This window comes from Fundulus heteroclitus, chromosome 14 (assembly GCF_011125445.2).
Source record: "Fundulus heteroclitus isolate FHET01 chromosome 14, MU-UCD_Fhet_4.1, whole genome shotgun sequence".
Classification (NCBI taxonomy): domain Eukaryota; kingdom Metazoa; phylum Chordata; class Actinopteri; order Cyprinodontiformes; family Fundulidae; genus Fundulus; species Fundulus heteroclitus.
Window position 1 is genome coordinate 4788577 of NC_046374.1, and position 70976 is coordinate 4859552.

General features: G+C 40.2%; 5 protein-coding genes across 6 annotated transcripts; 2 read left to right on the forward strand and 3 right to left on the reverse strand.

The window, feature by feature from the left end:
- Window positions 1-8519: 8519 nt before the first annotated feature.
- On the reverse strand, window positions 8520-13304 carry zgc:112271 (BolA family transcriptional regulator). Of its 2 annotated transcripts, XM_012850606.3 has the most exons (4): window positions 13235-13304; window positions 13009-13073; window positions 12049-12146; window positions 8520-8728 (listed from the first exon to the last, which is right to left on the reverse strand). In XM_012850606.3, the coding sequence occupies exons 2-4, from the start codon at window positions 13069-13071 to the stop codon at window positions 8629-8631; spliced, it is 261 nt and encodes an 86-aa protein (XP_012706060.1). In that variant the 5' UTR covers window positions 13072-13073; window positions 13235-13304; the 3' UTR covers window positions 8520-8628. The 2 variants fall into 2 exon arrangements, with proteins under 2 accessions (XP_012706060.1, XP_012706057.1); XM_012850603.3 differs by having other exon boundaries at window positions 13009-13293.
- Window positions 13305-13380: 76 nt separating this feature from the next.
- Window positions 13381-21649, forward strand: slx1b (SLX1 homolog B, structure-specific endonuclease subunit). The gene is made up of 5 exons (XM_012850601.3): window positions 13381-13959; window positions 14057-14108; window positions 14673-14987; window positions 20371-20586; window positions 20683-21649. The coding sequence occupies exons 1-5, from the start codon at window positions 13784-13786 to the stop codon at window positions 20710-20712; spliced, it is 789 nt and encodes a 262-aa protein (XP_012706055.2). The 5' UTR covers window positions 13381-13783; the 3' UTR covers window positions 20713-21649.
- A 2568-nt stretch (window positions 21650-24217) lies between these two features.
- Window positions 24218-41963, reverse strand: LOC110366732. Its single transcript, XM_036146113.1, has 7 exons — window positions 41803-41963; window positions 38495-38616; window positions 38293-38403; window positions 33443-33496; window positions 30870-31031; window positions 30567-30689; window positions 24218-26066 (listed from the first exon to the last, which is right to left on the reverse strand). Exons 1-7 carry the CDS (start codon window positions 41807-41809, stop codon window positions 26019-26021), a joined length of 627 nt encoding a protein of 208 aa, XP_036002006.1. The 5' UTR covers window positions 41810-41963; the 3' UTR covers window positions 24218-26018.
- Window positions 41964-45536: 3573 nt separating this feature from the next.
- LOC110366733 (macrosialin) lies at window positions 45537-58188 on the reverse strand. Its single transcript, XM_036146112.1, has 6 exons — window positions 58066-58188; window positions 54607-55121; window positions 54383-54502; window positions 50902-50971; window positions 50421-50591; window positions 45537-47843 (listed from the first exon to the last, which is right to left on the reverse strand). The coding sequence occupies exons 1-6, from the start codon at window positions 58112-58114 to the stop codon at window positions 47704-47706; spliced, it is 1065 nt and encodes a 354-aa protein (XP_036002005.1). The 5' UTR covers window positions 58115-58188; the 3' UTR covers window positions 45537-47703.
- A 7945-nt stretch (window positions 58189-66133) lies between these two features.
- On the forward strand, window positions 66134-69711 carry ing2 (inhibitor of growth family, member 2). Its single transcript, XM_012850600.3, has 2 exons — window positions 66134-66442; window positions 68415-69711. Exons 1-2 carry the CDS (start codon window positions 66298-66300, stop codon window positions 69113-69115), a joined length of 846 nt encoding a protein of 281 aa, XP_012706054.2. The 5' UTR covers window positions 66134-66297; the 3' UTR covers window positions 69116-69711.
- Window positions 69712-70976: the final 1265 nt, after the last annotated feature.

Here is a 70976-nt window from a genome sequence, read left to right on the forward strand (position 1 = left end):
ATGTGCCCTGACTCTGCCCACGGATTCTGCTTTGAACTGTCTCTGGATTTCTGATCACCTGGCTCTGACTCTGGACCTGCTCTCAGATTTTGGACTCTGGTAATTATCATCCTGCCTGACTCAGCTATCACGGTTTTGACCCTGTGCCTGTCTGTCGACCACCAAGCACCTGTCAGTCCCATGAGTATCTTGCATCTTGCTTTGCATCTACACTCACCGGCCACTTTATTAGGTACCCCATGCTAGTAACGGGTTGGACCCCCTATTGCCTTCAAAACTGCCTCAATTCTTCGTGGCATAGATTCAACAAGGTGCTGGAAGCATTCCTCAGGAAGTTTGGTCCATATTGACATGATGGCATCACACAGTTGCCGCAGATTTGTCGGCTGCACATCCATGATGCGAATCTACCGTTCCACCACATCCCGAAGATGCTCTATTGGATTGAGATCTGGTGACTGTGGAGGCCATTTGAGTACAGCGAACCTTATTGTCATGTTCAAGAAACCAGTCTGAGATGATTCCAGCTTTATGACATGGCGCATTATCCTGCTGAAAGTAGCCATCAGAAGTTGGGTACATTGTGGCCATAAAGGGATGGACATGGTCAGCAACAATACTCAGGTAGGTTGTGGCGTTGCAACAATGCTCAATTGGTACCAAGGGGCCCAAAGAATGCCAAGAAAATATTCCCTACCATCCGACTGTCGCAGCAGAAATCGAGACTCATCAGACCAGGCAACGTTTTTCCAATCTTCTATTGTCCAATTTCGATGAGCTTGTGCAAATTGTAGCCTCAGTTTCCTGTTCTTAGCTGAAAGGAGTGGCACCCGATGTGGTCTTCTGCTGCTGTAGCCCATCTGCCTCAAAGTTCGACGTACTGTGCCTTCAGAGATGCTCTTCTGCCCACCTTGGTTGCAACAGGTGGTTATTTGAGTCACTGTTGCCCTTCTATCAGCTCGAACCAGTCTGGCCATTCTCCTCTGACCTCTGGCATCAACAAGGCATTTCCGCCCACAGAACTGCCGCTCACTGGATGTTTTTTCTTTTTCGGACCATTCTCTGTAAACCCTAGAGATGGTTGTGTGTGAAAATCCCAGTAGATTAGCAGTTTCTGAAATACTCAGACCAGCCCTTCTGGCACCAACAATCATGCCACGTTCAAAGACACTCAAATCACCTTTCTTCCCCATACTGATGCTCGGTTTGAACTGCAGGATATTCTCTTCTTCTTCTTCTTCTTCTTGGTTTTATTGGCGGTTGGCAACAAACTTTAAGTAGCATAACCGCCACCTACTGGTATGGAGTGTGGTTCAAAATGGACTATCAACTTATATAAGTATTTATATCTTCCTACTCCTACCTTTAATATATAATTTAACTAAATGAATTTCCTATTTATATATACCTACCTACTCTCATCCATTTTTATATATGTCTTTATAATCAACCCCCCTAGATCATGCACCCATTCACACACACACCTATTTTAATCATATTCTTTGAAATAATTTAGTTTTCTTTAAATATTTAATAATTATTTGTATATGTTTACTCCCCGAATTCTTCCTCAAAATATCTATCAAATTAATCTTTTCCTTAATACATTCAAACTCTCTTTTCATACACCTTCTTTCTCTTTCATACTTATGGCATTCTAACATAACATGTTCTCAGGATATTCTCTTGACCATGTCTACATGCCTAAATGCACTGAGTTGCCGCCATGTGATTGGCTGCTTAGAAATTAAGTGTTAACGAGCAGTTGGACAGGTGTACCTAACAAAGTGGCCGGTGAGTGTAGTTTGCCTCTTCATACAAGCCTGCATCATGTCTAAGCTGCTGATTTTCACACTCTTCAAGAACCTTAGCTTGGCTGTGGAGGCAGCAATGACAGTTTCAAGTTGTTCCTGTTTTGCTCTGAGCTTGTGTTCCTCTGTTTCAATGAAGCTGTCATGGTTTAAGTTTTGTCTGGCTTCTTTGTTATTTTGTAGTTCACTTAGCTCTCCCTTGCTCAGCTTTAGTCACTCCTCTGGACACTAATTAGTCTTAATTCCCGTCACCTGTCAGGCTGCAATTACCCCTGATCTCTTGCCACCTGTGTTCACCTCTTTATAAGACTCACCTCATTCTGTTCTCGTCGCCGGTCCATAGCGTTCACTCCCGCTCAGTCTCTGCCAGAATTCTTGTCAGCTCAGTTTTTTGTTACCGTCAGCCTGAAGACTTCCTTCAACTTGTTTTTTTTTTTGTTACAGTCAGCCAATAGACTTTCCGTCAGCTTTGTTTTGTGCAGTCTCAGCCTAGATCCAGCTCAGCTCTGTTCCCACTCCTGCTCTCATCTCCTGGTGAGCTGTTCCGCTCTCAAGTCCACGGTTCAGAGGATCTGCTCTCCAGTGCTCGGCTCAGACGTTCTGCTCTCCAGTGCTCGGCTCAGACGTTCTGCTCTCCAGTGCTCGGCTCAGACGTTCTGCTGTCCAGTACTCGGCTCAGACGTTCTGCTGTCCAGTACTCGGCTCAGACGTTCTGCTCTCCAGTGCTCGGCTCAGACGTTCTGCTCTCCAGTGCTCGGCTCAGACGTTCTGCTCTCCAGTGCTCGGCTCAGACGTTCTGCTCTCCAGTGCTCGGCTCAGACGTTCTGCTCTCCAGTACTCGGCTCAGACGTTCTGCTCTCAAGTCCACGGCTCAGAGGTTCTGCTCTCCAAGACCTCAGCTCAGACGTTCTGCTCTCCAGTGCTCGGCTCAGACGTTCTGCTCTCCAGTGCTCGGCTCAGACGTTCTGCTCTCCAGTGCTCGGCTCAGACGTTCTGCTCTCCAGTGCTCTGCTCAGACGTTCTGCTCTCCAGTGCTCGGCTCAGACGTTCTGCTCTCCAGTACTCGGCTCAGATGTTCTGCTCTCCAAGACCTCAGCTCAGATGCTCTGTCCTGGTCGCTAGCCTCCGGCTCCAGAGTTCCTCCCGGTCAGTCTCTCCACACGCCTCCTGCCGGCCAGCTTCTGCACCCTACACCTCCGTCTGTTGAAAGACTCTGGTCCCATCATCATCCATCTTCCACACCATTCAATAAAACTCACTCCTAAGAACTAGCTCTGTGTGTGCGTGCTGTGTCCGGGTTCATCCTCGAAAAATATCATAACAGAAGCTGTGTAAGTATTGCTGGATGAAGTTCTTGATGATTGGGTGCTGACAGCAGTACCGCTCATGCAGGAAGCAGATTTGTTTATTGCAGATGCATTAGTAACAGAAACACTATCATTTGGACTCACATCTTCATTAACTTGCTTTCTTGCAATAATCATTTACATGGAAATACAATGAAAATCAATATAAAACAGGTATATAATGATATCTATTCAGAGTTGATTTGTGGTGTTGCTTTATGTGCATTTCAATAGTTTTTAAAGTTTTTTTTATTTTTTTTTTTTTGTTTTTTTTTTATTCCCAGCTCGTCATACCCTGAAACCAATATACCTGTCCTACTCAGTACTTCATACTCCCTGTCGCTCGGAGTTCATTGTCAGATCCTTCCTTTCAGTCTGGCCTGTGGTCAGGGTTCAACGCTAGTTTGTGTTAATGAAGATTCCGGTTTTGCCATGAAGTAAATGTGCAGAGTTGGTTTTATTCATAATGATAAAGAACAAATAGCACACGAAGAGCAGAAGATTGTCTGAATGCTGTCAACAAAACAAAGGAAAGATGAGCACAAGAAAATTGTCATAAAACAGTTTACTAAAAACAGATGAATCTGGTAAAGAGGTGATGAGATCTCTGAATGATACTGTATCATTCAGAGATCAGTAAAACCTGCTATCAGGAACACTGTAAAGCTGACGTGGTTTATCATTTCAAAGCGATGTGGAAAGTGCCATAAGTTTTCTACACATAACTTACATCTTGTTCACTCCTGTTTGACGGGTTGGTAGCTGTTGCATTGTTATGTTACCCACCTTCAGCTTGACATGTTTTTGTTGGAAGTGGTAACTGTCTAAAGTGGTTGGATTCATTTAACAGAAGACTGCTTTTGTTCTTCGCTCTGAAAAAACAAACAATGCAGGTAGAATATTAACTCTGCTCAATAAAATCGTAGTTTCAAAAGATCAGGGTTTCTGTCAAAAAGCTGCACTGTACCCAACACTGGTTAGGTTTCAGGAAGGGAAAGTCTACTGGCTACTTTTGTTCAACATCACAATTTATTGACCATTTTTAGATCTGAATCTCTTATCAATATTTCGCTGGACTAAAATGAAACATCTTAATCCACACACAGAGAAATCAATCTACTGCTATATTGGGAATTAGAAGGCAATACATCAATGAAGCTGCCTTGCTATTGTCTCAGATGTTAAATGAAACTGCTTGGTTTCTCTGCAGGAGCTGCCTGTTGCATTCATCCAAACGCACACAGCCGCCTCCATGTAAGCAGTGAAGTGAAAATCAGCGAGTTGACTGGGCAGGAGAGAATGCACCAATTAGGTTCCATTAGCTCAGCCACCACCAACTGATCACATAGAGTGTTTGGAGGCTTTCTGATCCTTCAGTGTCTCAGCAGGTGATTTGTCTTATGTGGTTATATTGTTTCTGGCAGGAACATTTGGCAGTGCTCACTAATGTTTATCATGTTCCCAGTGGAAATTTTTTACCAGCAGCTGGGACATGAGTTGAACAGTTCCCGCTTTGTTGAAGACATTTAAACAATATTCCTTCATGACAGGTCTAAGTGGGTTGTTCATCTTTACACTGGGGATAACATGAAACGCAACGAGTACCGAGTGTGTCTGAACATGGTTGTCTTTCCTGCTTGTGACAGTGGGACCCTGTGATGGACTAGTGACCTATCTGTTCAGGGTACTCTTTGACTCGTTCAATGCAGGAAATAGACCCCAGACTTACAGCAGTGGATACAGAAAATGGTACCTTTACGGTTGGATTGATTTTGGGCCACAGGGACCTTCAGTTATCTTCTAAATGACACCAAAATTAGTTTTTTCTCTCAGTTTCTTGATGAGGATGACAGGGTGAATAGTCAGAGTGCCAAAAATTCTACAGGCAGAGCTCTGACTCCTCTATTAAGATTTCTCTGCCCCCATGGTTATCTACACATGTGAAGGAATAAACAAATGTTACACAGATATGATGTATGTAATAAGTTTATTCCACTCATACATGACCCCTTTTGCATGTTATTCTGAATGTTAATCTGAAAGTTGATTATGGGTTTTGTAATATTAAACCGGAGCAATCTCCAAGTCCATAAACCACCATCTATTGATTGTTCAAACGGTTTGTTCAAAATATTTAAAATGCTTTACTATAATTGGCTGCTTATTAACTGATCTGGACCTTGAATGTACACTTCAATTGGCTTAATAATGATAAAAAATATGATCAGAAAACTTCCAACAAATCTGAAAGTTAACAAGGCATTGTGCCATTAACTCATAAATTCCCACACTTAGTGAACTGCCTCTCTCTGCCTTTAACTTTGGCTAGACTTGCTCTCAGACTGACAGCTACTTAATGTGCATTACAAGAAGGGAATATAATCCCCTGTAACAGTAAAATAAGATCCCATAAATTTGGAGTTTAAGAAATATCAATGTTTCACCCACAAAATCCTGCAAGACTTCTCAGGTGTGGGAAAACTGCTTAATCTAAACCTCGTCTGACAAAGCTCACAAATACTAGCAGAAACAGACACAGAAACCCACTCACAATATCGCCTACTGATATAATAATAAAGACAGACCTTACAGCTGTCATGATCTTGGCACTAGTGCTGGTCGGATTCACCCTGTGACACATCTGTTCAGCTCTGCCCCGTTCTTATTAGCCTTCACCCGATCCACCTGCACCTCTGACTATATAACCAGCTCTCAGACCAGTCACTAGTGCCAGATTATTCTGAGCCACCTGTGAGTTTAATCCAGCGTTCTGTATCCTGCCTGCCTGTTTCTGCCTCCTGATTCTCTGAACCTGCTTAACCCCTGTCAGACCTGACTGTTGTGTTACCTGGATTTCAGACATGCTTCTATGCCCTGACTCTGCCCCCGGATTCTGTTTTAGATTTTCCCCGAATCTCTGTTTACCCGGCTCGGACCCTGGATCTGCTCTCGGACTCTGGTTATCCCCATCCCACAAGTTTCTGCCACCAGTGCCCCCCGACTATCCACTCTGTGGTCTCCGGCTCCTAACCATTTAAATGGTGCACCATTGAACTGAATGGCGTGTGTTTGCCACTGCTGCTCGACACAGCAGCTTCCAGTTCATTACTAAATGAGTCTACGGTTACGCAACCATTTCCTCACCAACCAATCCAGGCCGGAGCAGAGACACTGTATCGCTATGGACATGCTAGAATCGACATTACCTTCTCTGTTTGCTATGTTTCAAAAACTCTCCTTGCATTCACTTTTCAGATGTCTCGCCACAGTGCCAACCTCCTGGGGTTTGACCTCTTCCATGCCCTGGCATCCTCTATCATTGATAACATGGGCTTCTCCATACTGACATTGAACACTTCCTGGCAGGACCGCTGTCCATCACTATTCACCGGGCTGGGCTGTCTCACTGCCTTGAATCATCAACCACTTATTGCCCCCGCAGTGTCTCCTGTCCTTCTCTACCAGTGGTTGGAGCGGTTACAGGCATACAACTTTACCTCACAGTTCACACCAGGAAGGAAGAACATGGTGTCCAGAGCCACCCTGGACAGGGAGTCAGCCTCTGCTCAGGACTCCTCTGAACCTGACCTGGTTCTCATGCTACACTCACCACTTCGGTCAGCTGTTTCCCTCTCAGAACTGCAGGCAGCATCCACGCAAGACCCCATCTTTAAACAACTCCACACCTTTATCCAGGAAGGGTGGCCTGCCAGAGTCGTGCAGGACCTTGTACCCTTCCACCATGGGGCAATCTCTCCTGCTGGAATGACTTATGCATAGCATGGGGGCTGTTCCAAGCTCGCTAAGAGCCAGCGTCCTTGACATGCTCTACAAGGGTCACCTGAGTGTTGCTTGAAAACCAAGCAACACTGCAGAGGTCTAGTCTGGTTGCTGGGAATTGATCGGGATGTGAAAACAATGGTGAAAGACTGTGAAGCGTGCCATTTTTATGCAGTTATCCAGGAAGGTCTTCTTAAGATCTCAGTCAGCAGTGAGTCTGATCAAGTATTTGGCAGATGTGAGAGCATGATGGAGCTTAACTTAATTTAAATTATAAAATCTGACCTGCTGACTCTGGACTCTTCTTATCTATTAGGAATCTTGAGGTGATCCTTCATTCAGATTTTAAATTTGATAAACAGATGAGTACAGTAGTCCAGTCTAGCTTCTATCATTTGAGGTTTATAGATAAAGTCAATGATTATCTTCTGCCTGATGCCAATGAGAGGGTTATTTTTGCTTTTATTACTGATAGACTGGACCACTGCAACACCCACTATAGTGAAATTGACCAGTCTCTTCTTCATATTTCTCCAGTTTTAGCATCCCTTCATTGGCTTCCTGTTACATCAAGAATATCATTTAAAATTCTTCTTCTAATGTATAAAGCCCTTAATAATCAAGCTCCATCATATATCAGAGCTCTGATTACCCCGTATGTACCTGGTCTGGTGTTCTGTTAACTGTGACATCATCCAGGGAAGACAGATCACCCACTACTACCATCTAATGTAGAACAGATTACTAGATCAATGTGTGCTTCTGTGTTTTTTTTGTCTCTCTTGTTGTGTCTCTGCTCTGTCTTCTCTAACCCCCAGTCGGTCGAGGCAGATGACCGTTCATACTGAGCCCGGTTCTGCCGGAGGTTTTCCTTCCCGTTAATGGGGAGTTTTTCTTCCCACTGTCGCTTCTTTTAGATTGTTTTCAAGATTTCACTTTTAGTTTTTAAATGCCTAGATGGCTTGTAACTTTTTTACCTTATCAAGCTTTTTCATCCATATATCCCCAGTAGATCACCAACATCTCAAGACAAAAAAGTTCAGAGTTGTTCCCGGGACTCAGCTTGTGAGCAGGGGAGACAGAGCTCTTAGCAGGAGCTCCGAGGCTCTGGAACAGTCTCCCTCTTTCTGTGAGCTCTGCTAGACCTTCAAATTATTTTAAATCTTTTAAAAACTCATCTTTTTAAATTGGCTTTTAATCCTGGAGAGAACAACCGTTAGGCCAGTCCTTGTTTCTTTGTGTTTATTGCCGATTTTATTGTTTATGTTGTGAACCGAGGATTTTACTACTTATTTTACTTTACTTTGTAAAGTGCCTTGAGATGATGTGTTGTGAATAGGCACTATATAAATAAAATTGAATTTCTTTTTATCATTCAAATGTAATTTTCATCTTTTATTCATCAGTACAGCACCTGGGTTGTCTTTTGGTTATTAAAACGCTTCATAAATTAATAAATACATTAGTCTGTGTGCAATTAAGCAACACAATGTGTTTCACTTAGCAATGGGGTTGCTGAAATAAACTTTTAAATACTTTTCTAATTATCTTTCACTTCAAAATAAAACCAAAGACAAGAAAAGACAGTGAAATGTTTTATTTTTGTCTCAGCATGACAGATGTAGTAAGTTGGAGCACTTTAACCTTTTCACATGTTACAAAGATGGCATGGCTACAGGTGGAAATGTGTGTCACTGCTGCTTTAGTTTGTCCCACTGCTCTGGTGTGAGGGTCTTCTGTTCAAATGCATGGATTTCCTTTAGTTCCTCTACGAGACATGTATTCACCATCCTGCAAACACACAGACAACATAGGTTCGTTATTTACAGAAAGAAAGGGTCAAAGTGAAGTAAGAGGCTGATATGTGTGTTTACAGCAGAGCTCAGCTTCAAAACCTGCAGCTCTTGGTCAAACTTTTTTTCCTCTATGTATTACAGAGTTCTCTGTAGAGTTATATATAGGTGAATCCCAGCAGCAGAATAACCTAGCTGATAAACAGATGGTGCAAAGTAAACACTTGATTTTGGTTTTCAGACAATGTTAGAGCTACCATTTGCTTTAGAAACAGACAGCAAGAATGAGTAAATGACTGGTAAATAATCTAACATTTTACATTACAGACCAATGGAAAAGAGGTTCCAGGGGCCTCAGAGTCTATTTTAGACTGTCTTATAATGCAGTTAAACATTTAACTGAACATTAGAAAGAAAGCTAATAACACATTAATCATGCTGGTAGCTCCCTGTGTAATTTAAAATCATAGATTTTGCCCTCTGATTTATCATAGCTTGACCTCTGATAAACTCATTTGTAATCCTGTTAATTTTGGTCTGTCAGCCCCAGAGATCTAAAACATCTTCAGATCTGCCTCCTCTTTTTCTTTTAGTGCCATTGTCTCTAAAACAATCACAGACTTCCAACTCCACCGGGAACAGGGCAAGCTTTTGGATTCGGTGTCAGAATCATTGGGATGGTGAGTAATGGTGCTTTCTAGCCCTTCTACTTATTTAAAATGATATACTCACAGGCAGCCAATCAGGCTTAAGCACAATACTGTATGTCGGACTAACTTGTTAGCGTCCACCACTCTGTGGATGTATTTACTTTTTCCAACAAGCTCAAATAAATGGAATCTTGCTGCTACAAGTAAGGCTCTATTACTTTACTATACAACTATTACTATAACCTGTTTAGGAGCAGTCAGCTTTCTTTCTTTGCTCAAAAACAGTCAGATCAGAAAACAGGTTGTCTTTCTACGTAATTCATATTCTCCAATCAGAGCACATCAAGCAAGAAGCCTTGCCCTCTCTACTCCCCTCCACCCAGCTGATACATCAGCCGGCTCATTTAAAGGAGTAACGCAAGCATGTGTGACTGCTCCACTAGAGCAGCAGCTACTAAAGGGGAGCTGTAATGACCAAAAATGCTCAAAAAGGAATGGACGTTTCAACTTACTCCTGAAGGTTGAGAAAATTAGAGTGGCTGAACTTCATTTATGGAGTACCACACAATTATAACCCCAATTTGAACCGTCATGAAGTTAGTTTTAGGTTGTATATGGGATATTCGTGCCTAGCGGCTTCTGCTTCCGGTTTGAGCCGACACAGGGAGCCGCCGCTCTGTTTGGTCGCTTGCTGCCAAAGCGTAAATATTTAATACCCAACCTAAAACTAAATTCACCGCGGTCCAATACGAGATGTTCACATGTTCAGCGCACTTTACGGAAGCTGTTCCCTGAATGTGGGGTTTAGAAAAAGCTAAACTATACAAGATGTTTTGAGTCATTTCCCAGTTTTGGGTCACATTTTTGATGTCTTTACTAAGTGCCTTAAGTTATTTGCTATGTAGAAAGTTATAAAAATAAGTTTTGACTGGTAGTGTAAATATTTTGTACAGCCACCTTTAGCTGCCATTCCAGCTACAAGTGGCTTTAGATAAATCTATATGAGCTCTCTACATCTGACCACTGGGATTTCTCTCCATTGTGCAAGGCTAAACCACTCCAACTCCTTCATGTTAGATGGTATTCACTGTGAACAGCAATCTTCAGGTCTGACCACGGATTCTGAATTGGAATGAGGTCTGGGCTTTGACTAGGCCATTCCAACACATTTGAATGTTTCCCCTTAAACAACTTGAGTGGTGCTTTAGCAGTATGCTGCAGCTCATCGTCCTGCTGGAAGTTGAACCTCCGTCCTAGTCTCAAATCACAGTCAGACTGACAGGTTTTGCACAAGAATATTCCTGGATTTAGCACCATCCATCCTCCCCTTGACTCAGACCAGTTTCCCAGTTCCTGCTTCTGAAAAACCTCTCCCCAAGCCATGATGCTGCCACCATCATCTTTCACTGTGGGGATAGTGTTCTTGGGGTGATGGGATGCATTGGGTTTGCACCAGAAACTGCATTCTCCTTGGTGACAGATGTGAAATTTTAGTCCTATGTGAACAGAGCACCTTCCTCCATACATTTGGCAAGTCAAGTTGCCAGCGTGCCTTTGGGCAAACTCAATATGTGCCTTCTTATTTTTAAAACTAAGTAATGGCTTTTTTCTGACTCTGGAGTGTATGGCTTATTGTGGTCTTCTGGTCTGGACAGATCCTCCAGTTTCTGCTGTGGACCTGTGCTGCTCCTTCAGGGTGACCTTGGATCTCTTTGCTGCCTCTCTGATTAATGCCCTCCTGGCCCGGTCTATAAATTCTGGTGGACGGCACTCTCTTGGCAGCTTTGTTGTGGTACCAGGTGCTTTCCATATGAAGATTATGGATGTGATGGTGCTCCAAACAACATCAAAGATCTGCACACTTTTTCTAACCACACCCTGACTTGTTCTTCTCAACAATTCTGCCCCTGACTTGTCTGGAGAGCTACTTGGACTTCATGGTGTGATGCCTTCCTGCTTAGTGCTGCTGCAGCCTCTGGGACCTTACAGAAAAGGTGTGTTTATACTGACAGATCTTGTGACACTTTGACTGCACACAGGACTTCATTTCACTAATTATGGGACATTTAAGGGTACTTGGTGGCAGCAGAACTTTTTTGGGGGCTTCATTGCAAAGGGGGTGTGGACATATGCGCAGGCTAATTTTCAGTTACTTTCAGTTTTTCTTTCCTTTTACTTTACCAGCTTAGAGTAGATTCAATGCAGATTCAATGCATAAAATATAATTAAAAACAGGTGGTGGGACTATATTATACTATACCACACTTCTGTTTGCTAGTTATCAGCTGTTTATTACACAAACATTTTCATTCTAGCATCAGAAGGGGATTGGTGGCTCGTGGTTAGAGAAGACTGCTTGTGTTCTGAGAAGGCTGCGAGTACCCAGTTGAATACCTCCATGGGTCCCTGAGCAAGACCCTTAAGCCCAGCTTGGTCCCCAGGCGCTGTAATAAAAAGCTGCCCACTGCTCTCTAAGGGATGGGTTAAATCTACAACAAATTTTGTTGGAATGTACAATTGTAATGACAATTAAAGATTTCTTTCTTTGATGATGTGCATGCAGAGAACTTAATTTGAAGCCTTCTACCATCTGGAAATCAGAAAACTGGTAAAACGTCCCAACAAATGACTGCAGATATTTTGTGACAACAGCTCCGGCGTATCATACCTGTGTCTCTGTAACAATGGTTTACCCTCAAACTGCGGTGACACCACCAGGACTTTATAGCTGGCTGCACATCTGTTCTGAGAGGTATCCTCGACATCCTGAAAAGCACAACACAAACACTTACTACACTTACTACTAGCACCAGTTGTTTGGTTCTCTTTTCAGTTGCTGCCCAATCAGAACAATGCTTTTCCAGAACAGTAATAGTACTGAAGCTCTGTGCTCCCCCTCCTCACTACTTTGTAAATAATGTTCAGATATTTGTATATGAAGCCCAGATTATACTTCTATAATCACTGACCAGCATCAAGTCATTTTAACATATGGCAGACTGAAGTAGTCTGTAATGGTTCCCGTCAAGAAACTTGCTATTGGTTGGTGCTGAGGGAATATGGAGAACTACTAATCGGGTCTCAATATCACCGAAGAAATAGCTGAGCCCAGACGGCACACGCATTAGTAGAGTTGAGTTTGTTGTTATTGGCAAAGTCTAAATACTATTAAAGACATCTATTTATTGCTCATATATGCCATTTAATAACAGGCATTGCATCCTGGAGGACTGGTATCAGTTTACCTGACCCATGGGCCAGACTAAGTCAGGTATGTTTACATTCAGGCACTCGATGAGAACTCAGGATCCCATTTCTCACTGGCACCAATTAAATTCTATGCCAAAGCACAGTGGAAGGCCAGCATAAGACAACTTCAGCCCAAATCACAGGCGGACTGATAGGTTCTAATATAATTAGAAATACTGGTCCATATTTCACATCCATATTCTGTAGCTAAAAACAAGTCTACAAGATCAAGTCTGAAAAATAACCAAATGGTTGCAGTGACCCAGCTCAAGCCACAACTACTGAGCTAACGTTGTGAATGACCAGTGAATGCGACCAAAGCCCACCAAGCAGTTTAGATAAACGTGCAATAATCATGTAAAAACCGGCAGAGACCTACCACATGCACTGCCCCGAGCTCCTTAGTTAGCTTATCCCGGATGTGATCTGCTGATACTGCCATGTCTATTTGAAACAATAAATACAGAAATACTGACCGTTGAGTCAAGCAAAATTGAGATATCTCTAAAATTGTTTTATTCCTGAACCAAGAAAACTGGAGAAAAGTGACGGCCCGGGACTTCCAGTTTACATATTCTGATTGTCAAAGTAATGTAGCGGCTTACAATAACTGAACGCTAACTGTGCTCTGCTGACTTCACCCGGAACGACGCGCAGTCGTTTACGTCATTGGGGTCCGAATCTATAGCCAATCAGTGGCCGTCTACGCTGTGACGTTTTATTTTTTAAAACAACGCATGATCTTAATAGGAGTCGGTATGGTCGGTACAGTGAATCTATATTTCTTTTAAGATTTAAAAACCAAAAAAATTATAATTATGTATATTGATATATAATTCTAATTATTAATCAGGATTTTGGTTACGTCAGTATGTATTAGTTATTTGTCAAAGTGTTATTTTTTTCTGTGCACAGAGCGGGTTGTTTATAGTTTATTTCATCAGGCACTTTAACGGTCCACTAAGCTAGAGGCTAACCAAGTAGAAGGAACTGATGCAGAAGCTAAACATATAACAATGCCATAAAATTGTATTAGCGTTAATTCTTTTCCCCTAATCTTTTTTTATATTATTTGACAGGTTTTAGGCTATACAGCTATGCATATTTTTGGGTGACGGTTGCCACTATCTCATACGGAGGTTAGTTAGGTTTCCATGATGGTAGTGGAGGTGGAAAGCTTCTTCGGTGTGTACATGCTTTACTGCACTAACCCAAAGTTTAAAGGCCGTATCTATATCGGCTTTACGGTGAACCCTGAGCGGCGGATTGGACAGCACAACGCCGGGAAGCACCGAGGGGGCGCCAAGAGAACCAGTGGCAAAGGGCCGTGGTAAATAGGCTGTTCTACTGCACTGTGCTTATATGGTAGGTACCATTCAGGATGGACCTTGGATCTAATCTGCATCTCTCATCTCTGTGTTGCCTAGGGAGATGGTTCTCATTATCCACGGGTTCCCCTCAGATATAGCTGCTCTAAGGGTGAGTATCAGAGACAAGCACAAGTATGTTAATGCATTTCAATGCAGGCTCTTAAAGCTCGCAGATAAAATCGGACCAAAACATAACTTATGTCTCATTGAATGCAATGATAGTGTGCTGGTTTTTATTGCACATCCTGACTAATATCCTTTCATTTGTTATGGTCAGATTGAAGATCATTAGTCACAATAAACTTCAACACACAGCAAAACAGACTTCAAAATAAACATTGAGCTTCTGGAGATGTCTCAACCCAGTTGAGAATTTAAAAATAATGAATAGAGGTTTATGCAAGGAAGCCAAACCAATGTATATGACCATTTTCGATGCAAAGAGCTGTCAGATGTCCATATAGAACTATGTCAGGAAGTTTTTGATTCATTAAAGTGGAATCTTGTATTGTCAGTTCACCTAAAAGAAGGATTAAGATGAATCTTTAAAAGCCTCATATTATTGTGACATGCTTGCCTGTGATGAGTGCATGTAAACCCATAGCTGGCACAGGTAGACCTCTAATATGCATCGGTAAAGAGAACGTGTGTTGTATTTGTTTTTCCCTGTCAGTTTGAGTGGGCGTGGCAGCACCCTCACTCTTCCAGGCGGCTTTCTCATGTCTCCCGACGTTCCAAAAAAGAAACAAGCCTGCAGTTTCACTGGCGCGTTGTCTCCAATATGCTAAGAGTAGCACCCTGGAACAGGCTGCCTCTGACGGCCCGCTGGCTCAGACAGGAGTATAGGATGGACTTTAACCCCTGCCTACAGCCACCCCTGCACATTCCTGTCGCCTTTGGGAGCGTGAGAGCCAAGAAGAAGCTGTCACTGCCATCTGCAGGAGAAGAAAGGATATCCATGTGTTTCCTTTGCAAGGGGATGGCAAAGGTAAGAGTTGTGAAGAAGCATAACTTCAGTACAGTAAACCATCTGTAAGGAGATGAGAATTATTTTGAGCAGAATTTATATATATATATATATATATATATATATATATATATATATATATATATATATATATATATATATATATATATATATATATATATATTATTTTTTTATTTATTTATCCTTTATTTAACCAGGTTATACCCATTGAGATTAAAAATCTCTTTTGCAACGGAGACCTGGCCAAGATAGGCATCAAAATTACATCACATCATTACATACGTACAAAGACACACACAAGAGAAGCCAAATATGCACTTACAATAAAATCTCATTTAAAACATTGACATGTGAGGGAGTCCAACTCAATGCATTTCAGCCCAAATCACACACACATATATATATATATGTGTGTGTATATATATATATATATATATATATATATATATATATATATATATATATATATATATATATATATATATGTATGTATATGTGTGTATGTGTGTGTATATATATGTATATGTGTATATATATATATATATATATATATATATATATATATATATATATATATATATATATATATATATATATATATATATATATTTATTTATTTATTTATTTATTTATTTATTTATTTATTAATCCTGCAGTAGCGTCTTCACAGGGTTTCCACCTGTAGGGAAATTGTTCCCAAGGATGCAAGAGACAGGTGGAGGTCCCAAATGTTATCTTCTGTTTAACAGATGTCTTCAAAATTTCCCATGATATCACGCAACAAATCGGCGTCTTTGAGATTTTTAAAAAAATAAATCAACAGTTGTGCCTTTATTTAACCCTGTTGTGAATTAACCAATCAGAGGCTTACAAAGCACTAACATCCTCATCTGGGATTTGTGAAAGTGCTTAAACCCGAATCAGAATCAAGTTTATTGCCAAGTAGGTTTGCACTTACCAGGAATTTGACTTGGTGTTGTTGGTGCAGACAAAATAAAATAAGATAGACTAGATATATATACAGAAGCTATATACACTCAGTAAACTGTGCGTTAATGTAACGCAGAAGCTTGTAAGTCCTGAACGGGGGAGAGAGACAGTGTCCAGAGTCACAGGCGGCTCTTGGACTTGTTCATAAGGCCGGTAGCAGATGGGAAAAAACTGTTCTTGTGGCGTGATGTTTTGGTCCTGATGGACCGCAGCCTCCTGCCAGAGGGAAGTGACTGAAATAGTCCATGACTGGGGTGCCAGGGATCAGCCACAATCTTCCCTGCACGCCGCAGAGTCCTGGAGGCGTACAGGTCCTGGAGAGATGGAAGATTGCAGCCAATTACCTTCTCTGCAGACCTGATGACACGCTGCAGTCTGCTCTGGTCCTTAGCGGTGGTACCAGCGTACCAGATGGTGATGGTAGGTGTCAGATAGGAAGTCTGTGATCCAACTGCAGGTGGAGTCAGGCACACTCAGCTGGGAGAGCGTCTCCTGAAGCAGAGCTGGGATGAGCTGAAATCCACAAACAGGATCCTGGCGTAGGGTCCTGCAGAGTCCAGGTGCTGGAGGATGTAGTGAAGGGCCAAGTTGACAGCGTCGTCTGCAGACCTGTTGGCTCTGTAGGCAAACTGTAGGGGTCCAGGAGGGGATCGGTGATTTCTTTAAGGTGTGAAAGCACAAGGCACTCAAAGGACTTCATAACCACAGAGGTCAGAGCGACGGGTCTAAAGTCATTAAGTCCTGTGGTCCTTGGCTTCTTGGGAACAGGGATGATGGAGGATTTGAAGCAGGCTGGCACATGACATGTCGCCAGTGAGGTGTTAAAAATGTCTGTGAACACTGGAGACAGCTGATCAGCACAGTGCTTCAAGGTGGATGGAGACACGGAGTCTGGTCCAGCAGCTTTCCTGGGGTTCTGTCTTCTGAAGAGTTTGTTAACATCTCTCTCATGAATGGAAAGAGTTGTCACTGAGGAGGAGGTGGAGGTGGTGGTCCTAAACAATAGGATCTGTAAACTTCTAAATTTGAACTAACTTTAAAAAAAGATCTCCAGTTATTCTTGAATTTGGTATTTGGAATAAATTTGGAAATCCTAACAGACCTAAAAAAGAAAAGTTTTCTCTGATTTAATTTACAGTTTCTCGATTGTTTACAAACATTTTCTGAAAGAAAATCTCATATTCTCAGAACTCTTCACACAAATAAAAAAACACAGACAGAATGGGCAAAATCCCTCAATTCTCCTGCAAAATCAAACTTTACATTCAAATCAATTCAATTCAATTTTATTTATATAGCGCCAAATCATGAAACATGTCATCTCAAGGCACTTTACAAAGTCAAGTTCAATCATATTATACAGATTGGGTCAGATTATACAGATTGGTCAAAAATGTCCTATATAAGGAAACCAGTTGATTGCATCAAAGTCCCGACAAGCAGCATTCACTCCTGGGGAACCGCAGAGCCACAGGGAGAGTCATCTGCATTGTACATGGCTTTGCTGCAATCCCTCATACTGAGCAAGCATGAAGCGACAGTGGGAAGAAAAACCACCCATTAACGGGAAGGAAAAACCTCCGGCAGAACCGGGCTCAGTATGAACGGTCATCTGCCTCGACCGACTGGGGTTACAGAAGACAGAGCAGAGACACAACAAGAGAAACAAAAAAGCACAGAAACACACATTGATCCAGTAATCTGTTCTACATTAGATGGTAGTAGCGGGTGAGCCGTCTTCTCTGGATGATGTCACAGTTAACAGAACGCCAGACCAGGTGTACCTACTATGAAGAAAAAGAGAGAGAGCAAAAAGTTAAAAGCTGAAATGACGACAGTCATTTCAATGTAATACAAAAAAAACTGGAGAACAGTAGAACTCAGTAGAGTGAGAAAATTAGACCCTGATGTCCTCCAGCAGCCTAGGCCTATAAACAATGTTATTTCTTCCCAAAATGGTATTTTGTTTTCAAATGAAACACACAAACCTTCATATGATTATACATTCATAAGAACCAGTTGAACACTGATGAGCTCAATGTAAAACACTATGATGAATGGAAAACACCATTCATTATAATGACTTAGGCCTTTTTTTGTTCAGTGTTACACTTACTACAGACAGTACATACATAAGTGTGTTGTAAAATATTTGACTATATTGGTTTTATACTCAGAACACACAAATACACATTCAGATAGGAAGCAAAACGTCTTCAGATTTTGAAAAAAAAAAGTCCAGTTGTTTAGTTTTTTACTTTCTTGGAATGACCATGACCTGGATGACTGAGAATCATCACCAGCACACAAATACACATTACAGTAACAAATATATTTTATTTGTCCCAACAAAAACAATGTACAGTGTTTTATCCCATTTCCAAACAACACAAAGTTGCACATACAAAACAGCAGAACAATTTACTGTACACAGTTAGAGCAAAAAAAAAAAAAAAAAAAAAAAACTCAACTACAACATGAAAAAAACAGAAAAAAAGCTACTATGCTGCATCGTGTCTTCTGTTGCGGTTCTGTTGCGGTCTGGTCACAGCACCTCATCCACATCACATGCAATGTTTTCCTGGACCAAGCAGCGGGGGAAATATGGCCTAGCATGGTGATTCCAGCCGTGAAAAGCATCAGCTGCTATATCTCCACATGCGTCCTCCATTGCTTGGAGAAGAGGTGGTATACGCATTTGTGGATTTCGGTCATACACTTTCCATCTCCAGGCAGAAAAAAATTCCTCAATAGGATTGAGGAATGGAGGATATGGAGGGAGATAAACAACTAAAAAGCCTGGGTGGGCAGTGAAGCAGTTATGAACCAGAGGAGCCCTGTGGAAACTTCCGTTGTCCTCAATGACAACGTACCTGAGCTGCTCTGGGCCGTCTACCTGATCTGGTGGAAGGAGTGTGTCGTGTAGGGTGTCCAGGAATGTGATCAGGTGGGCGGTGTTGCAGGGGCCAAAGCTAGCATGGTGATGGATGGTGGTGGGTAATCGCTGCACACATTGTGATGTTCCCTCCGCGCTGGCCAGGGACTTCAACAATGGCACGCTGGCCGATGACATTCCTTCCCCTCCCTCGTCTTTTTGTGAGGTTGAACCCAACGTCATCAGTGAAGATGAACTGGTGCTCCACTGCAGCCACCTCTAGCTCAAGGACTCTCTGAAACACACATTACAAAATCAGAAATAGACATGGAGTGGTCACTATTGTGAAGCACAATCATTGTGATTACAATATTGAAATATGTATAATTTACTGTATACAGTGTTGAGTATGTATCAGTTGTGGGACTCGCTCATAGTTATATCGCAATTCTTTGATTCTTTCTGAATTGCATTCAAATGGCACCCTGTAGACCTGCTTCATCCTGAGATGATTCCTGTGCAAGACACGGCCCAGTGTTGATAGGCTTACCCTATCAATATTTTGAAATATGTCATTGTTTTCTGTTATTTTTCTTTGTATTTGCTGTAGTCTTATGCCGTTGTTTTCTAGGACCGTGTTTACGATTTCAGTTTCCTGTTCAGAAGACAGAACACGTTTCCGACCACCTTGCGTTAGTAATCTTTCAGTTCTGCCAGACAAATAGTAACATACAAAGTAGGTATACATTTCATAAATACTTGAAACATACTTTACAATATTTTTACAGTCCTACAGAAGTCCACAGGCAATACTGTACTATTGTACTCATTGAGTACTGTATTGATATGCAGTACTGAAATTTTATAGTGCAAGTAGATTTCTTACCTATTCTCATTTCGGAAGGTCCGGATGATGGATGCTACAGTGTACCTGCTCAGAGTTGGCTGTACTCTTTGCCCAGCCTCCCTCATTGTTAGACCATGGTCGACCACATGATCAACCACAGTGGCTCGCATCTCATCAGGGATTACGGTCCTTGGCCTTCCTCGTCCTCCCTGTCCTCCTCCTCTTACTCTCACTCCTCTGGCTCTGCCTCTGTTTCCAATGTTGGCATCCATTGCCCCATTGAAGAGCTCACCTGTTGCCCTTTTATGCTAAAGCTCTGATTTCTAATTGGAAAATTGTGTGACAGGTGTTTGCCCCTGGGATGAGTCGGTGTGCATATTTGAAAGGCGGTGTGTTCCTTGTGAAATAGGATATTTTCTGCATGAAACTTGTGCCAAAGGCAGAGAATTGTGTGTAGTGTTTTGAAAACAGTGTGTTTTAGAACTGCAATTTGAGTGTAAAGCAGGAATAGTGCTTGTAGTTCAGCAGAATTGGTTCAGGGGTTTGGTGAATGAGTTACATGTTGTGGTCATTTTGTCTCAAGTACCAGAAAATGTGTGTCGACAATTGAGAAAAACTGTAAGATTGAAAAAAAAAAAAAAACGTAAATTTTTGCCCCTTCTCCTCCCCAGGTGTCAGAGATGCTGAGTTGTTTCCACCCGTCATGTGGGATGATCAGTCATTTAATCTGCCTGGCTAGATATTTCCTGAGGTCGGAGCCATCCCACCTCCTGCCTGTAGAGGGAAATTGTCCTTCCTGCCACCGCTCGGTGCTATGGGGAAGCCTCGTTCGTCATAAAAACGGCTGCTTTGGAGACCTCGAGGAAATCCATCCTTCTGCATCGCAGGTCAGATTGTTGCTTTAGAAAAAACCCTAAAGACGGTTTTTATTAGAGCTGAATGAAAGGCTTCTGCTCACTATCTTGTGTTTCTCCCTTCTACAGAGGCACTGGGCAGATGAACTGCAGATGTGAAGATGAGCAGGCTACAAATACACACTCAAAGTGATCGCCTCTCTTGGGCAATGCAGAGCAATATTTCAAAACTGTACATAAATGTTAGTATTTCATCATGAACTGCCCTTTTTAACTATGTATAGCAAAAATCATTAAATATTCCTCACTCAGGGTTTGAATATGTGCAGAATCAGGCATAGCTCCTTTTGTGATGCCATCCTTCCAAAATAAACATGAAACTTCCATTTATAGTTATACAGACCTTTTTAAAGGGTTGTTTGAAGCAACATAATTTTTTTGGTGTCTGTGAGATTATAGGTTGGGAATGTATTTATGAAGGCAGATGATGACATTGTGACACAATCTTGAAGAGAAAGGATTTACACAATTTTTAAATCCTTTCGCAACTTGGCAACACGTAGACAATATTAAATATTTAAACATATTTATGAATTTGTTTGCAGATCATAAATTCCTGCTTGCTGATGTAGAAAATTTTATTTTCAGAGTTTTGTTCATGAAGGCTGTGGGATCTTATTTATAATTGTAAACTGATATGGCAATGCTTTAAATTTCTTTTATCATGAAAATTTTAGAATGTCAACATTTATGCAGCCACCTTGTTGTGACCTGACTACCTCCCTTTGTCCACCTGTCCAATGTATCCACTAACCAAGACTTGAAACATGTTTTATAGCTGGAAAATATACAGTATTCTATCCTTTCTAAAAGAAGGTCTGCTTGTCTAAATAGGCAGATGCAAGCAGTAGGGATGTGCTGCTTTTTCCATCCTGGAGCTCTTTTACGCTCAACATCAACATATTAGCGCCATTAGACTAAGAATGCGGTGTTATTAAAGTTAATTTATGTGTAAAGGCAGACAGTCAGATAATTTAGCAATATACAGTGTAGAATAGATTAATTTACATGTGAATAAAGTGGAATTATAAGCGTTGTTTTCTGTGAAAAGTATGGTGCAATGACACTGTAAGGTACTTCTCACAAAAATAATCCAACATCTAAATATCAGGCTGGAGACCAATATTTACAGAGTTTTGATTTGTGTTTTGTTCATCTTGGTTAGCTCAAATGTTAAATAATTTTGTGTCCTCATATCGCATGTTACAGTAAGGGGCAAATCTTTCAGGTGATGAAACCAACAGTGAGAGAAAGTTATTTTCTGAGTTCTCAGGTCCTGATGAAGCTACATATATAAAAATATACATGGGTTTGAGTTCAGAACTGGAAACAGTTCTACGTTCTGTAATTGTTGTACAGTTCTGCGGCTCCTCTCACACATCCAGACAATATGTAAGGATAGATAGGTACCAGTAATGGAATAGGTAAAGTTCTAATGTGGGAGATGAGTACCACATGCTGCTTGTATGGGGTAGTTCCCCTAAACTATAGTATTTTATTTGGTTTGTTGTTGTGAACAGTTTGATTTTCATACTGCTGATACAAATACGCTATGCTCAAAATAGATGGATATGCAGCTCAGAACCTGTATCCTGGGTCGAGGAGAACGTTTACAGCTCAACACATTGAGGTCTGCGATACTTTGACAGTCCAGACTTCTTAGGTCGATGTGACTGAATTTGTTTATAAATTAAATATTTAGGTTCTTCCCAGACAAGGATTATCAAATAACTGGACTGTTATTTAACAAACCAATCAATTTCCCTACATTTACTCAAGAATTGTCTTTTCTTTTATCAGCATGCCCTGTAGCTCTTTTTTCTGGTGCATGACTTCTCTGAAGTGGGTAATGGAAATTCCATACAATGTTCGATGTGGTTAAAAAATATATTTGTCCTTAAAGGGGCCCTATTATGCTTCCTTTTAAACAAGTTAAATAGGTCTGTGGGCTATACCAAAGCTTTTTTACTTTTAATGGAACAGATTAATCCACATCCATTTGAATGTGGTTTTATTTTGGAGGGATTTGGGATTGAAGAGTAGAGCACTTGGCTAAACAGCAGATTTTTGCTTGTTTATATCAAATACTGTTGTAGATGAAAGGCATACCCTGATGAAGTTTGCTTATCGTGCGTCGTGAGCAAATTGGATTGGTAAAATTGCAGCATAAGAAGGCCATCAGATAAAGCTTCCACACTGTCCTCCCCAATGCCCAGACCTAAACCCTTTTAAAACGAAAAGTGGAACATTTTTGGACCATGCTTAAAAGCCAGGAAACCAACAAGTAGACTAACAAACTCTACTGCGTCTATCAAGTTCCAGGGTTGGCAGAATTAGGCCAAAGCACAGAAAGATGTGCCAGAGTTTCAGATTCCTGAGAAGCATTTATCCAAGTATTTGTTGGAGTCTAAGTCAAAATTTGATCCCGTACTTCTAATTCTGAGCCCGTGTGGAACATAAATATAAATATAAACATAAATTTTAACTTGTGAACAAGTACGTGGTTTTAAAAACCACTGGCGTTGTTCCATTATCAATCTACTACGACAAAAAAATAGTTCAATCAATGATCTGATATTTAGTCTGAGTATGAGTGGATGCAAACCTTAGACCAGAATGAGAAATGAGACTAGGTGACTAAAGAATCTTCAAGAATAACTGGGAACTGTGAGTAGGTTTATATTACCAGCCCATTCAGAAGAGCATTAAACCTGCATTCCACAGTGTCCTGGTCTGCTCAGAGGAATCCACTATCTGCAGGAGTGTTTCACTTGGATATTTTAAAGATGCTTGTAAGGGTCTGAATGAGCTAACTGAAAACAATGTGCATATAGATAAGGGCACAGTGTCTTAACAGCATGAAGAGGTGGAAGAAAAGAAAAGTCCAGGTCCTGATTAAATGGGTTATTTTATTCACATGAAATAGGAAAAACATCATGAGGAAACAACAGAATACAGAAGCAACATACCCCCAAATAGGTTAGAAAGAGGGTTTGGGCCAAAAAAGTAAATGTTATTGTCAAGCATGGATTTCAATTTCATAGGAAATTTATGGGCTGAGCTGAAAAAATGTGCGAGTCTGACAGCTTCTGTGTGAGTCTGGCAGCTTCTGGAAAAGGTGACTATGAGTTCTTTGTGATGCCGATGGCAAAGCCTCCTGACACTGTGGATCAGCTTCTCATGCTTCTCTGCTGAACGCTCTGCCATGAATGTCCGTCCGTCCGTTGTCTTCCGCTTATCCGGGGTCGGGTCGCGGGGGTAGCAGCTTCAGTAGGGAGGCCCAGACGTCCCTCTCCCCGGCCACTTGGGCCAGCTCCTCAGGAGGAATCCCAAGGCGTTCCCAGGCCAGCCGGGAGACATAGTCCCTCCAGCGTGTCCTGGGTCTTCCCCTGGGCCTCCTCCCGGTGGGACGTGCCCGGAACACCTCTCCAGGGAGGCGTCCAGGAGGCATCCTGGCCAGATGCCCGAGCCACCTCAACTGGCTCCTCTCGACGTGGAGGAGCAGCGGCTCTACTCTGAGTCCTCCCCGGATGACTGAGCTCCTCACCCTATCTCTAAGGGAGAGCCCAGACACACTACGGAGAAAACTCATTCTGCCATGAATGAAAAGAGCAAAATATCCAGAGAAATTTTGGAGATGATCTGCATGATGGAGCGGCATGTTTTAAGGCAAACATGACAGGAAAGTTGCTGAAAGATCATAAAATTGGCATTTTGGCACAGCTACCATGAAAAGAAGGAAGGAAGAATGAATACATCAAGAATCAACCATGATCAGTCAGGGTTTGAACCAGAACACAATATTCCTTGTGCCAGTTGCAGAAGATGTTACTCCATCCTTTACATGCGGACTTAAGGTAAGCAACTAAAGTTTACATCTTTACCAGCTAATAAATGCATACAAAAACATCTGATAAAGTGAGACATGTAAAAATGACGACTTTAGCTAACAGTGTATAATGTAAAAAAAGTGGATTATATACATTTAATCAACTGAAAGCTAACAATGTATGATATATAAAAAATGTACTAAATACACATTTAATCCTTCAAATAACTCAAAATGTGAATAAGAATAGATTATTCTTTTTCTGCCACCCGTTATCTTACTTTCCATATAACCACAGAACAGAGTGGGTTTACAAGCCTGGGGATTGAGTAGCAGGGCAGGGTCTGGGAATAATTCTCGCAACCGGAGTTGCAACCCCTATGTTGAAGACCTCTTCTCTAAAGGTGCCCCTCAGGGTTGCATTTTATCTCCATTGTTGTTTGTTCTTTACAGAAATATGTGAAGAACAATGTGTCATCGTGTCCCTGTTGAACAGTGACACCCTGACTGGCCACGGCCCTGTCCTACAGGATTCTTTGGTCCTTAACGTGTAAAAAAAAAACAAATGAATGTGCGTAGACTTTCGTAAGGCTTATGCCCCTCTCCTTGCTGTTGTTATAGATGGAAAGCTAGTGGAAGGGTGCAAGAATACCTGCAAGAAGTGCAAGAAGTACCTGGGCACAACGATGGGCAATAAACTGACATTAGGGTCCCAGGCTGATGCAGTTTTCAGAAAAGTCCACCAAATGAGGCCCCTTTTCCAAAAATTAAAGAGCTTGAACCTTGATTATGTCTTTATGAAAATGTTTTACAGATGCTTTATTGAATCCATGCTCCCTTTATCCTATCTTTGCTGGTTTGGTTTGCTGAATCTAAAAAAACATAACCGCTTACAAAGTATTATCAAGAATGGAAACATCATTAAGATTCAATTCAAGTTCAGATTAGTAACCAAAATACAAAAAATCTTGGAGGACCCCAACATCTCCTACGCACAGAATTTAAGCCCCTCCCTTCAGGTAGGAGGTCTGCCGTACCAACGTGTAGAACAAATAGCCTAAATAACTTTTTTATCCTTAAAGGAATTGGCTTTTCAAACAAACTGCAGATATAAATGTCCTGACTTAAAGTCGCTATCAAACTGCATTTTAACTTCAGTGTTGGCTTATAATGTATTTATTTAAGTTTCCTGTTACCTTCCTGTCTTGTCAATTGTGTACTTGCTTGCGTGATGGTTGCTACTACCACCTGTTACAAACTAATTTCCCTTTCGAGGACCTAATAAAGTAAGTCTAAAGTCTAAAAATCTTACCACTAATGAGCTAGTTGCATTCCATCTGATTACTTTAAAACAACTTTGATGTTAAAATGAAGCTGCAAACTTTCTATAATATTGTACATTGAAAACAGCTAAGGAGAGCAATGAGAGGTGTATGTGGGGAATAACTAAACAATATATTCATTTACATAATGTATTTGACATAAAACAAAATACTAAAAAATATTGTTGGTATAAAAAGGTGGATTTCTTGAGCTTTAACTTGTTAGTAATTGTTTAGGGCTGCACATATTCCAGTCAGTCTTCTCTTTGCTGGACAGGTGGTGAGTGGATGGTAATCACTGGCTGTGAAGGCAAAAATAAAGAAATAATGTAAGGAAAAGAATGATGGAGTCTCACAATAATATTGTTAGCTCATATGTTATTTTGATTTCAGAAAACTCCAATATACTATGCATTGAAAATGTTTTTAATCCATCCATCCATCCATCCATCCATCCATCCATCCATCCATCCATCCATCCATCCATCCATCCATCCATCCATCCATTTTCTGACCCACTTTTTAATATGCATTGAAATATTTTACATTTAGTCACTTTAAAACCACACATTTCAATGACTATTTTGTCTGCGGTATACATTTTTATATGGCCCTCCCTGTCAGCTTCACATCTAGAGAATGGAATTTTCCCCAATGTTTCTTCGTCTGTGAGATGTTTAAAGGGGGGCATATTGTTTGATACCCCAAACTTGCTTCTTCCTGACATGTCAGCTCAGCTGAATTGAGTAAGTACTATTAAAATGATAATATAATTGAGATTATATCACTTTTAAAAACTCAGTTTTTAAGAGTGATTTAAAAATCAGTTTTTTTTAGCCAGTGTTGTTTTTATGGTATGATTTTATTGTTTTATTGCAATGTCATAAGATATGAAAAAGTTCAAGCGGTATGTCTATTGAAAGGATGGTGTAAATATCTGCAAATGTTGACCCTGCAGTATAAGCGTTGTTTTAAAGGAGTCTTCTTCTTCGTTTCTCAGCTTTTCCCTTTCAGGGGTCACCAAAGTGACTCATCTATCTCCATTTAATCCTATGTTCTACCTCCACTCTCACTCCAAATACCTTCATGTCCTCTTTCACTTCAACCATAAATCTCCTCTTTGGGCTTCCCCTAGGCTCCTGCCTTAGGATCCTAGGATCCTGAGGCAGTTCCAGCCTCAGCATCTTTCTACCAGTGTATTCTCTAGCTTTCCTCTGCACATGCTCAAACCATCTCAGTCTAGCGTCTCTGGCTTTGTCTCCAAAACATCTAACATGAGCAGTCCCTGTGATGTATGCATTCCTAATCCTATCAATCCTTGTCACTTCCCAAGAGAACCTCAACATCTTCATCTTTGCTACTCTCCTGTTTGCCTCCTGTCTCTTCCTCAGTGCCACGGCCTCTAAACCAGACAACATGGCTGGTCTTACCACTGTCTAGAACAGTTTTTCTTTCATTCCCCCTGAAACGCTTTTATCACACAACACACCTGACACTTTTCTCCACCTGTTCCAACCTGCTTGGACACATTTCTTTACATCTTCACACTCCCTGTTGCTTTGGACTGATTGACCTAAGTACTTAAAATCCTTCCCTTTATCTCTGCTCCATCTAATCCCACTACCCACTTGTGTCCCCACACACATGTCTTGCTAAAGCTAATCTTCATTCCTTTCATACCAGGGCAAACCTCCAACTCTCCAACAGTTTCCTGTTCTCACCGGAGATCACAATGTCATCTGCAAACATCATAGCCCGTGTAGATTCCTGTTTAAATTCCCCTGTCAACCTGTTATCATCATAGCAACAAGAAAGAGCTTAGACCAGACTCTTGTTGCAGTCCCACTACCACCTTGAACTACTCTGTACTGCACCACTTATGACTTATCAACTTTATTCCTCTGTAGTTGCCACAACCAAGGCACACTTTTGTTTCTTTTGTACATCAGCCACCTTGAGAAGATTATTAGCTGCTTTAAAAATGTGTCTTACCATATGCTGATGATATTCAATTGTACTGCTCCTTTAATGACTTAAAGTTAAACAAGTTAGATTGCCTATTAAATTGTATTACTTGTATTAAGGACTGGCTTACAAATAACTCTCTTTCCACTGAACTCTAGTAAGACTGAAACTCTGATCATAGCCCCAGAACAGAAAGTTTCTGTGATCCAGGGAACACCTTGGTTCCCTGGGCTCCTCACCCCAGCCCAGTCTGAGAAACCTTGGTGTTCCTTTTGACCAGTCGATGTCCCTGGATTCCCATTCAAAACCTTTAGTTAAAAATAGCTTTTATCACTTGAGAAATATCTCTAAATTGAGGGCAATCATTGGACCCGGAGATGATTATTCATGCTTTTATTTTCTCTTGTTTAGATTATTGTAACTCTCTTTTTATTGGTTTTAACTAATCAGTAGTCACTCGTTTCCAGTTGGTCCAGAACGCTGCAGCAAGGCTTTTACCAGGAATAAACAAAAGGCTCACATCACACTTGTTTTATCCTCTTTAAACTGGCTACCTGTCAAATTTAGAATTGATTTTAAAATTGTGGTTTTGACTTTTAGAGCTTTTAATGGACAGGTCCCCCAACATATCTCAGACCTTTAACCCCTCACTCTCCGGTCCTCAGGCCAAAACCTTCTGAAGGTCCCTAAGACCCAGTTTAAAACTCGAGGAGACCCGTCCTTTCAAGCTGTAGCCTCCAGACTGTGGAATGCCCTGCCCCTCTGTGTGGCCGACTCTTTAAAAAGCAGCTGAAGATTATTTTATTTAAACAAGCGCTTACTTAAATGTACATATTTTTGATGTTATCCTTGTAAGCTATTCTTGAGTTATTTCTATTTGGTATATATTACACACTGTAAAGCAATTTTTATCCGTGAAATGTACAATATAAATAAAGTTTACTTACTTACAATTCTACACATCTCCCTTGTTCTTGAAAATTGGTACCAGCACACATCTCCTATCCTCAGGCATGTTGTTGCTCTCTAAGATCTCATTGAACAGTCTACATGACACTTCCATACCTCCACAGGTATATTATGAGGACCAACAGCCTTTCCACTGTTCATCCTTTTCAATACCTGTTACTTCATCCATATTAATCTTTGTTACTTCCTGATCCACAATATTTACTTTTTCTGCTCTTTGTTCTCTCTTATTTTCCTCATTCATCAACTCTTCAAAGTACTCCCTCCATCTTCCTATCACAATTGTTGCACCAATCAGTACATTTCCACCTGATTTCTTAACTGTCCTAACCTGAACATCCTTTCCATCTCTCTCTCTACCTATTCAATCTGTATAAATCCTTCTCATTACTGTCCAACCTGTCATACAAGCATGGTATGTACTGTATTATATTTATATGAGCTTAGTTACCGCTGCCTTCCCTTTGAGCTGCATCTTTCTTTACTACTGGCAACTCTCTTCAGCCTTCACAGTATCCCACTTTTTTTGCTGATCTCTTTTTAAGATCACACTCCTTTACATCCTTGTTCCACCACCAGATCTCCTTGTCAACCTTCCTTTTAGAAGCAATTACTCTCCAAGCTATCTCCCTGATAGTGTTAGCTGCAGTAGTCCAGTCATCTAGGAGCACCCAGATCCTGTCTTACCTCCTACCAGGAAACCACACAACTTTCTTCTGTTTTCCGCTTCCACGACTTTGTCCTCTGTTCTGCCTTTGTCCTCTTCATTTTCCTCACCATCAGAGTCATTCGGCACACCACCATTCTGTCCTGTCCGGTAACACTCACTAACCACTCAGTCACTGAGTTCCTTTCTCCTCTAACACACACCCCATCTATGGAGCATAACCACTAACAACATTGAACATCACACCTTCAATTTCTAGCTTCAGACTGATCACCTTATCAAATACTATGGGCAGATACTATACTATGACCATACTAGGACAGAAAGAGGCTGAATAAGCTGGTGAGGAAGGCCACTTCTATCCTAGGCTGCACTCTGGACTCTGTGGAGGAAGTGGCTGAGAGGAGGGTGTTGTCCAAGCTCACGTCCATCATGGACAACACCTTCCACCCCCTGCACCAGACTGTAGAGGAGCTGAGCAGCTCCTTTAGTGACAGACTTAGACATCCTGTCTGTAAAAAGGAGCGCTACCGCAGGTCATTCATCCCTGCCGCTATCAGACTATACAATGCTGCACTATAACTGTAAAAACTAATGTGCAATAACTACTGTGCAATTCTGTTTAATACACTGTGCAATAACCTGTGAAATAATCCTGTAAAGAAGTGACTGCTGCTGTTATTTATCTCACTACCTCACTGTTGCTCTTTACCTGGTACCACTTTAAGGTACAACGTCAGTACATATGTATATAAGTCACTGTGCATGTACAGAAGTCATCCTAAATCTCTGCTTTATTTCCTTTTCATATTTTTTATTTTTATTCTTTTGTCTTCTTTGATCCACTGTATATACGTGGACATACTATATAAACCTTATGCACCTTTTCCTCCTTTTGGCACCTTCTTTTTATTATTGATTATTGAGCCAATGTGTGACAAGTGAATTTCTCCACTGTGAGATCAATAAAACATATCTTATCTATTTAACATCCAGAACATTCCTGTAAAACCCCTCCTTCAAGATAACTCCTACACAACTTTTCTGCCCATCTGCATCATGATAGAACAACTTGAGTTGTGTTTTTTTTTCTGTCTGTCTGCCTTTCTTTCTATGTGAGTGGTAATGGAAAACATAAAGAATCTCTACCTTGGAGAATATTCATCTTTTGCTTATCAAGTCAGCTGGTTTTTGAACTCACCATTTTGGGAGCTGGCGCACAACAGTTGACCACCTTGCAGCAGTAGGCAGCCAGAGTGGCAGAGATGGCCAGCAGAGTAGCCTGGATAAGTGCTCCTCCACCAAAAAAGTGGTTTTGGATGGTCTGAAAGTTGGATAAAATAGTTAATATTGAGTTGCATAATTGAGCTAAAATATCAATTATGCTTATATAATAAACAATATTATTTAGCTTACAACTTGTATTCTTTAGTTCCATAAACTTTACTTCTCATTAGATTAGAACATGAGGGTGCAGTTCTTATAAAAAGGGTTCAGTCTTTACCTCAATCTGACGACAGATTTCCTCATGAGTTAATGTACTGTTGTGGTCATAAGAGGAATACCAGCATCTGTAGGACAGTGCTCCCATTTGTACGAAGATGAGGATTACGTTTAGTACTGATGCGGCACATGAAACGATCTGCATTCCCAAACAGGCTCTGAGCTGTCACAAAGAAAAGTATCCCTTTACAATGAAAAAATACAATCACTTTGAACATATGAACATATTAAATACCAAAGAGAAGGACCCCCAATGTTAAAACTAAAGATTGCTAAGAGTAAGTTTCACTTCTCTTTTTCCTTGACAGCTGGTTGCTGGAAGCCATGTCAGCTAGTTTTTTTGTTAAAAGCAATCTGAACAGTTTTGCATCCTGTTCCCATGATCTCAAGTTGCACAAGACTTAACTGCTGTACATTTGTAATCCTGTTTACTACCAGTCCTGCCAGTTTAAGAAATCGGTTTATCAACTTTTGCATTTGTGACAAGAAACATATTTTCTGAGTTCAATGCAAGGCAGCATCTTGGATCTACAGATAATTAGGCCCAAGCAGCAAAGCATTGCGTAGCCCAATTGTATCTGAAGGAATTTGTCCCTACTATTATTATTATAAAACTTTACCCCAAATTGTCCCCTGCGGGACATAGCAGGACTTTAGTGTAATTAAAAATGGGCGAGGCCATAAAGTTTTCCACTTTGGATCAAAGGGTGATTTTTGGTCGTTAGTCTTTTTAGACATTACATGTTTTGAGCTACTGACAAACTTGCTCAGTATACAGTTAAAGCTTAGGAGATTAAAAGTTATTAACATCTTGAGGTTTTGAAAAAGTTCAGGGGGCGTGGCCAACCCATGAGCTTTACCTACTTTCCAAAAAGAAGAAAAATAACATTGTAACTTTCACATAGAAAGGCTGATTTCAACTAAACTTAGAATGATTGATCTCTCTCAGGTGGCAAACGATACTGTGGTCACATGCTGAAATCATCAAAGCTATGCCCACTGAGAACAGGAAATCTTTGTTTTTGCTTTTATGTTTGTTTTGCTTGGAAATTTTCTCCTCTGACCTTCTTGACATAATCAAGATGAAACCGTGTATGAGGACACTTAACAACTTGACATAGTCACAGGCAGTTTTCATATGGTTGTGGTGCCACGGCAAAGTGTAATGTCACGCTGGGACTATATGTTTGGCTCTAATTTCCAGTTTTCATCTGAGCAGCACCAAATTCAATCCCTGAAAGATATGTATCTAAATATTTGTTGAGCATGGCCTAGTTTCTACACAGTGCAACCTAGTAGCACTAAAAGAACCCGTCCCCAAGCCAAGTTTTGTCTGAAGAATATGAAATTTGGTACACCCATGTAGCTTCTCAGAACCTACAAAAAATAATTTTGGAACGATGGTCCAAACTCCACAGGAAGTTGACTATTTTGGATCAAATCCGCTATTTTGTCTCTTTGTCTCATGACATATCTGAGCAAACAGCTCCTAGAGCTTTTGATTTACAGACTTGAAAATGACTTAGTATACTCTCAAAGCATTGAAGATCAAAAGTTATTAAAGCTTTTTGCTGCATAAAAGCATGTGCGCGGGGCCTAGCATCAAAATCTGACTTCTCGCTATAAAAGACTGTAATAACTTCAAAACACAAACTTACAGCAGCATCAAACTTTCTGTCCAATTCAGTCCAACTTTATTTATAATGCACTTTAAACACACAGATATCAAAGTGCTGTACAACACATAAACGCAAATATACATGAACATCATTAAATTCAGTAAATTTCTGTGTGTAATCTCACATCAACCCTCATACGTTTATTTGATGACATCACTTTAGCCCTGCCCACTTTGAAAAGGCAGTTATCAGTTTCACTCGTAGATGTCCTCATTACACTCACAAGTTTCAAGCAGTGTTATTCCTGCAGAACAAGTTAGCGCTGAATCCTGGTCTGAACATTTATTCTTGGTTGGATAGTATGGCTACTGCGGAGCAGCAAAGTTCCATAGCTCGCTGTTTGCTCAATGACACGCATGGTCTGATTCGTCAGCGATGCTTTGCTCCCATGGTCAGGACACAGGCCTAGCAGCACTTTGCTCCTCAATGCTGCTTGCAGCTTTAATTATTATTACCATTACAATAGTATTACTTTAATTACAATATAGCATTGCTATACTATTGTAATTTGAATGTTTACTATTATTTTTCTACCGCGACAAGAGGTGCCAGTTTGGGGGCCTTAAAATATTCAATAACTCACCAAACCTGACATAAAATTGTCCCCTGTGTGAAATTTTGGTATGGATGGATGGATCTATAGCTGAGGGATAATCTTTAGTAAACTATAAGAGGTTGTATGCTTATTTTTCTAATAAACACTTGGCTTTGCTTTTAGGAGGGAAATTGTTAAAAACGTAATGAAAAATGTGATTCATATGAAAGGAATTTTAAAGAGGAGATAAGAAGTGTGATTGAAGTTGTTGACATTAATGGTAATAAGAACAGGCTGATAATTCCCTACAGTAATTATGTTTAACCATGCTGTCTCTCTTCTTTGCAGTGGGTGACTTACTTTTGGAAGATGGAGGTTCTTTGCTGCGACTGCCACATTTCCAGCTATTAGTATCTGAAATGACAAACCATCATGATCTGGACCACATTTGGAAGTTTACCACCATAACCATCAACAGATCAGTCAGCACAGGACATTCAGGGAACTATCACATTCTTTGGTTACAGCAGTCTTATTGTTGGAAACAGTGTACATTATTTTGAGCATACTACAATTTTCTAGTTGAGATGGAATTCAGGACATTCTCTTTTGAATATATTTTTGTTTAATATAATGTTACAGTTGGTATGATGTTAGTTTCCCAGAAAGCTGTATTTAGTTTAGTCTGCCAAACATATTGTTTATGTCTAAACAATACAATTTTACACTCTTTCCAAAGAACATTAATCCAGAGGTTCTGCCACATCATGAAAACCATTTTCAACTTTGTTTGGGGAGGGTAAAAACATAGACTCAGCAATGGTTTGTATTTTATGTGCAAAAACAGGCAGCAGTTAATGTGCAACACTTACATAAAGGGCAAAAAACACTGAACATGGGTGTTGTAGTGTGTTGAGGATAGAGTCAAGTAGCTGTTTTGAGAAATGTTTATTCACAGATCTACTGTAAATATGAGTTACTCAGGGGCTAAGCTAATTGCTTAAAAACTCTATGTCAGGATTATGCAGGCAGTGCTGTGCAGATTTCTGCCAGCGCTGCCTGCTCTCTTTCTCTCCCTCTCTCCACAGGTTATCATATTTGACAGGTGGGCGGAGCGCACACCTGCTGCTCCTTCAGCGGCTCCGTGCTGGAGCATAAAAGCAGTGCTCAGACAGCTGGAGGATGCCGGAGTGTTTACCTTGTGTGGTACACCTCAGTGGCCACCGTCTCGTGACAGCGTACCTTTTTCCTAGCACTAATTCCTGTTTCCTGTCTCTCTCAGGTTGCCTTACGCTCTGGATCATCTCAAGTCAAGCTTCTGTGCTCACACTGTTCTGGATTCAGTTCCGGAACCTTCCTCATGCTTCCTTAGTGTTACCAAGCCGGGCTGAGAACTCCACCACATTCCCCTGGTTCCTCCAGCTGCTCAATGAACACTGCTTCCTGCTTCGGCGCTGCTCGCACCCTGCCTTAGCTCCATCTGCCTGCTCACCTGTCACTCAGTCATCTGATTCCATCGTAGGGGAGAGTTCAGCTGAATCCGTCTTACTGCTCCACTCCCCCCGGCTAGGTTACCCAAACCCAGCGGTAGGCACACCTCTGAATACTTGCAGATTCGATCTAACCTGCTGTCCTTTATCCACAGAGTTATTGGTCCTGGTTTCTCGTCGCTGTCAGATGCTCGCTTAGCGAGCATACTTTCGTCTCTGTTCCTCTGTTCCATAATAAACATCTTAAACTGCTTTCTGCCTCCTGACTGTGTTCTGCATGTGGACCAAACACCTTAAAACCGTGACACTCTATTTAAACCAAGAAATAATTAAACCACTCATCCTCTTTAACTGTTTAAAAGAAATGATGCCATAAAGACAAGATGAAGTCCTTATGCTGTTTGTATGAATGGTTCAGGCCAAATTGCATTTGTGCATAACATATGTTATAAATTGTTGTGAAAATGTTATCAGATGCGAGCTCTATAATAATTTAAAACATAGGCCTGTAATAATATATATATATTTTTTCTTAGCATTATCTGTAATTCTACGTGGATTCAGCGAGTTTCTTCCTCGGGTTTGATCCGTTGTGAGAGAGGAGAGGACAGCCTCTCCTACCTTTCTGTGAGCAGGTCTGCTGGTGGTTCCTAGAGTCTCTAAAAGTAGAATGGGAGGCAAATCCTTTAGTTATCAGGCTCCTCTCCTGTGGAACCAACTCCCAGATTTGGTCCGTGAGGCAGACACCCTGTCTACTTTTAAGACTAGTTTTAAAACCTTCCCTTTTGACAAAGCTTAGAGTGGCTCATGTTACCCTGAGCTACCTGTGTAGTTATGCTGCTATAGACTTAGGCTGCTGTAGGACACCAGGGCCTATTTCTTTCAGCTTTTAACTTTTTGTTTTCAGTCATGTTTTTTTCTTCATAGTAGGTACACCTGGTCTGGTGTTCTGTTAGCTGTGACATCATCCAGGGAAGACAGATCACCCGCAATTACCATCTAATGTAGAACAGATTACTGGATCAATGTGTGGTTCTGTGCTTTTTTGTCTCTCTTGTTGTGTCTCTCCTCTGTCTTCTGTAACCCCAGTCGGTCGAGGCAGATGACCGTTCATACTGAGCCTGGTTCTGCTGGAGGTTTTCCTTCCCGTTAATGGGGAGTTTTTCTTTACACTGTTGATTCATGCTTGCTCAGTATGAGGGATTGCAGCAAAGCCATGGACAATGCAGACGACTCTCCCTGTGGCTCTATGCTTCTTCAGGAGGAGTGAATGCTGCTTGTCAAGACTTGATGCAATCTACTGGGTTTCCTTAGATAGGATTTTTTTTATCCATCTGTATAATCTGATCCAATCTGTATAATCTGATTGAAATTTGACTTTGGAAAGTGCCTTGAGATGGCATGTTTCATGAATTGGCGCTATATAAATAAAATTTAATTTAACTAAATTGAATGTCCATCTCTTGGTAGGTCCATCCTCTCGTCGTGTTGAGATTATGAATTGAACAGAATTTTGGGAGATGTTCAAGGCTGGAAGATGGTCTTAATACTCAACCATACTGTAAACTAAACCAGAACTTTCTTCCTGACCTTTCTGCAAGGTTCCTCTGTTGTCAAGATGCCGGTTATACACTAATGTTCTCTAACAAACCTCTCAGGCCTTTATGGAACAGAGGGAGTTTACCAAAATTTAATTACACAAAGAACTCCATTTACTAGCTATATGAACTGGGTAGGTAACTAGTCTGACAATATTTTATTTAGGGGTATTAGAGTAAAGGTAGTTGAATTTAAATGTACAGCACACTTTTTAAAAAACAAAAACAAAGAAGAAGTTTTTGGTTGTAATATGTTAAAATGTTAAAGGTTTAGGGGGCATGATTACGTTTGTTTGGCATTGTAATTATTGTTCATCGTCATTTAAAATCTTGTGTTATTATCTGAATGATATCAAACCCAAGATCACTGTTTTCAATCTAAACGGCTGAAAACGGTATATTTTTTAATTAGCATATCTATCAGTAGACAGACAACGTGCTAACAAAATGTTATGCTGTACTTTAGCATTTAATACCTTTGGACTGAAAACACTATTTGTGCAGCTGCTTTAATAACACTCATAAACATACATCCGTGTAACAAATGTTTTTTATGCAGCTATCATGCCTTTATTTGGGAGGTTTCTAGTGTGGTGCAAATTAAAATGTCCAACTCCAGATGCATTTAAAAAAAACTATCAGTAAAAAGAAGATTTGGATAAGCCTCCAGTATTTGTCAAGAATAGAATTTATAATTCTCTTTCTCACATATAAAGCCCTTAATAATCAAGCTCCATCATATATCAGAGCTCTGATTACCCCGTATGTTCTTAACAGAGCACTTCGCTCTCAGACTGCAGGTCTGCTGGTGGTTCCTAGAGTCTCTAAAAGTAGAATGGGAGGCAGATCCTTTAGCTATCAGGCTCCTCTCCTGTGGAACCAATTCCCAGTTTTGGTCCGTGAGGCAGACACCCCGTCTACTTTTAAGAATAATCTTAAAACTTTCCTTCTTGACAAAGCTTATAGTTAGAGTGGCTCAGGTTACCCTGAGCTACCTCTATAGTTATGCTGCTATAGGCTTAGGCTACTGGAGGACATCAGGGTCTATTTCTTTCACTCTGCTGTGGTCTCCTAATGTTCTCCAATTTTGCATTGTTTGCTGTTTTTTAAACTTTTAACTTTATGTTCTCTTTGTCATTTTCACGTGTCAGCTGCATGAGGCTGTGTATAATTGAGTAGTATAATTCAAAAGATTTTTTAATGTCTCTTAGAGAATGGTATGTTTTTTCATCTGTTGGATTTTTAATTTTCTGTATAAATCTATGAGTTTGTTGTTTACGTACTCTCCAGGCAAGAAATTTGGTGGTTCCTAGAGTCTCTAAAAGTAGAATGGGAGGCAGATCCTTTAGCTATCAGGCTCCTCTCCTGTGGAACCAACTCCCAGTTTTGGTCTGTGAGGCAGACACCTTGTTTACTTTTAAGACTAGGCTTAAAACGTTCCTTATAGTTAGAGTGGCTCATGTTACCCTGAGCTACCTCTATAGTTATGCTGCTATAGGCTTAGGCTGCTGGAGGACATCAGGGTCTATTTCTTTCACTCTGCTGAGGTCTCCTAATGTTCTCCAATTTTGCATTGTTTGCTGTTTTTTAAACTTTTAACTTTATGTTCTCTTTGTCATTTTTTTTCTTCATAGTAGGTACATCTGGTCTGGCGTTTTGTTAGCTGTGACACCATCCAGGGAGGCAGATAATCTTCCATTACCGTATAATGTAGAAAGGATTCCTGGATCAATGTGTGCTTCTGTGCTTTTGTGTTTCTGCTCTGTCTTCTCTAACCCCCAGTGTTCAAACTGAGCCTCGTTCTGCTGGAGGTTTTCCTCCCTGTTAAAGGGGAGTTTTCCTTTCCACTGTTGCTTCATGCATGCTCTGTGTGAGGGATTGCTGCAAAACCATGGACAATACAGGCGACTGTCCACTGTGGCTCTACGCTCTTTCATGAGAAGTGAATGCTGCTTGTCAAAACCTGATGCATACTGCTGGGTTTCCTTAGATATGAAACTTTTTGACTAATCTGTCTGGATTATTTTATTTAATTTGACTTTGTAAACTGCCTTGAGATAACATGTTGTGAAATGGCACTATATAAATTAAACTGCATTGTACTGTTCTGTTGGGCACTTACCAGCAGAGAGGAGATTAACAGCGGTATGTTTAATTCAGAAATTCCCAGATGTTTAGCCTGAAACACACCGATGCCGATGATGTTATACACACTCAGGCAGATCTGAGTTATCTATGAAACAAAGAGAAAATCATATGGATTAGGGCTGAAAAATAAGCGGGATGCAGAGGTTTAAACATACATACACCATCACACAGCATACCCCGAGAGCTTTAGGCTCAGCTTCCAAATATTTCTCCTTCCTCTTGGCATTTCTCTGAAACGTGACTGCAACCAATGGGCTCTGAGCTGGGCTCGCGCTTTCCTCCACAGCTACTTCCTCATCTGTAAACAGTGGTTTATGCAAATATGAGGTACTTTTACTTATGTCATTGAGTAATGCAGTAGAATTATGATGAGTCTTATTCAGTTCCATTTTATTAATCTATGTTACACCACTTAGGAACACGTAGGCGTGGGAAGAGTTTGGAGAGGCCATGGAGAAAGACTTCTGTACCGCTTCGAGGTGATTCTGGTCCGCCATCCGGCGTCTCAGGAGGGGGAAGCAGTGCTGTACCAGCACTGTATTTAGGGGTGGGGGGGGGGGGGGGTGCTGCTGACCTCGACTCGGGACGTCGTGTGTTGGTGGGCAGAATACTTCTAAGACCTCCTCAATCCCACCAACATGTCTTCCATTGAGGAAGCAGAGCCTGAGGACTCTGGGTCGGTTCTCTCATCTCTGGTGCTGAGATCACCGAGGTGGTTAAAAAGCTCCTCGGTGGCAAGGCCACGGTTGTGGATGAGATTCGCCCTGAGTACCCTACGGCTCTGGATGTTGTGGGGCTGTGTTGGTTAACGCGGCTCTGCAGCATTGCGTGGACATCGGGGGCAGATAGTTGGATAGTCTGTCGGATAGTCAAATTTCAGATTCAGGAAGAGCAGTGTGGTTTTCGTCCTGTTCGTGGAACACTGGATCAGGTCTACAACCTCAGCAGGATCCTGGAGGGGGCATGGGAGTTTAACCAGTCTACATGTGCTTTGTGGATCTGGAGAAGGCACTTGACCTTTCTACTAACACTGCTTTCTTTCCACTCATTTTGAGCCCTCCACATTTCAACCAACATTTAAGCTGTTCTAAGCTGCTTTTCTCGATTGAAGCAGGTTGAAATTAAGGCCCTGGGACGTGGTCATCTTCCAAAATGATTAGTATTGCGGTTTTTGCCATTGTAATTTACACTCTTCCTATCCGACCAGCCGGGAAACCGGGCGGTCTCAGGGTAAATGTGATGTAATTTGAGAAATGCCCCATTCAACCAATTATATCAACACCTGAAGGCAACATGCTAGGCTATTACAGCTAGAGGGGGGTGAGTCACTGAGTCAAAGATTTGTAGACTGCAGAGACTGCTGTGGTCACAGTCGCTAGTGCTGCATGGAAATTAAGACTTTTTTCCAATAAAATACAAAACGTGACAACGGAGCCAACGAGAGCGAGCAGCTAGCAGTGCCTTTGACTTCTGTTTGAGACGTATGCACTGAAGTCAACACTGGAGTAAACATTCATGCTGGGAGAGTTAGCTATGGCAGCTAGGGGGCAAAAGGAGCAGAACCTGGCAGTAACTGAGCCAAATGGAGGAAACTTAGGTTACTTGCAGGCAGAAGAGAAACACTGCTATGTTTTCTGATCCTTGTGCTCTCTAGCTGCTGTGGTTGCTTCTACTAGTATGAATGTTTACTTCAATAAGTATTCAGCCTGACATCAGTGCTTATGTTTATCACAGTGCATATAATTGACTTTTGAGTCACTATAACAGTGTTGCCAAATCTGACTGACAGTTTCCAACCCAAACATAATGTAAAACCCACCCAAATAATAATAATAATAATAAGAATAAGAATACAGCCCAGATCTCAACCTCTCATGTTAAAAGTGTAGAACTATATAAAGAACATGCCATTGGCACAAAACTGCACTGAAGCAAAGAAAAAAAAGAAGTTGCACATACAGGCTCCCCTCAAATGTGCTACCAGGCAACCAAATAGTACACACAAGATCACTTTAACAATTATGTTATATCAACTGGATTTTTTTTTTTACCAATAGCTTCCCATGTTGAGTTGTAAATCTAACTTAATATAAAATTATTTTCTCTCATGGAGCATAACTTGCTTTCATCTTTGCAGCATCAAGCAAGTTTTTCCTTCATACTTTTGCCAAGCTGGTCCACAGTCCACTCATCTCTTGACTTTTTTTAGACTTCCCTTCCCTCCCTTTCCCCCAGAAACCCTGAGTAAACTGCAACTGCTACAAAAGACAGCAGCTTGAATCATTACATCGTCACATAAATCCAAAGAAAACTTTGACCACCACTACTTTCATTCATGCCATCGGTGGCCAGTTTGAGATATTCTTCCAAAAGTCAAAATGATGGAGCACCGACAAGCCTCAAACTGGCAGATGCCTGCTTTGCAAAGACCCGTTCTGATTGGCTAAAGTCCCACTCTGCCTGGTTTCATTTGGTGGAGAGCAACTTCAGTTTAAAACCTTGACTAAAAAGTCTAAACGGAACCAAGTGGATCTATTTTTTGCTCTCATTTTCCAAATAACGAAAATCAGTCGCAGCGACGGAGAACTTTAACCCATGGCATAGAGCAATCTAACATTTCTCTTTCTCATACAGCCATGAAACATTTTTAAGTGATCAGTAGAACTCAACCCCCTTTTGGGGCATTTACATTGACCAGTACAATTTCATGGTGACACTTGATTAACCAGAGACTATTATTAATAATGTGAGAATGAACCGATTCAAATGAATTATTTAAGTTATATAGCCCCAATTCACAACACATGTCACCTCAAAGCATTTCACAAAGTTAAATTCAATCATATCATCCAAACATTCTACACATTTGAAAAATAAATTAACTAATGAGTTTAAGTAGATGACGTTTTCTTAAAATGCAAAAGTTTTTACTTTTCTGCCACACAGTGACAATTATTATGATGTATTTTGTTATTAATTCTTTCTAAAAACACGCCATATGTTGTAAAGAGCTTCCCAAATGTTTTATTATTCATAAGCTATTTTTCCAGCACAATGTGTTCAAAAGAAGCGCGCCCAATCTGGCAACACTGACTACTATTGTTTTTTTCCGCCGTAGATTTCGGGATTTTACTGAGATAATTATTTATTTTTTTCTTAGCACGATAGGAGTGGTCACAGAGCCACTGTTCAGGCCTGAGGCATAAGAAATATATATATCTTTTTTTTTCTTTTTGGAAAAGTGTACCCTCCCCTTAAGAAACAGTGCATTTTCGGTCAGGCCTGATATTATGCAGACAACATGGACCGTTATCTGAATCAGGGAACAGTTCATAACAACACAAACAGCTCCCAGACACCAGGCAGCAGCGGAAACTGACCCCAGTATCTCCGTTACTCCAATCTAAGGCAACAGGAAAGAAACTTCCGAGTTGTTTCCCGTCACTAACCTGGAACTAAAGCGACTGAAGATTTGCCTTCTTACCTGCCATGACCACAGGGCGCCTTCGTCTTCTCCCCTGCCTAGTGAGAAAAGCTGATGTTGTTTTCTTGCGCCGAGCTTTCAGACAAAAGTTTTGCAATCCTTGGCTGTCTTGCAGTTTTTATCCCCGCCCCCCGACAGAGGAAGAGAGTCCATTCAGGGGACTTCTGCTTTCTGATAATTCGGATTTCTCGGTTTCCCTGGAACGGCAACTGGACGCTGGGAAGAGCGAGTCAACTCCGTCTCATTTTTAAACAACTAGACATGGAAATAGACATGCTTTACTTTTGTTAAAAAGTGAAAAAGAAGCGTCAATATGTTATTGTTCAGTTCGTGGGTTAAAACAGAAAAATAAAAAACACAACTGTTCTCCCGTGATCGTTTCAACATACCAAGACTAACATGATGAGAGTCACGTCCGTTTAAATTCTATTCACATTTATGCTCATTATTACACCTTCTCAACAAGTAAACGGCTCTGTGATCATTTCCAGATTTCTGACGAAAATACAATTTCTTCTGATTGTTGCTCACCTCCGGGAATTCTCTCTGCTGCTACAAAAACTCCACCTTCCTGTGTCCATTCCAGCTGTCTGCTTTATTCTGGTAAAATATGTTTTGTTTCTAGATAGACCACATGATTGGGTCAAATGAAACAGATCCCAAATGTACAAATCATCACGAAATAAAGTCAAATCCTTTTTTAAAGAACGGAGAATTGCTTTTTTTATTTTATTTTATTTTATTAAAGAGTACCACTCATGCAGAGTGCCTCAAGGCTCCATGCTTTGCCTCTTCCTCTTTCTTTTGAGTTATGACAAAACCAGTCTTTAGCCTTATTTTTTTAGACAGACACAAAAAAGGAAAATTATTGCTCTAGAAATACATTTCTCAAAAGTTTATGTTGTTTGGGTGTGTAGTGGATATTAATAATTATCAATTAAGTGAGCACACAACTCATTAAAACAAATGATGCATCCTTTGTTTGTAAGTTATTTAATTCAAAGGCATGAGCATTTGAATGTCTCTGTCCCCCAACGCAGTCAGGAAACAGAGCGAAGATAATAAGAAACTTTTATACATTCTGGGTTAACAAAGAAAGTGGGAGTAATCTTCAGAGGAGTGCAGCCACTGGTACGAGCCAGTTCCTATCTAACTCAACTCTTCTCTGTGTCCTTGGCTAAAGAAACACAACAGTAAATCTGTAAGCATGTGAGCTTCTGTCACACGAGAAAGCTATGCAGGGACATCCAGATTAGATATGATCAGAGTTACATCAATGACATTTTCCACAACAGGCACATTGATGTCTCTAACATCTGGCTGTGTATGTTTTTCTGTCACTTTAGTGAAATAGCATGGGTTTAAACAGACAAACAGTTAAAGTGCTTCTGGAACTTGGATATGTTTGTGCAACAATGCGACAATGATGTCCAAAACGGGAGATTTTATTTAGAAATAAGAGTTTCTCAACAGTTTTTGTTTTTTAATAGATTCTTTAAGAAACACCAGGTTTTTTTTGTTTGTTTTTTTGCTTTTTTATTAAGAAAATGCAATTAAGATATGTGCAACTTCTAATGCTTCTGCTGGTGCTGACATTATCATCTCCTCCTGAAGGCTTTGCTCCAACATAGTAGTAATAATCATAATAGTAATATTATAATAAAAACATATTTAAAATACAAATGTTTGGAGCATGTTATTATATATTAGTAATATGAAAATATTTGCTCAAGAAAAAAAATTGACATCTCTCCAGTCTCCCCTCCATGAGCCAAATATGTAACTGAGTAGTTGAAAAAGGACCGCACAGCATTTGTGTTCAGGGCCCCCAAATGGCTAGCACCACCCCTGATCTGACCGAGGCGTTTGTGCAACAAGAGGTTCCCTGTTGAACCTACTAATGCCAGCTGAGTCTGACCTTTGTTGTATAGTGACAGACTGTTCACTTATGATTCAACTCTGCTGCAGTTCAGGTCCTCTTTGAGCCTCTTGGAGCCAGGTAAACATCACAGCTGTCGTCATTTACCTCCACTTTTCCTCTTTCGTGTGAAGCGCCTACATGCACTTGAACATGAGTGCGCAGACATGAGGATCAGGTACACACTCGTCATGATGCAGGAGGTGTAAGGCTGGAGAGTGCATCACAGGGCAGCTAAGTGAGCCATGCTATGGACAGTGAGAATCTGGCCTCCCCTCAGTAGGTCAGTGTTAATGGTTGCCTTGTGTCCCGCTGCCTTGTGTCACAAGCATTTCCGGCCGCGGTATACTGCGCCGAGTCATTCGTAAACAAAACGTGGAGGAGACTGAGAAAATTCGCCCGGCTCCATCACATTTTAGTCAGATGTTTGGACGCATTTTGGCTTTAAAAACAAAGAAGGTACAAAATTGAATTGATATAACGCACGCAATTTGCAAACACTGTTACATCGTAATGAAATACTGTGGAAACACAACAAACTTAAAGGCACACATGCAAAGGCGCCTTACAGAAAAATAAGAGCCGCCAGCGCCGCAAGCACTGATTTAACAAACAACATTTGATTGCAGGCTAGCCCCAACATCTACAGGCGCAAACATTTGAATGTTTTCATGTCATTGGTTTAAAGGACCACTGAGGCCATGTAAACGGCACTGATTATCCTTATTTTGTTATTTTAAGTTTTATAAATCCTAAGCACTTTTTTTCAGTGTCCACTCCAGTAATAGTTTGTTGCCTTGGTATTGCGTATAAAAACAAATAATATTTGTTTTCATGGCAATACCTCCAAAAGTCGTTTCAATAAATACAGCCATGTATGAATTCAGTTTCTTTCAGTTATGTATCAGTTGAAGACACTATCCAGATCATACACAGCCAGTCAACCACTGGTAATGGCTGTATTTTTTTCTAACAGTATTGAGTGAAAATATCGTGATGCATTGTGATTGAATCGCATCGTGGCATATGAATCGTGATTCGAATCGAATCATAACTTCTTTGGCAATACCCACCCCTATTTCTATGTTAACAAAGGAATGTAAAAAAGTTTAGTGTGCCCTTTTCCTCTCGCTCTGTTTCCTGACTGTGTTGGGAGACAGAGACATTCAAACACTCATGCCTTTGAATTAAATAACTTACAAACAAAGATGCATCTTTTGTTTTCACGAGTTTTGTTCTCCCTTAATTGATAATTAATAATATCCACTACACTAGTAAGGGACATTGTGAGTTTCCTATGCTGAATTGGCTGTGAGAGGAAGCATACAGGCTCTTTTTCCTACCTCTTTCCCTACTGACCGCACTATTTGGACAACACGTATCATGGTGACTGCTACTGCATCCCACAATGCAATGCATCCCTGGCAACAAGGTCTTTTGTTGGTTTAACCTTGCACTGTACACCTATTTCAGACTTCTCATTAGACCTCATACTTTAACAATACGGCTTAGTCTGCAATGTTTTGCTGAAAATGTACACCTGTTTCTCAGATCGGGAAAGAGTCGACATTAAAGTTACCAAAAACCCTTTAATAAGATGATTGGATATGTTTGCCAACTGAAGATCTGACTATTTCTTGGAAAATCTATTATTAATAAATGTTTGCATACTAAAACTTCTGTTTATGAATATTAAGTAATCAACGAACTCTAATTTCCACATTATTACAAAAATATTTAGGGATTTATTTAGGCTTTTGTGATTCACAACACATAGCATTTTCTATCTAAATGTCCCACAATAAACACAAACCCATTGGAAATAGATTTTTATTAGCAAGGGAAGACAGCAACTGACAAAACAGTTCATATGCAGCAAATAAATGATCAATAAAAATATGTCCCTCTTTTGTGTACTGCCATATTTTACATCACACTGTAAATCTGGTGGGCATCCATACACATAAATGCACAGCAGTGCAACAACCTCAGGACCTGGAGGCATGAACAGTGTAACATCAAGAATTTTACGAGAACATATTCACTGTATAATACTTTAAAATTCCCCACCACAGTTGCAAGGTTTGTATTCTATTTAAAACAATTACAATTCCCTCAGTGTATCTGATAATGCAGCATGGTTTCGCCTCATCAGACATTTTAGGAGATCCACTTAAGCAATTTCTGTGTTCAATAGAAGATGCTGTTCTGTATCCCACCAGAGTACCCTAATTCATCTGGATTAAGGTAGGAAACGTTTCACCAGCAATTTCGAATATCTCTTATTCAGTTCTCTTTTTTTTGTTTGTTTGGTTTTCCCTTTTTAAATGACAACTGAACATCCCTTGCAATACATTCCCTTTAGACTGTTGGTAGTTGTTGTTGTTTTTTTGTAATTGCATATAGAATTTTCTTCGTTTGATCTAATAAAAGCAGAAAGCCCACTGATACATCAGTTGATGATGATAGCATGCCACTTCACTCCTTAGGAATGGATTTTCTACTGTGTAATCTTTCTTGTTGCAATCATTAATTTAGTGCAAACCACAGTGTCTCTGTGGGAAAAACATCTATCTCTAGAGCACAACTTAACTGTATCTTTATCTAAAAACTAAAGCAAGTCAAGTTTTAAATTCCATTTTGGAGTGAACACACAACCTAAGGAAAATCCTATATGTATGAAACTTTTGCTCTTGATATAAAAATGAATGTGAGCCATATATATGCACATTAAGTCCAGTTAATTAAATTGCGTTTATAAAATCTTAATAACTGCACCGTTAAACCAGTGAACCACACTTAGGAAATACAAAAAAGGAAAAAAAAAAAAGATTAATCTAAAACTGGCTTTGTACAAAATCATGTTTTGTATAACTGGGTTACATTCCTGACTGCATTAAAGTGTTTGATTAGATCCAAACTGGCTCAGGCTTTGTTCAACTGTCCCACACTTGCACCTGCTTTGATGCAGGTGTAACAGCAGCCGACGTTACCGAGAAAGAATTTCTAAGCTCAGCATGGGGATGTTCCAGGACATAAATTTTTGTGTTCTCAAATAAAAGTTGTTGAAAACTGTTGGATCTTTGTGCAGCAAGTACTGGAATCAGAACCGTTAGAACGCCTGGAATCATGATGATATTACAACATGTAATATCTGAGTTTGGTCTCAATCACTAACTTCGGGACATCCCCAGAAGTACACATTCCTTAATTTTTATATATTTTGATTTTAAAAGAAACATATAAGATAATCCAGCAGTGTATGCTCTAAGATTAGCCACTGATTTTAACTGAAAGTAGAACATGTAGTCCAAGGAAGACAATTAAATAGCAATCAGTGCAATTAATAATAAAATAATCCCTTTCAGTTGTCCCTTGTGTTAATTATTTTTCACACATGTGATATATACCCTACAAATCTCCTGAATACCAGTTGATTACAAATAGGAAAAGACTTTTTTTAAAAAATCAAGGAATTTAGGAGACAGTTAAATCTATCAATAATTTTGATCAAGTCGGTTTGTAAATTTCAAAGAATAACAGTTAAAATCTTAACTGTAATTTTCTCACTAAACCGTGGCAGTATAATGCTAGGGACGCGGAGAGAAATGTGCTAGTGAACTAATTATGATGTCTTTTTCTTAACATAAGCGTGCAACGATGATGAGAGATTTTCATTAGGACATCTTAGTCAGCTGATTTGTGAAAGTGTCAGTTTAAAGAGAATTTAGTGTTCCAGAAATTGGTGTTTATTGTATCATTTTGATGAAGTTTGGGGTCAAACTTGTGAGTAAATTTTTTTAACTATGTTTAAAGTTGTAATATAGGCGCCTGACTCAAACAATTATTAATAGCAATGCATGCAACAAATAGGGTGAGTAAAAGGTGGCAGCAGGTGCCTCAGGGGAAGTGCGTTTTTACTCAAGATCACAGGCACCCGGGTACAGAGGGTCACTCCTTTTAGAACCATGGACGATCCCGCCTCAGAGTGACTGGTAGCCAGCTGTCCTTTTTCTCCGGCTCAGCAGGTACACAATCACAACAATGACAATGAGTACCAGCAGAGTCACTCCCACTGCAATGGCGACACGGTAATCAGGCTGGTCTGCTGGACAGGGGTCAGCTGGATGACACACACAAGGCACAAAAACTCAGTGATTGCCATTAAATGCTTTAACACAGCAATTTACTTCAGGAGTTACCATAAAAAGTCTACTTAAAATCTAATTGATTGTCCCATTTAAGGGATAAATTTATCCTCCCGTAATCCGTTGGGGGATTTTATGTAATATGCAAAGTTAAAAAAAATGACCTTTTAGCATGAAGCCAGAAGATCTTTGGCACCCCAGTATTCAAATAAGACAAGTTCTCTGGAGAGGGGATGAACAATCACTAGCCCACCTGCATTTGTCATCACTTCAAGAGTTTCAGCAAAATGTAACCAGCTTTCCTACCTGGGGCCAAGGCTAAAGTTTGTTAACATAACTATAAACTAAAAAATATTGTCATTTCATTCAAATCATATTTGCTACTGCTGTCACAGTTGCATTGGTTGGTTACTGACATAAAGGTTCTGGGGATATTGGTTAGGGACAACAATGACCTGTAAAGAATACTGAATGTTTTAGGCATAACAGGCCAGAGGAAATGTGAAATGAAAAGCCATGGAGAGAAAAATCCAGCTGATAACATTAAATTCAATTACATTAAATTTTATTTATAAAGCGCCAATTCATAACACATGTCACCTAAACGCGCTTTACAAAGTCAAATTAAATCAAATCATACAGATTGGTCAAAAAGTTTCCTATCTAAGGAAACCTAGTATAAATCTTGACAAGCAGCATTCACTTCTCATGAAAGGGAGTAGAGCTACAGTGGACAGTCGTCTGCATTGTCGATGGCTTTGCAGCAATCCCTCATACTGAGCATGCATGAAGTGACAGTGGAGAGGAAAACTCCCTTTTAACAGGGAGAAAACCTCCAGCAGAACCAGGCTCAGTGTGAACGGTCATCTGCCTTGACCGACTGGGGTTACAGAAGACAGAGCAGAGACACAAAAGCACAGAAACACATTGATCCAGGAATTCTTTCTATGCTATATGGTAATGATGATCTGTTTCCCCTGGATGATATCACAGCTAACTGAATGCCAGAACAGGTGCACCTACTATAAAGAAAAAAAGGATGGAGAACATAAAGTTAAATGTTGAAAAAACAACAAACAATGCACATTGGAGAACAGTAGGAGAACTCAGCAGAGTGCGAAAAATAGACTGTCCTCCAGCAGCCTAAGCCTATAGCAGCATAACTACAGAGATAGCTCAGGGTAACCTGAGCCACTCTATTCAATTTTTCAATTTTATTAATATAGTGTCAATTCATGAAATATGTCATCTCAAGGCACTTTACAAAGTCAAATTCAATCAGATTATACAGATTGGTCAAAAATGTCCTATATAAGGGAACCCAGTTGATTGCATCAAAGTCCCGACAAGCAGCATTCACTCCTGAAGAAGCGTAGAGCTACAGGGAGAGTCGTCTGCATTGTCCATGGCTTTGCAGCAATCCCTCATACTGAGCAAGCATGAAGCGACAGTAGAAAGAAAAACTCCCTATTAACAGGAAGGAAAAACCTCCAGCAGAACCGGGCTCAGTATGAACGGTCATCTGCCTCGACCGACTGGGGTTACAGAAGACAGAACAGAGACACAACAAGAGAGACAAAAAGCACAGAACCACACATTGATCCAGTAATCTGTTCTACATTAGATGGTAATTGCGGGTGATCTGTCTTCTCTGGATGATGTCACAGCTAACAGAACGCCAGACCAGGTGTACCTACTATGAAGAAAAAAAAGACTGAGAACAAAAAGTTAAAAGCTGAAATGACAACAGTCATTTCAATGTAATGCAATGCAAAACTGGAGAACAGTAGAAATCAGTAGAGTGTAGCCCACATCACCACGTAACGTACACATGAAGTGCTGTGGCATTTGAAGGTTGGTTTTGGTTTTGACCCATCATCACAGGGTCAGGGGAGATCTTCCTAAAATTACTTTCTGCAGATAAAATAAAGACTGCTGATATTTTTCAGAAAAACTAACAAAACTATCCTTTAAAAAAAGTACTCTTTACCTCCATGTGTGCACATCTAAGCTGAAGTTGAACACATGTTGTTATGGATAAACAAAAAGTACAAGCCTTAAACACAGCAGCCATTCTTCATTCCTGGTGCATTTAGCTTCCTGTTGAGCCTGATTTTCTTGAGCTGCAGCATTGCAGTTCACAAGGACCTCCGTACAAGCATACCCTCAGAGCAAGCAATGCCTCCTTAAAGCATTGCAAGAAACAAAGCAGTCTGTCTTACTTACCTCTGATCAGTTAATTATGCAAATGTATGGACAATTTAATGCAGATTATTTAATAATAATATTCATGGCATGCGTGTACTTGGTGAACACTGATTAGTAACTTCAATTTGTACTTCAATTTTTGGAGGCTTCACTTTTATATACTTTCAGATATTGGTGCCATATTCAACATGGTTCAACATGGTTCTGTTTTCAGAAATCAGCAGTAAATTATTGTTCAACATTGCTAATATGTATTCAAATGGAGAGAAGTGTCTCCCATAAATCGCATTGCTTGGGTTTGGAGGAAAGTGTATTTTCTATTACTTTCTGTCAGGAATACTTACAATATCCAAAGGTATCCTTGGTGATATTGAAGGCTTGCATTCTGTCCTTACTGATATCTAAGAACAGTCCCTGTCCCATGTTGACAGATTCGTTCCTGCAGGAGTAGGAGTGTCCAATCTTTGCAGCAAACAGATGCACCGACCCGTTGGTGACCTTGTACATTTGAGATCCTGTAACAGTGTGACAAGGGGAAGCTCAGGTGCTGCTCAGAGATAACATCATTGCTCAGAAAGGAAAGTCGTGATGAGATGAGATCACATTTCATTGCTAACTTGTTGGACTATATGGACAGAAAAGCATTGATGATTACAGACATTGCATGCTTGCAAGATACGTAACAGGGTGTGCCTAAATTTAACTTGAGAGGCCAACACAAACAAGGAAGAAAAGCAAAAAGATTTTTTTATCCTGTTACATTTGCAGTGACCAAATACGAAGAGTCCAAAGTCTAAGTAGCTTGAGGGCAGGACTTAAACTCACCTGTCTGAGTTAATGGGTAGTACAGTTGGAAAGATACAGCATTAACATAGACTGTGTTGTTTTCAACACTCTGGGGAAACAAAAGAGAATATGACAACTTGTTATTCACTTTAACAGACCTCACTAAAATTTAGTTAGAATACTAAGGGACATTATCAATATGAATGATAGCCATGTACATCATGGTTTATGTAGCATTTATATTAGTCAGAGTCACAGCACTCCCCTCCTGCAGAAAAACCTGAGGAGTTTGTCAGTAAAGTTTGCATCAGAAAATGGAGGCTTTTTTTCTATTTCTGGGTTTGTTGGATTTAAACATGGTCTTTGCTATTTAATATCTATCAACAATTGCAAAACTGTGGATGTGTCAATTAGATTACAGTTTTTATTGATTGCTTTGACCTGTTTGAAGAAACTTGCAACCTCTCAGTTTTCAGCATCACCATCTCAGCAGAGCAAAAGACACTTCTTGCAAATGAGTTAACCCATTCTCATTGGTTTGACACATTTTCCCCACCCTTTTGCAAAACAGTTAACACAGATGTCTTTCAAGCGGTCCAAACTCCATTGCTTTAGCTGTGGTAGCCAAACAGAGACCATTCGTTCCCAGTTCTTCACAAGAAACTGATATAAAATCACTGAAGCACCTGTTTGACACTTCTTACCACAACTTTTAAATTTGCAATCAGTCTGCAGGCCTTAAAAGGTGCCATGCTGTGTGTTGTTCTTTACAAGCATGGATGGTCTAAGGCAGATGAGAGTCAGAGTAAGAGGTATATTGCTCAGTGGAGGAGTCCGAGGAAGAGGAATCAGTGTGTGAGGTGGAGGTGTAGCTGGAAGGGCTCAAGTTACAGATGAAATTCAGGCAACTATGACTGATCATGTGGTAAATCACGGCCTTTCTCTTAGAGGGGCTGGACAAAGAGTCCAAACTTTTCTCAATAGAAACACGGTTGCATCCATTGTAAGAGTTTTTCGACGGGACAGCAGGTATTGCTGCTATACAGTATATTCAGATATATCAGTATCTATTCCTATAGAGGAATTCTTCAGTGCATGGAGATGGAAAGTATATGATCACTGCCCCTATGAGCAGATGCCCTTGCTCAATGCAATGACTGCTGCTGCCCAAGATATAGATGCAGAGGCATGTCAAAGATGGATCAGGCATGCAAGAAGATTTTTCCCTATGTGCTTCGCAAGTGAAAATATTGAGTGTGACATAGATGAGGCCATGTGGCCTATTCGTCAAGAGAGAAGAGACTAGAAGAGACAGACAGCTCTAGTATCTTCTGTTGGAATATTTCATTTGTAGCTACAATCTGAAAAAAATAATGAATAATCAATATTTTCCCTTGTGTGGAAGAAGTGTCAAACAGGCGCTTCAGTGATTTCATACCGATCAAGAAGTTTCTAAGAGCTGGGAACGAATGGTTTATGTTTGTCTACCACAGCTAAAGCAATGGAGTTTGGACTGCTTGAATGACATCTGCGTTAACTGTTTTGCAAAAGGGTGGGGAAAATGTGTCAAACCAATGAGAATGGGTTAACTCATTTGCACGAGGTGTCTTTTGCTCTGCTGAGATGGTGATGAGGAAGACTGAGAGGTTGCCAGTTTCTTCAAACAGGTCAAAGCAATAAAAACTGTAATATGCTCACACAACGCGCATTAATACACAACAAGGGGAAAAAGGTTATGCAAAGCATTTCTGTTCTGCGCAATCTTAAGTCATTAATATGTTCACAGTGGCATGTTATTGCACATGTTCTTGTTATGTTATTGTACAAATATCAAAGTGTTCCTGAGGAATTTAGTGTGTTGATGGCTCTTGGATAATATCTGTTAGCCAGTCTTGTGGGTAACATTTTTAAAAGGTAGGAAGGTTTCTTGAAAGCAGAAACAGTCCATTGTCAAGTGATGATACGCAAGTTAAATTGTATCTTTAAAACAAAATTTTCACTAAGAGTACTTAGATTCTGGTATTCTACAGTCCTTTCTCCGGGTGTCACCTTAAAGCAGTTCTCTGTTTTCTTAAAAAGAAATAAATAAATCCTAAATTGTTGCTGTCATGCAATCAAAGCGGTTCAGTGTCTGGATTTTGGGGAAATAAAATCCCGCTTATCTGTGTTGCGTTATTTGATGCATTACTAGGTTGGGTTAAGGATGATTGAAGATGTCTGGACTTGTTTAATTTACCCTCATCGCTGGGTGTTGTTGCAAAACCAGACTCATAAAGGTGATGTTGCATGTATCTTGCTTAACAGATAATCTTTAGTTTAATAGGTGAGGGGCATGTTTTTAATCAAACAATAGTTCTCAGTGGTTCCAATATGCTTCACAAAATCTTTCCAAACAAAAGCAACTCAGCTAAATTCAATGCACTGGTGAAACCTTCAATAATTTAAGTTCATGATAAGATCAGCTGGCAAAAGGAAATAGTTCATGTGTTGAGAGAAGTCAAGTTTACTTCCTCATCATTGCTGGCCTGTTACTGCAGGAAAGATTTCCCTCATGAGTTTGTGATTTCAACAGCTTGATTCAGTTCTATTCTTTTGGAACATGAAGTTTTCACTGAAGTTATGGTTCCATGGTACGTGAAAGCATTATTATTATATATGTAGATGGCTGGAGTTTAGGCTTCAGGATCAGGACAATGTGGCTCATCTTTCTTTCTCAGTTTATCTTAACCACACCAGGACTGAAACAAAATCTTAAACCTTGTTTTTCTTCTCTTTTTGTTCTTAGCATCAAACACAATGGCTTCACCAAGTATAATACTCATGTTGTTTCTTATCTGTTTGGAAATGTACTAAGTTTATTGGTTGGGTTCAGGAAGGGGAAAACCCACCTGACTATAGTTAGGATATAGAATAAATCCTCTGTCAGGGAATGTTAGCAAAGGCTGAATAATTGAATGTTTGTTACTGTAATGTAATGAAATGATATGTGTAACCTTATTAGTAATGTAGTTAATCTCTGAATGATACATGAACAAGGACGGGTCAACTTTTATTTGGGCTAGATCCTGTAATCCACTGAATTAAACCCAGAGCTCAGTTTGGGTGAAGCGGCTTGGTGTAGCTTCGATGGCACATACTTTTAGAAGCAATTTGCCAAGGGTACTTCCCTTTTTTGAAGCATTTTCTCTAATTTTAGTTTGTATGAAAGCACCTGTTAAGCAGCTGGTTTGTCATCGTCAAAAGTTTAAATTAACTAATTGTGGTAGTCCAGCAACAATATGTGCCTGTAGGGTGAAGGTTGACTCTCTCAACAACATTAACTGGTCCCACTGACTTCCTCAGAAGTACTGTATTACTTAATGCTACTTTAAATTCTAGTTTATATATCTAGGTTTCTCTAACATTCCCAAATTTTCCCATTCTACCCTAACTGTCCTCATATGATCATAGTTGAAAGATTTTAACAGAGTCTAATGGACCAGGACAGAATGTGACGACTGTAAGCTGCAAAGCAAAGTACCTTGTTGAAGGAGAAGGTAATAAAGCCTTCTTCAAAGGAAATGTTCAGATTGACTTTGTTTTCCAGGCATGTACCACTTGTCTTAGTTTTCTGTGGTTGGACAATGAAGCGCCCATTAGCCTGAAAAAGAAAAAAGTTAAATATATGAAATCCTTACCTGGATTTGAAGACTGAAACAAGACCTTTCAGACATTTTTGCTTTTGTAGTGGCTGATGGAACATACCTTGGGTGTTGTCAGTCTGATCTGTAGCGCCATCTGAGCCATTAGACAAGTCTCTCCTTTTCCTGTCTTCAGAGTGTAGTTTCCCACAGTCACATTGGTAGCTGGAGTAGGCTTAGGTGCTGCTGTTGTAGTTTTAGGAGTCGTGGGTGTATGTGTCGTGGAATTAGTTGTGTGTTTAGGAGTTGTGTGTTTAGGAGTTGTGTGTTTAGGAGTTGTGGGTTTAGGAGTTGTGTGTTTAGGAGTTGTGTGTTTAGGAGTTGTGGGTTTAGGAGTTGTGTGTTTAGGAGTTGTGTGTTTAGGAGTAGTGGGTTTAGGAGTTGTGTGTTTAGGAGTTGTGGGTTTAGGAGTTGTGGGTTTAGGAGTCGTGGGTTTAGGAGTTGTAGGTTTAGGAGTCGTGGATTTAGTCGTGGGCTTCAGGTGGATTGTTGTAGGATAGGTGGTAGCGCCAAATGCCTTTGCTGAACTCATAGAAGCAGCTGGTTTGGATTTATTTGTTTCTTCAGCCAATGACAGTGCTTTAATGACAAAGACAGAAAAAAAGAATCAGTTTCAATATTTATTTCTCCACCACTAAAAGCTAAAATTGTATTTTTTAAATAAATTCTGAAGAGGCAAGCATGTACAAACTGTTGAAACTAGGTTGGCCATGAGGGGCCCAGGCACACATCATGTTCATTATAGATTTCTGATTGTATGACCTCATAAAAATCAGTTTCATTTACTCCTCTAACTTTGTTGTACATTTGTGCTCCCAGGTAACATTCTTTAATAGTCTCACAGAGAGTTTGCTAGATGGATGCTGTTGGTAGCAGACAGTGAAGGGAAGCAACCCTCCAGGCATGGACAGACCACAGCCTACGAACAGAGGTGGGCAGTAATGAAGACCATTTACTTGAGTACTTTAAGTACAGTTTTTGATAATTTGTACTTGAGCAGCATTTTTTTTTAAATATTACTTTCACTCCACTACATTTTAACAGTAGAATCATAGTTTTTACTCCCATACATTTCTATAAAAGCTTTTGTTACCTGTTACTTCTGTTTAATGTTGTTTGCCTCTATTTTGTTCCACTTATACTGCTAAATTACACACACTACCCTTATATGGTTGGTACATGTATGGAGTGAAGCTTTACATTGGTTGCGAGGAGAATGATAACATTCATTTTTGTCCTACATGAGTTGCCATACACATACATTGGGCACAGGTGTCCATTATATTTGTGCCACCAATCTGAGCATGCAGTAATACTTGTGTGCGGGTTTAAATACGCCATTATATATGCTGCATTATCATAGAAATTATAATGATTGGTAAAAGTTCACCCTGTAACCGGAGAGTTGCTGTATTTAATCCCTGCCTGAGCACATAATGTCTTTGTATCCCTGGGCAAGACACTTAAGCCAACTTGCCCATGTAGGAATTGTGACTGTGTGGTCTGAAGGGACTACAGGTGCAGAAAGGCAGCCATACTTTCATCACCGAGTGGAAGCCAGAGGAGTGGATGAATAATGCTACTAGTCAGCCATCCAAATTGCAACGATGAGTGTACCAGAAAAAAGAGTTGAACAAGGAATGGACAACCCAATGTTTTCACCAGCATCTCATCAAAGCCTGCTTGTCTTGTTTGCCAAGAAACCATTGCTGTTTTCAAAAAATGCAACATTGTCACTTTTTTTTATTTTTATCAAGCATGGCAATTATCCTTGCAACAGGTCAACCGCAGAACAAACAACTACTGCTGGGAAGTTGACAGGTTATTTACAGGCTCAGTTAAACACTTTTCTCCCACAAGCTACCATCCCAGAGCCAAGCCCTATGGCAAATTATTTGCTGGCATTTAAATTAGCAAAGATCAGCAAGTCTTTCTCTGAAGGGGAGTTACTGAGCGAGTGCCTGACTGAGACGGGAGATATCTTTTGTCCCAAATTTGAAAACATTTGCTTATCATGCATGACAGTGACTTGCCATGTATAAAGACTTTGTACTCATTTATATTATATTCATTGGCACTTTACCAAAGTATCAACAAAGAACACCCCTGAGCTTTTAATTTTCATTTTGAACTCCTGTGTTCATTTTGAAAACAGGCGTTTTTGGCCACGGAATCCTTAAAGGGCAAAACAAGGGGAGATGACTTAATTGGCAAAGTGTTGGGAGTCATTGAGAGGCTCAAATAACCTTGCAGTAAACTTGCTAGCGACCCCGCAGATGGGCCTGACTGCAAAAAATGTTGGGCTATTGAAAAGAACACCCAGTACAGGGTGTAGGAGGAGAATCCAAAGCAAAATGTTTTTTTTTTTGTTTTTTTTACACTGGACAATCCATAGGGTCATGCGATTTAAGTCTGTATTGCAGCTTAACTATATAGTAGTAACATGTGTTAACTTCTTAAGAGTGAGAGGTCTTCACCATGGTCAGTTTATAACATGTCTTGAAGAAATTGATGATGATCAGCAGGATGTGGTTTATCACTCACATGTTCTCTGGTTAGGTTTGAAGAAAAGTGAAGGTAAGTGACACTTACCTTCACGTGTAATACACGTGAATGTCCCCATTGTGTGGACTAATAAAGGAATTTCTTGTATGTGAACTAACATATATTGGAGAGATTTTGTATGAAAAAACACTTTCTATCAATCTGATGCGCCTTGGCCCCTACGTCAAATTTTTAGGTCACAATAGACCCTGATCTAAAGAGTTTGCCCGCCCCGGTGTTAACCTGTAAAACTAAATAAATGCAGCAAAATAACATGAAAATAAGAAACTCTATGTCCTTAGGTTTTTATTTACCTTGGCAACAATTTAATGCGTTGAACTTTTGACATGCAATTTTTCTAAGCACTAGCTTGTTCAGATATATCAGTGTATCTGTGGCAACTGAAGCGTTCATTGCTTGTTATGTTACCATTTTCATGCCAGTCAGTTGAAGATTATAAGCATGTTAGATAAGTAAATATAAACTGAAAAACTCAAACAGGAAATCAAAGATGGCAATACTTCACACCACTCAACATTTGTTTTAAAGGCTTGACCTAAATGGATTATTTATTACATTGGAACTGTCAACTATATAAACAAACATAGAAATGCCCTTTGATCGTGTTTGTTTGGTGCTTATTTTCACTCCAAATTTAAGCCACAGCAAAAGCAGAAAACTTATGCAGTAACAAAAAGCTGTCATGTGACTTGGAGCAGTGACTCTAAACGAAAGACTGCGGAAGGTTTAGGCCTTTGAATAATCCAGGAAGTCGCACTTAGGTCTGCTACATTTTTTTTTTTTTTTTTTTTTTGCAGCAGCAGACACTCAAACTCTGTGACACAACGATGAGAATCAGTTCAATACAGGAAAGAATCACACAATATTTCAGCTATCACTTAAAGTTGCAGAATAGTCTAATGTTACTTGTACTCCTTTCCACCTGCTTTCTCCTAATTAACCCTAACCCCCCCCTTACCTGTGAAAGCACAGCAGGCGACAAGGATCAACACAGCTACCCTCTGCATGGTGACAGGTCTGGTCCGACTGCCTTGTTCACTTTATCTCACACCAGCCTAATGTGCAGAGGAGAGTGATGCACCTCCTTTCATTAGCACATGCTTGAGTCAAGGCCATGCAACAGCAGGGGAAGCACAAACAGTGTGTTTCAAAATAAAAGCCCCATCTCTTATTAGATACTCCTTATATCATTTTAAATCTAATATACTTATTTCCTAATTCAATGAAACTTCCCACGGTTATGCCTGGAAGTGTAAACCAGGCACAGTTGAAAAACATTTGCATTGTCCATAGCCTATGAAAATATTTTAAATGGTATTTCCAGTTCTGATGCATTGAGATATAATTAATAAATTGTCATATTTCGGTTTAGGAGAGCAGAGCGGTGTATTGATTGGGTTTCAATGAAACAAACAGAACTTACAATGTTGAACAGGCAGATCAGCGGAGAACATAATGTCATTGGAATCCAGAGCAGAACAACAGAACACAAGGCAGAGCAACAGGGAGCATGATATCAGTGGAAGAAACCAGCCATGAATAGTGAAACCCAGCGAGCTTAATGGGGACATGTCATGCAAAATTCACTTTTTTAGCTCTTAGATACATTTTATTGTGTGCTTTCTTGAAATTTGTCCTTGATTTCTATTTTAAGTTCAAGGATCTTATTCCAATGGCAGATCATCTTGTTTACCGTCTCAAATTAAAAACAAATACACTCATTTCAAGAAAATATTTACTTATTTTTAGTTCCGTTTTTGCAGTGTAGACCCAGCAGCAGAGGGTCAGGCATACCTTCTTTGAAAATAAATAAATAAAAAAGTGACATAAAGTTAATGACTGTCAGTAATAGAGACAAAAGACAATAAACATATTAAGGTGTTTCCCTGCCTCCACACGCCTGTCTTATGGAGTCATGAAGTCCCTGCAGCCCTTGATGGCTGCTGGGGAAGTAATGCAATCATTTGATTCAAGTGTGCTAAAGCAGAGACACATCTGAAGCATGTAGGACAATGGGTCCCAAGACCTGGAATTGAAAATCACTGTAGTAGACGAGCTACTATTTTTTGCAGAACAGAAATCCATGAAGGTACAGCAGCATATTCACATGTCCCACTATTGCTAATAAAACCTGTTTACAAAACAACTACAATGTAAGACATACAGTTTTTTTCTATAGATCTACAAAGCCTAAATTATCTGAAAATAAATAAAAATGTGTATTTTTAGATATTACTGTAAGGCATTTTGATTCCCGCTGCAGGGATTTTATACTGACAGTACAGAGAGGGAAGTAAGTCTGTTATCTCTTAAGTTCCAAAAAGACTTTTGGAAACGGTTCAACAGACAGCAATATTGAAGAAACGAAACTAGTGAGACGGCAGGAAGGGCAGGGGAGGCCTTCATCGAAATGAAAGTGGTCTGAATCTGAACAAACCAGAAGGTTTCTATGGTCTGCTCACATGATTTCCCTTCTATGCGCCTCAGAAATATCAAGCAACATGCTTTTAGCTGGAAGAAGCCTGTGTTAGTGGACGTTATAACCTTGCTCCCTTATGTTGGGTCAAGTTAGAGTCCTGACTGCACAGGTTATACTTTGCACTCACAAACTAAGAGCTATACTCACAATGTAATAAAGCTAAATGTAGCTGCATGTTTACTTTGGTGAATTGTTGTAGCATCAGAACTGGAGGGTAATCAGTTTAGAAAATGAGGGGTGATTTAAACATTTGTTCAAATATACTGGTATAAGTCAGTCTGTACTGCTAATTGGTCTTTATGTATAGGAAGACATTCTATACATATTACTACCTTATGGGATGGGTGGGTGCAGTAGTTATACCTAATTATGGATTATTAATATCTGGATTGTGGTCAAAAAACTATTTCTGAGTATTTTTTAACAAGAAATTAAAAGTATCATGAGACCCAAAGACATAAAAGTTGATCCACCAATGTGTTAGGTTATGTTATTAGCCACCATAGTCAAATTAAGCTTATAAATTAGAAAATTCAAAGATTACTTTAGACCTAAATCTGCCACGGGTATAAATAATTTTGGCCTTATCGGTAAAATAATCCAAGTGATGAATTTGATAAAGTCAGAGACAAACACTATCTTAAACCTAAATCGTAAAATACAATTTATGGTGGAATAATTATTGGAGTTGTGCTGCACATTTGCAGTAGATGTTGCAGTTGTAAAGTTCTACTAATTCAGCACTGCTGGTGGCTGTGGCTGTTTAATGTTTACTCTGGTATTTGCTTTTCTCTTCTACTCTTGGTGTTTCTTTAGAGCTATCTTTAGATGAGACTGGTTGCTTTTTTGTCCTTCTTTTTTTAAATGCTAATAATTGTGTGTAACTTTCTGTGTGTTTGTCACACCCGAATTTCTCCATTGCGAGACAATAAAGGAATTCTTATCCTTATTTACAGGGAGGACTTTCCTGGTAGCCATACTATCCTGCAGGTTATCAAAAACACTAGCAAACTATTCTAAGAAATATTGGTGATATTAAGCAGCACCTGCAGTTGTCTCAGCAGTGTCTCAGTAATGGTGGAACAAGTAGCTACAGAAATAGTAACATTGTTCAGTTTAACAGCTGTAGTCCCAATGAAAATAGCAGAAGCAGTTTTAGATTATCAGTATTAGCTTTAAAACAATGCATGTAGCAATTTTTGGTAATTTTGGTTTTATTCAGCAGTTTTTTTCCCCCAGCAAACAAAACTTGGAGGATATTTTCTGACAGCATGTGACACAGAATGAGGAAGTAAAAAGGTTTCTTAATCACACATCGTGACAAAGTTTAACGTTTGTGTTGCTGTCGCTGTCAGACCTGTTTTCACCCAAGTCTTGTGACTGGCCGCACACCCAGTTTGTCTCAAAAGCGCTCCCTAGGATACGCAAGCCCTAACAAGTCAGGCTTTTGTCTACAAAGATTTTGCTTTGTTGTTTATTTAAATGTCCGGAAGCAGAAGTAAAAGCTAACCTCACAGGAACCTCTCTGGAGGTGTCAAATGTGAAAAATGAAAAGATAAGATAATATGTATAAAATGACTTTCATGTAAACACAGGGAGTTTTACGAGTTTATGAAGTTTAGGATCCAGGATTGGTGGATCTTAAACTATGTTAAACTTTAAAAGCTGAACATTTTTACCCTCTACTGCTTTGATTTTCTTTTGTTTCTTTGATGCTGTGCTTAAAAGCTCCATCTTCAAATCTTAGAACTAGTGTTGGAAACAGTAAAAGAACAGTAACAGAATTGCAATACATTTGATATTTCTATCTACTCTTTCAGAAATCCATTAGTCCTCATTTAACAAAGCTTGTGTAAGACAAACTTAAAGCTGCACTGTACCTGTAATGAAATAATGCAGGAAGAAAGGTTTTGAGACATTAAGCCAACCGATAAAGTTTTTGAAAAAGACACAGGGAAACAGTCTAGCTGCAAGGAGAGGAGGTACATCCAAACAAAAGCAAAAACAGGTGAAGACGGGAGTACCGTTAGGGTGGATTGGTGACTGAAGACACGCCACGGTTAAGAGATGGCTGCATTAACAAACATACAAAGACAAGGTAAGGCTGACATCATTTGGACATGTGGACAGGAGGGATAGTGGATATGTTAGATGGAGTACATGGGATATGGAGCTGAAGGGGAGGATGGAAAAAAAGAAAATCACAGCTCGTGGAGAAATTGCAGAGGTTTAGGGTGAGTTACATAGGAGGCTGAGATGGAAGCAGATGATGTTCAAAGAGAGTAAAAGAAAGATGAATGATTGGGCAAATATAAAACTCTGCTTTTCCTGCTGCTTTATTCTTGTAAAATGTTTTGTTTCTAGATAGACCCGCATGAATGGATCAAATGATACAGACCCCAAATGTACAAATAGTCACTGAATAAAGTTAAGACCAAAATTATTTATAACTCTGATCGCTCTTCCTGCTGCTCCGTTAACACGAACTGCACGAGTCGTGAAAGAAGTCGAAACAGCTCAGCAGATTTAGACTGAGCTCTGAGTGGACAGTGCTGTGAATGGATCATCTGTCTTTTCTAACCCTCAGTCGGTATTAGCAGATGGCCTTTCACACCGAGCCTGGCTCTGCTGAAGAACAATTCCAGGATTAAAGGACAAATGTCTCAGCAGGATCTTGAAAAACTAATCCATATGTTTATATTTAGTTGAATCGGTTACTGCAACAGTGTCTTCAGGGGTCTACAAAAAAAGCCGATCAGACAGCAACAGTTGATCTAGAACGCTGCTGCCCGCATCTTCACTAAATCTAAGAAAGTAGAGCACATCACTTCAGTTCTAAAGTCCTTACACTGTCTCCCTGTATCTCAGAGAATAGACTTTAAAATACTTCTGTTAGTTGATAAATCACTGAATAGCTTAGCACCAAAATACATCACAGACTTGTTATCAGTGTATCAACCATCCAGACCACTAAGGTATTCTGGTTCTGGTCTACTCTGCATACCCAGAACCAGAACCAAACACGGAGAAGCAGCATTTAGCTCTTATACTCCACTTTTCTGGAAGAAACTCCCAGAGGACTATAAAAGTTCTCCTCTCCACCTTCGCTACACAGATGCTCAGGATGAGGGATTGCTGCAAAGCCATTGATAATGCCAGCGGCTGTCCACTGTAGCTCTGCCGTCTTTCAGGAAGAGTGAATACTGCTTGTCAAGACTCGGTGCAATCTACTCGGCTTCCTTAGATAGGAAACCTTTTGACCAATCTGTCTGTATGATTTGATTGGATTTGCATGGGTCACCTGTTCAAAGTTTTAAAAGATAAAAACAGTGTCACTTTAGATAAAAGCCTCAGTTTTTAAAAAGATTGCTGTACAACTGAACAAATCTTTTGACACAACAACTATTACTCCTGCAGTCAGATCTTTATGTAAGAATGGCAATGTAATGATGTGATGTTGATGCAAACCCAAAGTGCAACATGGACGATGAGACAAAGCCATGGTGAAGAGCAGTGGTGTAGCCAGAAATTGCATTTCAGCTGGGCCTCATAAAAAATTGAGTGGGCCTAATAACTTTAGTAGAAACTAGTAAGTTTATTTGTAAGTGTAGAAATTGCCCGTTTGTATGTTCACTATGATACAGGCTGAGAGGAAACAGAAAAGACCTTCTCTGTTAATGTGAACATCCTTGAATTAACAGTGAAAAACAAATCAGGATCCATCATCTCTTGTAAGATGATTTAGAGCCAAGAACAGAGTAGCTTCTGGATCATTTAAATTGCGAAAGAATCGGCCGCTCTTCTGTTTCTCAATCCCCCCTAAGAGGAATATCCTGTTTGGCTCACATCATGACAATATCCAACACCACCTTCACATGCTGATGGTTTCTCACCAAATGTGATGTTTCCAACATCTCCTTGCATTTGGTTTATTAATGTCCCGCGGCTCTTAGGTAAATTTCTCTTTGTGCCGTTGGTTTACTGAGAACCAGAACATGAAGCTTGCTGTTTTCATGTATGGGACAAGCATAAATTCAATTTTATAATGCTTCATTTCATTTTGTGATGATTTTTATTATGACTTTAAGTGACACCCCTAAAAAATTTCAAAGGAAAGCCACTTCATTGGATGGGCCCTGATACAAAGTGGGTGAGCCTAGGCCAAGCCAGGCCCATGGCTACACCCATGGTAAGGAGTATTGTTTAATGACGAGACAAAAAAACATACAGGAACAACGGAATGAAAAGCAGAAGCCAGGAACAACAAAAATCAATAGTGGAACAGAGTGGCATGGTACAATGGTGTCCAGTGCAGACAATCTAGCGGAGAACAAATAGAAAACAGGAGAAATAATCAGAAGAAAACAACCAGAAAATATTCAACTAGCTACATGACAAACAGCTGAAAACAGTCAACAAAAGTAGTTAGCTGGGGAAATGCAAAGGCAGGGAAATGAAGAAGGCCAAAAAAACAGAATACAACCATTCACTTATGCGAACGACATACAAATTACTGTGGATTATGACAGGCAAGAAGAAAGCTACTACTAAAATAAAGGCCATAGAAGACTTGTTTGCAGCTTCCCACAAAGGGGGCACAGAAAACATGGATAATGTACTCTGGTTAGATTAGATCAAAATTTAGCTTTCTTGCTACATGTAAAGCACTGTGTGCAGCAGAAAAATCTCACACTGATCATCGCTTGAATACAAATATCTGACACAGCTTTAAGATTTTTATTTGTAAGCTTTGAAAACCATCCATCATTTTATTTCCCCTTCTCAATTATGCACAGATGTTGTGTATTCTACAAAATCTGAACAAAATACATCTAGGTTGGTGTGTGTAACCAATGAAATTTTTTTTGAATAAGTTCAAGGGTTTTGAAAACTTTTCCAACGCACCACATACAGGCTTTTCATTGCATCATCTGAACACCAGTTTAATATCAGGGGGATTTTCAACGTGGGACGTACTGGTGCTCTTTTTATGTAAATTTCCTTAGGAGCAGTTCCTATGGCAAGCCGTTTTAACATAAATTCGGTTTCGTCTGACTATCCGTAATTACATTCCAGATATCTTAAAATGCATTTTGACTAGACAAAACTACATTTTGACTATCCGGAATGGTAATTTAAGATATCTTTATTTACATTCTGACTAGGAAGAATAATAATTCAAGATATCTTCAATTACATTTTGACTAGTCAAAATCCCTTTCAAGATATCTCAAATTACGTCACCGGATTCGTCATTGAAAGCGTCACACATCCGTAGATGTAATTTAAGATATCTCGAACGTAATTATGACTAGTCAGAATTACAATTTAAGATATCTGAAATAAGACATTGCGTGTAAGCCCCTTATTGGCTGTAAACTGCCCAAAGCTGCCTGAACATTCAATGGCGCTGGCTGTTTTCGACAAAATTGTAAGAAAATGCCACAATATAGAAAGAGCTTTTTAAGTATGGGATATGCAGAGAGGGCGAAAATAGTATACTTGAAGAATGCTTAAGAAATTTGCAAAGAATTTCGGATTTACTTGCTGCCGACGCACACAATGCACTGAAAAACGGCTAGCTGAAAGCGCTACCGTCGACTCATGTCCAAGCTGGAAATAAGGAATATTCCTCAGCCCGGACCAGTTCTGTTAATAACCAGATGCAGTTTTTATACTGTGGTAAAGCATCTGCCTCTTGGGAATTATGGTAAAGCCAGCTAGCTCTTGATTTTCACATGCGAGACGGCACAAAGCATTACAGCACCCTCCTTTAGCTTCTCTGAAAACAAAAGCGCACGCCTCCGGTTCCTGTGTGATGATATATGGCAAGCCGTTTCGTAATTCAAGATATCAGTAACGTCATTTTGACTAGTCAGAATGTCAATTTAAGATATCTTAAATGGAAAAGCTGAATAATTCAAGATATCTCTAATTCATTTAGAGATATCTTAAAAGGAATTTTGACTAGTCAAAATTACAATTCAAGATATCTTAAAAGGAATTTTGACTAGTCAAAATTACAATTCAAGATATCTTAAATTTATTTTTTACTAGTCAAAACTGCATTTCGCCTATCCAAAAATACATTTAAGATATCTTGAATTATGGTGGCATTTGAGATATCTTTAATTAGAATTATGACTAGTCAAAACTCAATTTAAGATATCTTGAATTGTAATTTTGACTAGTCGTAATTTAATTGTAGATATCTGAAATGGGTATTTCAGATAGTCAGTAATTCATTCGAGATATCTTGAATTGACATCTCCATACAACTCAATGGAAAAATCTGATGTCATTTCGACTAGTCAGAATGTAATTAGAGATATCTCGAATAGGTATTTTGACTAGTCAAAATACAATTAGAGATATCTTAAATTGCTAAAACGTCTAGTCATAAAACAATTTGAGATATCTCGAACGTAAGGGCGGTAAAACCGAATTTATGTTAAAACGGCTTGCCATACAGTTCCAATCGTGTGGCTCTTCAAGACGTAAAGACCCGCCTTCAGTGACGACACAAGAGGAAACTGTGCAATACCATAAAAGGAAATTCTGAGCGCATGCGCAGATGCGCGAGTTTTGTTTGAAGTGAATTGCTGCTCGGAACTGCCCTACAAGCTGCAAAGTCGCCAAGCATTTGGTTTCTACAGCACACCTTTCTGATTTCCTCAGGTGTTTTTCGTTCTTCTGTGCATCGCAGAGACGATGTTAGGCCATCATTATCAGAATGCGGACAAGTCGCAGCAACTAGTCAACTATGTGGAGGATTATCTGGAATGTGTGGAGTCCCTGCCTTTGGACATACAAAGAAATGTTTCCCTGCTTCGAGAAATTGATGCAAAGTATCAAGGTACGGTGTCTGCCTGCTTTCTGTTTGGGTCCAGCAGCATGGGTAGAATCGGTCCGCGTTGACAGCTAATGTGGAGAGCTTTGCTGAAATGGAGGAGCAGGCGCGAAGCTTGTGTTCCCATTTTGTGTAAAGCTTGCCGTCCTTGTTCCTTCCCACTGTGAGAAACAGTAAAGGGGCTGTGTTTAAAGTGTCCGAACACGCTCGATGAATCAAATGTTTCAGAAATAAGTCCGAAATCCGACCGTGAGAATACGTCTGTGCTCCGTTTGATGGGCTACACCAGACCTCCTAAACTGGTGACAGTATTTAAGGTGTCTTTATCCTGGCTCGCCCAAATGAAAGCTATAACTCGATACTAAATAGATCCGGAAACGGCTTTCTTTAGTGGCCGAATCGGTGCAAGTGTAGTGCAGAAATAATGGCTGTGTAACGAAAAAATAGCAACTTTCTTTTTAGAAGCCCGTAAGCCCGAACGTTAGAGCTTCCATATAGATTATCTCTCAACTCACAGATTAAACTTAATTTTTTATCAAAAGCGTCACTTAAATATTTGCCGAAGGTAAAAACACACACTGCAGACGCACGTAGTGGTGTTGCACGTCTTAAATTGCGAGTATAACCTCGTCTCTGGCCGTATTTACCATAATCCAGCGTTTCTATCATGCGATCTGGCGCTGAACTCTGCCTACAGGAGGAACCGTCGAGCACTGCCCATTTCTGACCTGCCGTCAGACGTTAGACTCTTAAGTTGAACAACAACACGACAGTGAGGGCCAACATGGCTAAGGTGTTGCTTCATCACTGCAGTCTGTTGAACACAAAGCCCACAGTACAGGAAACGGGAGCCTCGGCCGTCATTGTTGCTTTGTATGGAGGCAGGCAGGCGGCAGACTGAACTGAAGCGTCCCCAAAGCAGCGCGTTGCAGCACGGGAACCCAAACACGCCCTGACTGATTAGAATAGAGCCGAGATCTTCGTGGACTTGAACACTTTCAGCTCTCCACCCCGTTTGCTCCTTCTGTGAGCCACTGAGCCGGGCCGCCTCTCCTGAGCAAACCCCCCAACAGCATCTGGGTGCCGTCATTTCCTGTAGGCAGGGAATTCACTGCGGCTCGGCCCTCCTTCCTACACCGTCCTTATTGATAAAGTCCAACTCCGGGTGGCTCTGTGTGTGTGTGATAAAACCCACAGTAAGACCCCACTCCAAGGGCCCCACTAAGATTCAGCTATGATCGGACCAATGGGGATCCTAGATGTGTATCTCTGACATGTTCTGAACTGCAGATGCAATGTCTGTTTATAAAAATGTCAGTTTTCAGAACTGCTGAGAAGGCCAGTTTAGCTTAATGTGACAATAAGTCTTTTTTAACAGTCTTGGCCAGAACAGTGACAGGTAAGCTCGAAGTCTATTTTAGAGGTTGAACATTGCTGCAGAAATAAACAAATTCCTTCACTTTGCAAATAAGTATTAGGGGAAAATAGAATGAGGTATAGGCAAAAATTCAATTCAATTCAATTTATATAGCGCCAAATCATGAAACATGTCATCTCAAGGCACTTTACAAAGTCAAATCCAATCATATTATACAGATTGGGTCAGATTATACAGATTGGTCAAAAATGTCCTATATAAGGAAACCAGTTGATTGCATCAAAGTCCCGACAAGCAGCATTCACTCCTGGGGAAGCGTAGAGCCACAGGAAGAGTCATCTGCATTGTACATGGATTTGCAGCAATCCCTCATACTGAGCAAGCATGAAGCGACAGTGGGAAGAACACTGTCGGGTCAGGTCAATGTACTGACCTGACCCTCAGCAGTTGTTTATCTGTTACCTTTGTGGCTTGATAGCTTCTAGGTACACTGTTGGGAGATCTAATAATACTTCTTTGCTAATCATAATAACATACCAGACTCTAAACCTGATAAGGAGCTTGAATGTTCACATTCATTGTTGTGTCCTTACTTTGCAGAGGTGCTGAAAGAGGTGGACGAAGTGTTTGAGAAGTACAAATTTGAGCAGGACACGGCTCAGAGAAAGCGGCTGCAGGTCCAGCTTCAGAGAGCGTTGATCCTCAGCCAGGAGCTGGGAGATGAGAAAATCCACGTGGTGACTCAGATGACTGAGCTGGTGGAAAACCGTTCCCGCCAGATGGACACTCACTCCCTCTGTCTCCAGGAGCCCGGCGAAGCCGAGCGGCTACCCACGGAGCGGCGGTCCAGCATCCAAGAGCCCCCTGCCCCTGAGCGCACCTCCAACCGGCGGCCACGGCGCCAGCGGAATAGCGAGAGCCGCGACTCCACCCACACGTCTGCCAACGGCTCGCTGGTGGACGACCCTGTGGACGAACTGCCTCTCCCGCCACCGCGAGAAAAGAAGTCCAAGTCTTCGAAGAAGAAAAAACGCAAATCCAAACAGGAGAGAGACGCCTCGCCAGTTGACTTTACCATCGATCCCAATGAGCCCACCTACTGCCTCTGTGAGCAGGTGTCTTACGGCGAGATGATCGGTTGTGACAACGACCAGTGCCACATTGAGTGGTTCCACTTTTCATGTGTGGGCCTCACCTACAAACCCAAGGGAAAGTGGTACTGTCCTAAATGTAGAGGGGACAATGAAAAAACTATGGACAAAAGCCTGGACAAGAACAGAAAAGATCGCAGGTCCAGGTAGTGACTCACCTGGAAGTCGTCTTCAGCCGGAGGAAAGAACAAGTGCTGTTTCAGCACAAATGAACACATAGCAGCTGCACTTAGAAATCAAGAACATCAATGAACGAAGTGATTCTGATGGTTCCAAACAGCCCGCAGCAGCCTGCAGGAACTGCCCTCTTCCACACAATTGCTGTTTGTAAGATTTATTTTAATTAGATTCAAAGTTTAATTTTAACCTGATTCAAGTATGAAGACGATGAAAGCTTCTTTAGATTGACTTAAACCTTTTTGCTCTGGACTACATTCTTATGAAGAAGGATAACCCAGCTAATGGTCATGAGGTTCTTCAGGTTTGGTCAAATCTTTTTTTTTTTTTTTTTCTTTTTTTTTAAACAGTCTCTCTTCTTTGAGTCTGGTTCAGACTGCCTTCATACATTGGTGGCTTCTAAAAGAAATGGCCTTAAAAGTGAAATATGTTAATTAGAGACTCTTAATTTAATTAGTTAATGACATTATTGATGGGACATTGATATAAAGTTGTTTGTTTCCAGTGGTTTTCTATTACCATTATGTATATTTCATTTTATACCTATTAAAACAATCAGTGGTCACTAACTTGCTTTTCCCTTTTTCATTTGCTGTGACATGGCCCAGAGGTTCCTGTTCCCCAGAATGCTAGAGCTGTACTGATAAAACATTGGGTGGTGGTCACAGTCAGCTCCTATGACTCTTATGATTGAAATTCATTTTACAATACAAAATAATTTTCTCCTGTTTCATTAAAGAATCTGACAAAGTATTCACTTGTTCATTTTCAAAAACAAAAATAAGGTATGAGAAGTGTTTGTTTAGATGACTTTTAAATAACTTTTAATCTTATAATTTGTAATTGTACTTTCATATTGTACATATGTTGAATTGAAGAAGACATGGCAGTCAGGTGAGGTGCCAAAATCACCTGACAGCTTCTGAATCACTGTGTTAACTTTGTTGAGGAACGGTGTTCTCTAGTGTTCCCTAGCTGAGTCTCCTTATGGTTAACTGCCACGGAGGGGTCGTTAGAATAGTTAACTTTTGGACCTTGTTGAAGCAAGATCAAATGAAAAAGGTACCTGGGATGGGATAGGGAAACTGAGCTGTCCCTCTTGTGGTTTGTTGATAAATGCCAGATTGCTGAGCTTTGATTTCTGAGACTTGGTTTGACCAATCTTAAGAAAGGGAAGTCACCTCCACAGACCCCCCATGTGAGCTCATTCTCAGGTTTTAATCTCCCACAGCTCTCTCTGTTCTGGGGTTTATCACAAAAATGTTTTGGAAATGAGTGCAATGCCTTTTATAAAAATTACCATCTGTTGAACTTTACTATACTTTCACTATACAGCCACAACTTTATGTATTTTTTCAAAAATATATAAATTGTATTTATGTCATCTTAAGGCACTTTACAAGGTCAAATTCAATCAAATTATACAGATTGGTCAAAAAGTTTCCTATCTACAGAAACCCAGCAGGTTCCATCGCATCTTGACAAACAGCATTCACTCCTCCTGAAAGCGCGTAGAGCCACAATGGACAGTCGTCTGCATTGTTGATGGCTTTGCAGAAATCCCTCATACTTAGCAAGCATGAAGTGACAGTGGAGAGGAAAACTCCCCTTTAACAAGGATTGAAACCTAACAGAACCAGGCTCAGTGTGAATGGCCATCTGCTTCAACCGACTGGGAGTTAGAGAAGACAGAGCAGACATTGTTTCAGGAATCATTCCTATGTTATATTGTAATAGTGGATGATCTGCCTCCCCTGGATGATGTCACAGCTAACAGAACGCCAGCGTTTATGTGAAAAAAAAACAAAACAAAGTAGAACGTTGGTGCGAAATG

What these genes read in the sequence shown, in the direction of transcription:
- zgc:112271 (XM_012850606.3), bottom strand. Translation starts at nt 13,071, where the DNA reads ATGGCAGTATCAGCAGATCACATCCGGGATAAGCTAACTAAGGAGCTC. An exon ending in AGCTCGGGGCAGTGCATGTG is followed by an intron (nt 12,147 to 13,008) that starts GTAGGTCTCTGC and finishes TGTGCTTTTCAG; the next exon opens with GATGTCGAGGATACCTCTCA. An exon ending in CCATTGTTACAGAGACACAG is followed by an intron (nt 8,729 to 12,048) that starts GTATGATACGCC and finishes GTGTGTTTGCAG; the next exon opens with GATGGTGAATACATGTCTCG.
- slx1b (XM_012850601.3), top strand. Translation starts at nt 13,784, where the DNA reads ATGATGGTAGTGGAGGTGGAAAGCTTCTTCGGTGTGTACATGCTTTAC. An exon ending in CAGATATAGCTGCTCTAAGG is followed by an intron (nt 14,109 to 14,672) that starts GTGAGTATCAGA and finishes TTTCCCTGTCAG; the next exon opens with TTTGAGTGGGCGTGGCAGCA. An exon ending in TCCATCCTTCTGCATCGCAG is followed by an intron (nt 20,587 to 20,682) that starts GTCAGATTGTTG and finishes TCCCTTCTACAG; the next exon opens with AGGCACTGGGCAGATGAACT.
- LOC110366732 (XM_036146113.1), bottom strand. An exon ending in CTGAGCCTAAAGCTCTCGGG is followed by an intron (nt 38,404 to 38,494) that starts GTATGCTGTGTG and finishes TTTGTTTCATAG; the next exon opens with ATAACTCAGATCTGCCTGAG. An exon ending in AGAACCTCCATCTTCCAAAA is followed by an intron (nt 31,032 to 33,442) that starts GTAAGTCACCCA and finishes TCTTTGTGACAG; the next exon opens with CTCAGAGCCTGTTTGGGAAT.
- LOC110366733 (XM_036146112.1), bottom strand. Translation starts at nt 58,114, where the DNA reads ATGCAGAGGGTAGCTGTGTTGATCCTTGTCGCCTGCTGTGCTTTCACA. An exon ending in TCAGACTGACAACACCCAAG is followed by an intron (nt 54,503 to 54,606) that starts GTATGTTCCATC and finishes TTTCTTTTTCAG; the next exon opens with GCTAATGGGCGCTTCATTGT. An exon ending in TTACCTTCTCCTTCAACAAG is followed by an intron (nt 50,972 to 54,382) that starts GTACTTTGCTTT and finishes TTGTTTCCCCAG; the next exon opens with AGTGTTGAAAACAACACAGT.
- ing2 (XM_012850600.3), top strand. Translation starts at nt 66,298, where the DNA reads ATGTTAGGCCATCATTATCAGAATGCGGACAAGTCGCAGCAACTAGTC. An exon ending in AATTGATGCAAAGTATCAAG is followed by an intron (nt 66,443 to 68,414) that starts GTACGGTGTCTG and finishes CTTACTTTGCAG; the next exon opens with AGGTGCTGAAAGAGGTGGAC.